Raw genomic sequence first — 72,089 nt, 5'->3', positions numbered from 1 at the left:
TGCCCTCAGATAACTTGAGACCTTCTCATTCTGTGCTTTTACAATGGAAGCACTGCGTGCTTGGTGGTGGTTTACTCTTACCTTGCCACAGAATGAACGGGATAAAAAAATCTGTGCACTTTCAGTGGCTCTGATGCTTAAAACTCTCTGAACATGATATCCCAGTGGAACATCACATCAGCTCACTGCACCACTCCTAAAGAATTTAAACAAGTTACCACTAGTTTTCCACCTGTCATAGCCAATAGTGGCTGAGTTAGTGTACACATGACTTCTTGAGTCTCAGAGGTTCAACCATTCCAGAGTAATACTACCTTTTGCTTGTTCAAAACTGCATGAAAGATTTTGATATGAAACTGATATGAAAGATTTTTAGTATAGTAGTAGCATTACTGAGTCAGGAGATAAAATACCTGATTAAAACAAATGGACAAATGTCATTGTGCTGCTACAAGTTGTCCTGTAAAGCCTGAAATAACAATTTATATGTCAGAGATGTCAAGAAGGTTTTGTTAGAAGTTTTTTGGACCGCGTTATACATCTTTACATATCAACGTCTCACACACACAGGCTCAAAAAGAAGATCTGGCTCGATGTTTAGGTCTCAAATGCAAAAATGCATACTGATGAAGATATGATGACAATAGTAGATAAATCACTGCAATCCTTAGAAGAAATGTTCATCACCAGGTTTTGACTTGAGTTCTTTTGAATACTATTTCAGTGTGTCCACAATCATCAAATTTATACACTCAGGGAAGGAGTCAGAAGCACAACCCACGTTACAAAATGTTTTCCTGCAGGTTTCACCATAGAGGTCTCCAAATCCCCAAAACCTACATGGTGTAGATTTTTCCCCCTTATGCTTTGCTAAAGTCTACATTCCAACAATGCAGAGATGTTGGAAGTAGAGAAAAACAAGACCCAACAACACACATTTTATAAATGATTAACCAATTAACTGCTAACAGACAAACAATCGTTCAACTAATACTATCATTGAAAAACGTTGCTTACATTTTAGTTCATTTCCAATTAACAGTTCATATTTGATTAGTCAGGTTTATCCAAAATATTTGCACAGGATGAATATTTTTTTAATTAAAAAGTTTTTCAAGCACCTACCATTTATGAGCAGTTAAACCGAAAGTGGAAAATGTTACACCCGCCCCCCCCAATGACACGCAGGGCTAACAGAATGAAGGGCTAGCCACAAGAAAAGTGTGGTGAAATGACCACATGTGCTTTCAAACCTAAATATATAGAACATATGTTAAAAAAATCTTTTGATCACAATAGAAAATATCAGTACAGAAAAATGAAATGTGTTTTATTACCGTGATGTCAGCCAATTCTTTGTGATAAAGAGATCCAAAAATTAGTCTTGACTCTATCTGAGTGGTAAATAGACTCATCTATTGTTTACTTTAAGTGTACAAACACTTCTAAAACATTTAAAACATTGGTTTTATGTAGGCACCAGGAGACTAAACAATATAGGTGTGACTTCTTTGATCTATACACAAAATAAATGAGACAAGATACATTAATGGTATAGAACCATCTTCAGAGTGAATCTCCGGCAATATCTTCCTGCTTGCTGTCCAAATTCACAGAGGCTGTTGCTATGGGTATACAAAAAGGTGACCCAAAGCATGTTCCACTTGAACCTGTTTAAGGCCTTAAAATATCTCACTTTGTACCCTGCATTACATCATGTCCTGCACTTCCTTACTAAAACCCTGTTAATAAATAGGTGTAGATATGGTGAGCAGTGGGTTAGTTTCTGTAGGCCTCTACAGTAAATGATTAACAGCGTTAGAAAATGCATCCTTGAGTCAGCCGAGAAATAACCCTTTTATTAAGAGAGTTGAGACTTATTTTCTGTGCTACTTTTTAAAAGAGTTCTGGCAGGCCAATTATTTTGCTCATTACTGAAGTAAAGGTGTTTTCTTTAAACATAACATGACTGTCCTCGGCACTGTTTACTCAATCAGCTCAAAAATGAAGACTGGACCTAATCCGTGCTATAGCATGTGTCTTAAAGCAGACATTGGCATGAAGATTTCTAAAAGGTGTCCACAAATAGAATGCATTCATTGCTTTCTTATGGCTTTGAAGTCCGGGATGGCTGCATTAATTTCCCGGCAGTGGATTTAAAGACCCTAAAAGAAAATTAATCAGTCTTTTGAGAAATAGCCCTATTTTCTTAACATCAATCTACCTAAGCTCTGTAAACAAAAACAGAATTGGGTCTTTTTTGATTAGTTTCCCTCCATAATTTCATTCAGGGAAAAATTATTTGTTGAGCTACATTGCATTGTGACTACAGTGTTGGATCATTGTTTTAATGTAGAAATAATGTTTGAATATAGAAATCATAAAGCTTTGTGCGAAATAGCTGTGTGGAATATTCATATAGTCTGTTCATTTTAGAGGCTTTGTGAAATATGATTAGCACTGCTCAATTTCCCAGTTGAAATAATATCATGGGTGATAAAGCCGTCAGCTGAATGAAATAGCATATGAAGTTGCTGCTTATGTTTATGAATGAGTCATGCGCTTGAATGAACATTGCAACCACACAGTGAACATCTCAAATAAGTGCAGAATTTTCAGTTACTTTGCGAGGGTCAAGTTGGCTCCACAGAAAGCTTTTATAGGGATGGTAACAGGCAATTATCAGATTCTGTAAGCCTTTTGAAGGAGCCATACAATACGTTCTTTTTCATTGTTTTGTTTTCCTGTTGGAGCAAAGACTGTGTTTGGCATGCTGATGTATTGGCTGCCTCTGGGAACAGACACACAAATCCTGTTTCACGCAGTCCTTCAAAACTCCCCCAGTGGGAATGCTTTGCATTTGAAATGTACAATTAGTTATTCCTGTTTGGCGCAAATGGGAAACACTTCAATAGCTGCAGTGAAAACATGAGGCCTTGGGCGAGTGCAGGCGATGGGTGGCATCTTCTTTTCCTTGCTCGTCAAATCTTCCCTAAACCCGAGGGTGCACCTGGCCATATAGGGTTCTTCTGCCTCTCGTTTTGGTTATTGCCACGTAAATATGCATTCGCGGGGCGGGGGGTCTAAACAAAGGCTTTAAGGGTTGAAAAATTCAACATCTGGACTGGAGCTTTATTAAATTGTCCGGGCCAGTGGTCGCTTCGTAAACTCGGCTGTTAGGCGAGCTGAGGCTGGGCAACAACCTGCTTGTAGTAGCTGCTTGCAGCATTGACCCCTGCTGCACCCATGCTGTGCGTAATCTGCAAAGACATTAACATAGGCAGGTAACACGGCTGTTAGCGGGCCTTTTTTCATCTCTCTAAGTGTTCCGCTGGCAAATGGAAAAAGCTTTTTTTCTCTCCCCAGTTAATTCCCTGAAAAAGGACTAAATCTAACTCGCCATGCTAATCAGCTAAAACAGAATACACTCTATCCCCCGAATTTGGGTTTATTGACTTAGCCGTTACCTTCTTTGCATCCTCACAAATCAACAGGGATTAACAAAAAAAAAAAAAAAAAAAAAAAAAAAATATATATATATATATATATATATATATATATATATATATATATATATAATTAGAAAATAATGTGTGTCCATGGTGATTTGGCTCTATTTTAGATTCTCCTGCTGAATGAAATTGTAATGCGCCTTATTTTATGTTTCATCCTCCACTACTGGAGAAATCATCATTTTATGAATGTGAAGAATTTATTGAGTTTTCCAGTGCACTGTTCCACCTGCTGTGAGACTTAAAAGCGTTTTAGAAAAGAATTCCATTCAGGGCAGATTAGGAGCAGTTTTTTGTTGTGTATTCGAGCTAACGATAGAAATATATTATCATTTCTAACCTGCTTGGTGTTAATTACCTACAATAGCAAATTCTTGGCTTGGTAATGTAGTGTTTCAAACCAAAAACTCAAAATGAAACTCCAACCTAAAATTAGTAGGTTAAATGGGAATTTTTCCAAGTAAATGTTGTGTAATCAAGCTAACCTTGTCTTAAATGTAAGTTTATTGTCTTTTTCAACCTGCCTAGTTTTAATTATCTACAACATATTTTGACTTGATAACAGAATAATAATAGAATTTTAATAGAATAGAATTTTAAAGCAAAAACTCAATATTCCCGAGTGAATCTGAACTTCAATTTAAATTCAGTAGTTATATGTTAAATGGGAATTTTGCCAAGTAAATTTTGTGTAATCAAGTTAACCTTAGCTAGCATAATTGCAAATTTCATGTAATTTCCAACCTGCCTAGTTTTAGTTAGCTACAACAACAAAGTTGTTCTTGGTAGCATAATACTGTAAAAAGGAAACTCCATATTGTGTTCTGAATCTTAACGTCAAGCTAAATTCAGGGAGTTAAATAAGAATTTTGCCAAATGTTGTGTAATCAAGATGTCATTAGACATAAGCATGGTAGCAAATTTATAGTAATTTTAAACCAGCCGAATTTTCATTAGCCACAACAACACAGTTTAGTTTGGTAAAGTTGCATTTTAAAAAGTAATCGCAATGTAATACAGTGAATCTAAAGTAGGGTGGCCTTATTTTTCTGGAAGGGCCGACTGTAGAAAGCAAATGACAACATGAATGCAAAGTCTAATTCTAAACATTTTTGGTTCATGTTCACATTACAAGCTTGATTGCTCTAATCCGATTTTTGCTCAGATACGATCTCTCTAACATGATGGTTAATGCTCCTTTAGGTAAGTGACTCAAATCTGTTACTAATGTGAATGAACCTGGCTTTCCGAAATGACCTGCATGAGCTTGTCCTAATCAGTAGCGCCATGTGAATAAATCACTTGTGTCATGAACAGCAAACAAATGAGCAGAACAAGCCTTAGCTACTATAGGTAAAAATGTACTGGGACACCTAAATCCATAGGCAATAAAGTAGATTTGGTCCCTTCTTTGCAGCTATAACAGCTTCCACTCTTTTGGGAAGCTTTCTACAAGATTTTGGAGAGTGTCTGAGAAAATGTTTGCCCATTGATCCAGAAGAGCACTTGTGAGGTCAGACACTGATGTTGCATGAGAGGGCCTGGTTTGCAATCTCCATTCTAGTTCATTCCAAAGGCATTTTATGGGGATGAGGTCAAGGCTTTTGCATAAGTCACTCAGCCATGCCTTTATGGACATTGCTTGGTGCATTGAGACACAGTCATATTGGAACAGAAATGGTTCTTTTTTCTTAATAAAGACTTTATGCACAAAGTTAAGTACAAACATATGGAAAATCTGGTGCAACCCAGTCCAGGTTTGGTGCTGCTGCCATGGTAATGCGAAATGATGGTGCGCTGCAGTGGAAGGAAAAGCACATGAATTCCGATCCAAGCAATCTCAAGGCCGCAAAGCCACAAATCAGATATGTATCTGATCAAGCACCATGTATGAAAGTAGCTCAGGTCAGATTTGGAAGGATTAGAGTTGTGTGTTCATACAGCTCTGAAACTATCAGATCTGTGTCACATTTGGGCCAAAAAAATGGATTTGTGGCCCTAATGTGAATGTGAATGTAATGAGAATGTAGCCTTACAAATCTCATATTGAGTCCTAAAATGAGGAGGGTGTATGACCACTTGACTTAAACGCCATCTTAAACCATCCATCCATCCATCCATCCATTATCTTCTGCTTCTCCGGGGTTCGGGTCGCGGGGGCAGCATCCTAAGCAATGAAGCCCAGACCTCCCTTTCCTCAGCCACTTCCACCAGCTCTCCAAGGGGGATTCCGAGGCGCTCCCAGGCCAGCTGGGCGATATAGTCGCGCCAGCGTGTCCTGGGTCTTCCCCAGGGTCTCCTCCCAGATGGACTCGCCTGTGACACCTCCCGAGGGAGGCGTCCAGGAGGCATCCTAACCAGATGCCCGAACCACCTGACTGAACTTCTCACCCTATTTCTAAGGGAGAGTCCAGACACCCTGCGGAGGAAACTCATTTCGGCCGCTTGTATTCGCGATCTTATTCTTTCGGTCATTACCCAAAGCTCATGACCATAGGTGAGGGTGGGAACGTAGATTGACCGGTAAATCGAGAGCCTTGACTTATGGCTCAGCTCTTACTTTACCACAACAGACCCAGCACCAATCCGCCTGTCAATCTCCCGCTCCCTTGTACCATCACTCGTGAACAAGACCCCGAGATACTTGAACTCCTCCACTTGAGGCAAGAGCCTATCCCCGACCCAGAGAGGGCTCTCCACCCTTTTCCACCTGAGAACCATGGGCTCGGATTTAGAGGTACTGATTCTCATCCCAGCCGCTTCACACTCGGCTGCAAACCGATCCAGCAAAAGCTGAAGTTCGCGGCCTGATGTCCCCAATAGGACCACATCATCTGCAAACAGCAGCGATGTGACCCTGAGGTCACCAAACCGGACACCCTCCATCCCTTGACTGCGCCTAGAAATTCTATCCATAAAAATTATGAATAGAATCGGTGACAAAGGGCAGCCCTGACGGAGTCCAACTCTCACTAGCCAACTCTTACTGCCGGCCCGCACTGTTCCTCCTGGATCCGAGGTTCGACTATAAGCCGGACTCTCTTCTCCAGTACCCCTGCATAGACCTTGCCAGGGAGGCTGAGGAGTGTCCAGGAGCTGTCCACAGTTTGCCCATCACGAACACCATGTTTGAACACAAGGATGTCCATAAGTGCACATGGCACCAGGACACCCTAGGCCGCAGTTCAATGATTGACTTTGTAGTCGTGTCATCGGACTTGCGGCCATGTGTTTTGGACACTCGGGTAAAGAGAGGAGCTGAGCTGTCAACTGATCACCACCTGGTGGTGAGTTGGATCAGGTGGTGGGGGAAGATGCCGGTCAGACCAGGCAAGCCCAAACGTATAGTGAGGGTTTGCTGGGAACATCTAGCAGAAGAACCTGTCAGATTGATCTTCAACTCACACCTCCGTCAGAACTTTGACCAGATATCAGGGGAGGTGGGGGACATTGACTCAGAATGGGCCATGTTCTGTTCCTCCATTGCTGAAGCGGCTGACTATAGCTGTGGCCGTAAGGTAGTTGGTGCCTGTCGGGGCGGTAATCCTCGAACCCGGTGGTGGACACCCCAGGTGAGAGATGCCGTCAAGCTGAAGAAGGAGTCCTACCGGGCATGGTTGGCCTGTGGGACACCAGAGGCAGCTGGCAGGTATCGACAGGCCAAGCGATCTGCGGCTTCAGTTGTCGCCAAGGCAAAAACCCGTGTATGGGAGGAGTTTGGTGAGGCCTTGGAAAGTGACTTTAAGTCGGCTCCGAAAAGATTCTGGCAAACCGTCAGGCGACTCAGAAGGGGAAAGCAGTGTGCCACTAGCACTGTATATAGTGGAGATGGTGCTGCTGACTTCGACTGAAGACGTCATTGGGCGGTGGAAGGAATACTTTGAGGACCTTCTCAATCCCACCGACACGTTCTCCAGGGAGGAGGCTGAGTCTGGGGACATGGGAATAGGCTTGTCCATTACTGAGGCCGAAGTCGCTAAGGTAGTTAAGAAGCTCCTTGGTGGCAAGGCTCCAGGGGTGGATGAGATCCGCCCTGAGTTCCTCAAGGCTCTGGATGTTGTGGGGCTGTCTTGGCTGACACGCCTTTTCAACATTGCGTGGACATCGGGGGCGGTGCCACTGGATTGGCAGACTGGGGTGGTGGTGCCTCTTTTTAAAAAAGGGGACCGGAAGGTGTGTTCCAACTACAGGGGAATCACACTCCTCAGCCATCTTAAACCAAATGTTAGAAATTAGCATGGTAGCAAATTCATTGTAATGTCCAACTTGCTTTGTTTCAATTAGCTACAATAACATACTTGGTAGCGTAGCATTTTAAACTGTATCCATCCATCCATCCATCCATCCATCATCTTCCACTTTTCTGGGGTTCGGGTCGCGGGGGCAGCATCCTAAGCAATGAGGCCCAGACCTCCCTTTCCCCAGCCACTTCCACTAGCTCCCCGGGGGGAATTCCAAGGCGCTCGCAGGCCATCTGGGCAATATAGTCACGCCAGCATGTCCTGGGTCTTCCCCGGGGTCTCCTCCCGGGTGGACTTGCCTGTGACACCTCCCGAGGGAGGCATCCAGGAGGCATCCTAACCAGATGCCCGAACGACCTCAGCTGCCTCCTCTCCGAGTCCCTCCCGGATGACCAAACTTCTCACCCTATCTCTAAGGGAGAGTCCAGACACCCTGCGGAGGAAACTCATTTCGGCTGCTTGTATTCGCGATCTCATTCTTTTGGTCATTACCCAAAGCTCATGACCATAGGTGAGGGTGGGAACGTAGATCTGAGATTTTGAGAAATTGAGAGCCTTGCTTTATGGCTCAGCTCTTTCTTTACCACAACAGACCGGTAAAGAGCCCGCATCACTGCTGACCTAGCACCAATCCGCCTGTCAATCTCCCGCTCCTTTTTACCATCACTCGTGAACAAGACCCTGAGTTACTTAAACTCCTCCACTTGAGGCAAGAGCTTATCCCCGACCCAGAGAGAGCTCTCCACCCTTTTTCGCCTGAGAACCATGGCCTTGGATTTGGAGGTACTGATTCTCATCCCGGCCGCTTCACACTCAGCTGCAAACCGATCCAGCGAAAGCTGAAGTTCACAGCCTGATGTCCCCAATAGGACCACATCATCCGCAAACAGCAGTGATGTGACCTTGAGGTCACCAAACCGGACACCCTCCATCCCTGACTGCGCCTAGAAATTCTATCTATAAAAATTATGAATAGAATCTGTGACAAAGGGCAGCCCTGACGGAGTCCAACTCTCACTAGCCAACTCTTACTGCCGGCCATGCGAACCAAACTCCTGCTTTGTTTGTACAGGGCCTGAATGGCTCGTAGCAAAGAGCCTTGTACCCTGTACTCCTGAATCACCTCCCACAGAATACCCCGGGGAACACAGTTGAATGCCTTCTCCAAATCCATAAAGCACATGTGGACTGGTTGGGCAAACTCCCATGCACCCTCCAGAATCCTGGAGAGGGTGAAGAGTTGGTCCAGTGTTCCACGACCAGGGCGGAACCCGCACTGCTCCTCCTGGGTCCGAGGTTCGACTATAAGCCAGACTCTCTTCTCCAGTACCCCTGCATAGACCTTACCAGGGAGGCTGAGGAGTGTGATTCCCCTGTAGTTGGATGCCCAAGACCAGAGAGCTGTGTAAGGACATCAGGGATAAAATTGTAGACCTGCACAAGGCTGGGATGGGCTACAGGACAATAGGCAAGCAGCTTGGTGAGAAGGCAACAACTGTTGGTGCAATTATTAGATAATGGAAGAAATGCAAAATAACAGAAAATCTCCCTCAGTCTGGGGCACCATGCAAGATCTCACCTCGTGGAGCATCAATGATCTTGAGGAAGGTGAGGAATGAGCCCAGAACTACACGGCAGGACCTGGTCAATGACCTGAATAGAGCTCGGACCACAGTCTCAAAGAAAACAATCAGTAACACTCTACGCCGTCAAGGATTAAAATCCTGCAGTGCACACAAGGTGCCCTTCCTCAAGCCAACGCATGTCAAAGCCCGTCTGAAGTTTGCAAATGACCATCTGAATGATCCAGAGGAGGAATGGGAGAAGGTCATGTGGTCTGATGAGACAAAAATAGAACTTTTTGGTTTAAACTCCACTCGTCATGTTTGGAGGAAGAAGAATGATGAGTACAACCCCAAGAATACCATCCCAACCGTGAAGCATGGCGGTGGAAACATCATTCTTTGGGGATGCTTTTCTGCAAAGGGGACAGGATGACTGCACCGTATTGTGGGAAGGATGGATGGGGCCATGTATCGTGAGATTTTGGCCAACAACCTCCTTCCCTCAGTAAGAGCACTGAAGATGGGTCGTGGCTGGGTCTTCCAGCATGATAACGACCCAAAACACACAGCCAGGGCAACTAAAGAGTGGCTCCGTAGGAAACATCTTAAGGTCCTGGAGTGGCCTAGCCAGTCTCCAGACCTGAATCCAATAGAAAATCTTTGGAGGGAGCTTAAAGTCCGTGTGGCCCAGCGACAGCCACGAAATCTGAAGGCTCTGGAGGAGATCTGTATGGAGGAGTGGGCCAAAATCCCTGCTGCAGTGTGTGCAAAACTTGTCAAGAACTACAGGAAACGTCTCATCTCTGTAATTGCAAACAAAGGTTTCTGTACCAAATATTAAGTTTCTTTTTCTGGTGTATCAAATACTTATTTCACACAATAAAATGGAAATTAATTATTTAAAAATCATACAATGTATTTTTCTGGATTTTTGTTTTAGATTCCATCACTCACAGTTGAAGAGTACCTATGATAAAAATTACAGTCTTCTACATGCTTTGCAAGTGGGAAAACCTGAAAAATCAGCAGTGTATCAAATACTTGTTCTCCCCACTGTAAGTTCGTTATATTAAATGAGATTTTTACCAACCAAACTAATGTATTCAAGTTAATGTTAGATGTTAGTATGGTTGCAAATTCATCATTGTTTCCAACCTGCCATGTTTCGACTAGCTACTACATCAGCATAGCATTTTGAACCGGAAACTCAACATCACACAGTGATGAACTCCAGCCCAGGCTACAAGGGATTTTTGCTGACATTCTGTGAGGCTTGATCAGTTGCTAAGAAAGAAGGCATTTGTGGGAGGAGCATGTATAGGTCAACTGCCCAAGGAGATAAATCAGTAATCATAAACATCAAATGTGTTTATGTGATGAAAGGGTTTCCCCATGTGTCTCTATCCTTTAGCATAACTTTATCTCAGCTGTAGTGAAACAGTAGTGTTTGCTGCTGCTGTTTGCCTGGATATCTGGGACAAAATTCAAACCAGCATAGACAGCATATTCACCAGCTGTGCTCTCAGTGAGAACTGTTGCAACCACAATGCAAATACTGGCCTTGCTCTTTTTCTCCGCAGTGCTGCAATGACATTATGAGGGTGAGGATTTTTTATTGTGTGCACATGTGATTCCTCTTTTCTGTGTCTTACAGGACAAGGGGAATCCATCCATTCCCTTTGGTGAGATTAACCCCATTTACTTTCTACAAGGCTGAACAAGCTGATACACATCTATTGACTTCCCTGTCTTTTTTTCTGTGAGATGACTGATGCATTATTGGAGAAGAAAATGTGCCCGACTAGGCCAAAATCCATAAAGTAGTCCAAATGCGAAGCAGGACAGAACACAAAAATCCCTGTGCTTTCTTTGTTTGGCTAGAAATGAATCAGTACTATCACAGTAGGGTTCTGAAATTTAAACGTGCCTCATTTAAAAATAAAAATAAAAACAATTCAAATATTATGCTTTTGTCATTTTGTTTGTATCTTTGGCCGTAAGATTCATGCCTTAAGTGGGTGTGTTCTACCTCTGATGAATATATTAATGATGTTTCTTGAGATCCAAACCAGCTGACTTATCAGTTTCAATCAAGGCAAACTGCTCATCATTTTGAACCCATGCCGAACTCACTCAAGCTATTTTTCTTAAGGAAGAACATTTTCTTAATGACCAACAAGATCACAGACAGCTGCATTTCAAACGGTCAAGTATGAGGAACTTTCCTGCAAACACAGGATTTTATTGCTGAAATCAGCCTGGTAATAATTATAATGACACTTGTGAAGCTGCATGACACTATAAGACACACAGGTGTTATTACACTTCTTATACTGCTTTCAAAGCTATCAGGATGTCAAAGCATACAAATATTTGACAGAGGCAATCCAAGATAGCAGAATGTTTTGCAAACTAATAAAGCAACTCCCAAAGCACTGATGGCATACTATGTAAGTGCAGTAATAAGTTAGGCTGAAATAGAACCAGCTATTGAGGCCTAGTTGAAAAGACCTACAGTATTGTGCAAAATCCCCTATTTATTTTATTTCCAGTCAAATAAGTAACAGGCATATTGTAGGTGTATTCATTCCTCAGCATCACATAAAAATATTGTGCACAGAAAATTACAGAAGCCTTGATAACTTTATATCAACATTTTCAGTATGTAGTGTGTTGACTTTACCTTTTAATAGTTTCTATTCTCTTCAGGTGACTTGCTTTCATTTTTTCAAGAAATCTGCCAGGATATTTTTTTTCCATACTTCCATGGTTCAGTCTTAAAGGGTGGGTCGCATAGGTAACATTCAGTTTTGTTTATTGCATGATCTAAATTGTCAGGTAGTCTCTTACCACAGCTTCAAACAATCCCTCAGCAGCCCGAGCCCAGCCCTCTGTCTCCCCCAAGTACTAACACCAGGATCTCATTTCCCTGCTCATTGTCACCACAGCTATGTACAGAGTTCAGCAAAATACAGGGTGATCCAAAAAGATTAATCCGATTTCAAAATGATTTGTTTCACTTGTAAATCTTTACAGAACAATGCAGTAAATTGTAAATGGTGTAAATGAGCATAAAGTTTATCATGTATTTATCCAAGTGCTCAGTATGAACCTCCTCCAGCTGTCCCATGCTCGATTGAGCATGTCAGGTGTTACTGTACTCTCAGCTCGTTCAGTGCAATTTCGGAGATCATCTAGTGTTGTACAACCGACAATGAATGCTTTGAGCTGTTGGAGGTTCACTGCATGTTGCAGTTATCACAAATTTACTCTTATTGAAGCGGAGAACACAAAAGGCTTTCTGCTCAGGGGTCACCATCTCCTCACAGAGTGAAGGGAGACATCTACCAGTGACAGTCAGGAACTATATGACCTCCCTCTTTCAATTGGTATGTGATTGGTTCCCAGGAAGCTCACGGTTATAAAAATATGGCACTTTGAAATTGGATTAATCTTTTAAATTTTTTTTATCTTTTCTGAATCACGTGCGCTTTGAAAAAGTTGTGATGGCTAAATACTGAATGCACTGTCCTAAATGTATTCAGTAATGTATCCAATTGCATAAAAAGTTATTTATAATTGATTTGCAGTAGAATGCATTTAGAATACATTTACAATACATCTTGGTAAGGCAGAATGGAAAACCTTTTTGTTTTACTTAATTCATAGTGTTTCTCACTGTTACTGGTTGGAAGTTTGCTTCATGTAATTATTGTGTTAATAGGTTTCATAGAAATCGTTATCATTAAAAAGAAAATTTGCTACTTTCTCTCACTCACTGTCTGCTTAGGATTTCTGCGTTGCAACCAGGAAATAAAATCACACAAGAAGACGTGACGTAAATGTAACGTTAAAACTCAAACTTCATGCTGTAGCTTTTGTTTTTAAAAGACGTTTAAAAGACCACTTTACCTGAAAATATGAACATCTAGAACATCCTTCGTTTCATCAAGCATGTAGTAAACAGTTCACTTAGTGCTGGCATTCCTGATCATTTTCTTGCTCTTTCTCAGTTTACTTTCCTGTTTGTTTTCTGATACCTTGTTGGTTTTCATTTGGTTGTCATTTGTTTTGGGTTTTTGTTTGGATCTGATGCCTGCAGCTTCTTTGTTTGATTTGCATATTTTCTTTCGTTTTGTTTTTTTAAATTATTTCCTTTACTCAGTAACACTCCTTACAGCTATGCATCTTGAGGTTTTTATAACCTATGAAAATAACCAGGATGATTTACAGTTGCCAATTTGCATTTATTATTATGTACTTTCACCTAGTATGTACAACATTTCAATATCTATCAAGTTTACACAGTTGGTGCATTTGTTAGAGTCTACCTCAATGTGACTGTAAGTTAGCTAGATAGAAAACAGCAATATTAAATATGCATTTATCCACAGATCTGTGGTTGATCCTTTGGGAACAGATGATGGCCAGATGCATGAGAGAATTGGATCCCAATTAAGCTAGCCAGTGTAGTTGAAACATGCTGCCACCAGTTTCGGTTCACCAAAAAGATTCAGTTTGAGGGATATAAAAAGCCTAAGGGAATATCAAAACACAGCTTGTTTAATTGAAATCATGGTTAAAATAGTCATAATGTCTTCTCAACACACTAACCAGTTGTAGTACATTTGGCAATACTGTGGACTACACCCCTGAAATCCACACACTGATAGCACAGAGTACATTTAATAAGACAAAAACCTCACTTAAAGTCGCAGCGCAAGGCTTAACCTCTGGGTGTGGCATGCCAACGCAATATGAACTCACTGAACCCGATAAAACAAGATGGACATGTTCCAGATTCATGCTGAACAGCCATGACGACTCTTTGTCTGCAACAAATCCGCAGCAAACATGATTTGAGGATTAAAATCTGATTTTTCATCACAGTATAAGAAGGCTCTAATGCAGAGCTTTCCTCTGGTCAGTATCACTATGCCACCATTACTCATATTTGCAAAACATTTTCCAATATTATTATGCCTTCATTTTAGAATCAGCTCCTAAACAATACATTTTTTTAAAGACAGTAATAAAAAAGCTTTACCTAATAAAAGCATTCTTATTCTGGTCATCGTTTTTGCAAAAACAAGTACATGTTTTTGCTCTTAAATGTATCCTATTAGCATTTATTGCACAATCACTGTTTATTTAATCATTTTTGCATAAAAAATCTGGCCTGTGTGAAAGTTATGCCACATTTTAGATTTTATGTTCTGCTTTTCTAGTATGTTAAACTCAAATAAAGGGCCATATTTAATGCTATATTTCAGTGTGTTCTGTGTAGAACAGGGGTTGGCCTGCTCTTTACTTCCCTGTTGCAGCTCCAAATTAGATTTATGGGTAAAAATAAAATAATCCTCCTTTGCAGTAAAGTTCTGCTGATTATTCTAACACAGTTTTAAGAATAAATGGTCTTAAACGCTGGAGTTAACGTATAACTGCTAATTCACCCTTTAACCCTGAAGGTTGGTGTGGAGTTGCTACTGGTCATCAAAGCAACGCAAACAACAGTGAAAAAGCAAAGAGAAAGATTTAAGATGAACAACGATAATTGAAAGACGAACGATTTGTTTGAAGTTTTTCAAACACCTGTAAGTTACTATTATTTACAACATACAAAGTATGTAGCATCACTTATTTGCTCTCAGTAATTGTTGGATATGTCCCATATGGTAAAATAAAGTGCTTCCATCAATAATACACGTAATATGAGAAGGACAAGGTGTTGAAATTCATATTTTTATGGTATCAACCCAACAGCTTTACTACTGACTATACATTCATGACACTATTCAAGTCATTTAACTTATCTAATTAGTCGGTATTATCAGTAGCACATAAGCATAGACTGGTGGCTGACTGTCTAAATAAAGCACTACCTTATAACTTATACACTCTGCCATCTTCAGGCACTTGGCCCTTTGTGTTCTGCGACATCTATGGTTCATCTGTTACGGAAGGCGAGATGAGGTCAAAGTCAGGCCCATAAATGTTTCCGAGTACTTTAGCGTGCTCTGTGATCGGCTTTCTGGGTTGTAATGTCATGTGGTTAATGGCAGCTTTATGGATGCGTTAGCATAGTGCATAGAGGAATAGAGAGAAAGAAAAAGAACTCTCCTCTCCTCACAGTCACCTCTGAAACAGCAGACAGCAAAGAGATCTATAATTGGTGAGGGCTTGAAAGGGAACAAGCTCTGAAGCTGCCACATGCTTCACATTAATGAATTAAAGATGAAAAAAGAGCCCATCTCTCTTTTTCTCTCTCTCGTTTTATTTTTTAACCAAAGGCATATTCTCTTAATTGGAACTCTTACAAGCAGTGAGGGCTCACTCTCCGTTTCCCTTTCATTCTGGCTGAGGTCAGTGAGGACTGACTGCACCAGTGCTGAAGACCAATCTTTTTCAAACCGATGGAGGTAATACTGTGATCACTGTAATGCTATCAAAGGGCAGAGCCTTATCCTCAGAGACCATCTCAAAGAAATAGTAATGGAATAAATCAGACATTGGAAATAGAATGAGGTGATAGAAGAGAGGAGCTTAACCTGAGGCATCTAACTACTTGGATTTGGAAAATGTAAATAAATAAAGAAATAATGATGAATAAATTAGCCATCGACCCTCTCCTGGTCAACGTTTGTGATATAGCATGCCATGTCACCAGCTAAAAAGCACGTCCCTAGAATTGACATTGCCCACCGGAGCTCATTTAGAGTCTGCAAGCATCACCAAGCATTGTTATAACTTCAGTTTCTAGCAATAAGGCTGTTATTAAGGGTACATGACAAAAGACATAATCATCAAGATCAAATCTACAATACTGCTCTCTACCCAACAAAGCATTGATTATTGTAATTGGCAAATTATGATATTTGATTAGAGTTCATTTATTCAGAGAGACTCATCATTCTATCCAAGAATTATCCAGACACTCTCCAGACAACTCTCCAGACAATGGATACAATGTTTGGTGTAGATGTCCATGATCGGGGTCTCTCTCCTCACCATCATGGACATCTATACCAAATGTTGCATCCGGAAAGCCACTAGCATTGTGGACGACCCCATCCATCCCTCACATTGACTTTTTCCACTGCTGCTTTTTCCTGTCAGACTCTGCAGTCTGCAAGGACTGATCCATTACCACCCCCCCCACCCCCCCCACCCCCCCATTATCTGGAACGTTGCTGCTAACACTATGTTTACACTGTTTACTCAAGTTTTACTACCTCAGTAACTGCTGCGTTTATATATGTCATCTGACAGCATGACTCACAGATCACAGCAGGTTAAATATCTCTGCACCTTATTCTCACTACCTCATGTCCAAAATGAGTGCTGTCGGTGCTGCACTGTCCTGTCTGTTTACTGTGTCTAATGTCTGTTTAATTTATTGTATTTATTGTTTCTAGTTCATTTTTGTTTGCACACGATGTCTGCATGTTCACACTTTGTACTTTTTGTTCCTTGTTGCACCGCGTTGTTCCTGGAGGAACATAATTTCACTCCACTGTGTACTTGTACATAGGTGGAATGACTTGACATGACACATCTTTGTACAGTAGTTCTATCTGGACATGAAACTCCTGTGTCTCTTTTGTCCAGGGGGAATGAAAGTGTTGGCATACCTGGTGTTCCCCACTTGAAAATTCAGCTATTTGATAGCATCATTTCAAGCTAATAAACACTTGCCATTGGGTTCACGCTGAATTCCTGTTACAAGAATAGTATCTTTGTTGGCCAGTTTTTCTTTGTAATAAGCTTCCATGAGTTTTTCAGCAAGCATGTGTTAGCTAGTTAGCAGCACTACCTGAGCTCAATGAAAGTGGTTACACACATCTTTATGAAAATGGTTCATCCAAGGTATTACTTACCCAATTACCTGTGATAAAAATGTACATATATTTGATTTGTTATGTAGCCTCAAACAGCTCAGCTTTACACACATTACATTTCCATGTGCAATGTCCAGAAGGAAAGGTCCAGGAAGAACATTAATTCTGCATCAAGCTTCATCCCCTTCACATGTAACCATTTTCACCATCTTGAAAAAAATTCAGCACCAATTCCTCTTTTAGCACATTTCTTGGTAGCACAGTATGTTTTTTTCCCCACACTATTAGTACCTTGCAGTGCTGGTCGCTTACTGGAATCTGTCTGGGACAAAGTAATGTGGGGGAATTAGGGAATATCTCAGTGACTGACTGGATCATTTAAAGTTAGTAAACCAGGGCCACTTAAATTTGCCAGACAGTCACAATTTGATCATTTTACACAGGTAGGCAAGATTAGTGTATAGTCCCAGCACACTATACCACCATTACTTGAGACGGGGGCTGCTGGTTTAAATGACTACACATACACACACACACACACACACACACACACACACACACACACACACACACACACACACACACACACACAAAAAGCATTCCTGTGCTTATGCGCATGAATTTATACATGAGCTCACAGTAACACTACTGGTGCACTGAGAATTCCCCCGACTCTCACACTTATCTCCCAATTAATCGTCAGCTAAAATGTCACGATGGTAACTGGCCTAATATTTGCTACCACATATATCACCATACACAAACAAAAGTGCTTAGTAATTGAAACATGTTTCTTCTTATTACTTCAGATTGTGTTTCCTAATAATGTTAGAAGGAGCTTGTTCAACAGGGAAGCCGGTAGCAACTGTGGAGATGAGATAAACTTGTGCAAAAAAACAAACAGAAAAAGTTGCACCAAAGCTTCATTGAAACAGAGTCAAATAATGATTAGTGACAGGGTATGATAGAAATTTAATGGGTGACAATTACGCACCACATCTTGTTCCTCTAATTAATCTGATACTTCACTCACTCAGAGAACGGAAGGATAAGCGCTCACCTATTAGAGTAGTGCAGAGAGCATGAACACAAGGTCATGTTTTGAGGGAGAATATGGATTGGTCAGTAGGAAGATAAGTAATCCTAGAATGTCAGATTCTAGTGTAGTTTTATGCTCGTTTTATATCGCTCCTGGTTCATGTTTCATCTATTTGCAGCTTTAACACAAATGAGCATCGATTTTCATTAAGAATTAAGGAGCTTAAAAGGCTTCACAGATTACTGTAATGCTATAGCTTTCTCTTCCTCAGCATGCCTTCCCTTTGTCTTAAAGCCATGCGAGACATCGCATGAGAAATGTGTCTGGATGACCAGTCCACCAACCAATATTTTACATAGTATGTATGGATCATGGACTGGCCAGCTCAAAAGCAGGAGCTACATATTATTTGTATTTTTTTTATTTAAAATTAAAGATCAGTTTTGTTTACTGCTGAATTAACAGTGTTTATATGTACTATACAGTCTTTACATGTATAATTCAGTGATTCTGTTTGTCTAAGTGGATTCCAATTATTTATTAGAGTGCTTGAAAAAGCATTCGATTGTTATCTCTCATACTTCTTCTTATTCTCTTTTCACACTATTCTATGATTAATACAGCCCGAACCGCTTAACGTACAGACTCCGTTCAAACTGCATTTCGAAGGTCTTGGTGCTGTGACTTGCGCTATGTATTTTTGGAGTTGATCGGATTGATAGTTTTTAATAAAATTAAGTTTAAAAATGAAAAACCTCCCATAAGAATGAATGGCAGAATGTTCAGAACTTCAAATTCTAACTGACATCGATGATCACAGCAGGCCACTCAGTCTCACAGACACAGCTGATCACGCAGGAAATCCGCTTTAAAATCCTTAAACTTTCACCTAGAAACTTCGTTTCTTTAAATTGTAGAGAAACTTGTCCTTTCTGAAACCTCAAAATATCTCATTTTATCAATTAGCTTGGTCAATTAGCACAGAAAACTGTCCCATTCACCTCCATGTAAATTTCTCAAAATCAGAATCTCCTCATTTCAAGATTTTCTCTGTGTTCAACTCATCATAACTCAGACATTTTCTTCTCAATACACACAACATTACACCAAAATAATCCTCAAGGGGTCTTATCTCACACCCTATATCCGGTTAAGCAATAGAGGCTTCTCCACTAAGAGCTGCATAACAACAGAGTGACAGTTCATTTGAATGACCCCCCCCCCCCCCCCCCCCCCCCCCCCCCCCTCAAACACATACATCTCTCCCTTTCACACACACCACACAGATATACAAACAGACACATACCTAAGGAGTATATAACTGTAAGCTTTCCACAAGGTTTAGGAGTGTGTTTATGGGAATTTTGGACCATTCTTCCAGAAGCACATTTGTGAGGTCAGACGCTGACGTTGGACGAGAAGACCTGGCTTGTGGTCTCCACTCTAATTCATCCCAAAGGTGTTCTACTGGGTGGAGGTCAGGACTCTGTGCAAGCCAGTCAAAATCTTCCACACCAAACTCGCTCATCCATGTCTTTATGTACCTTGCTTTTCGCACTGGTGCACAGTCATGTTGGAACAGGAAGGGGCCATCCACAAGCTGTTCCCACAAAGTTGGGAGCATGAATTAATCTCTTGGTCTGTTGAAGCATTAAGAGTTCCTTTTGCTGGAACTTACTGGGCCGAGCCCAACTCTTGAAAAACAACTCAACACCATAATCTCCCCTCCACCAAACTTTACACTTGGCATAATGCAGTTACACAAGTACCGTTCTCCTGGCAACCGCCAAACCCAGACTCGTCCATCGGATTGCCAGACGTAGAAATGTGATTTGTCACTCCAGAGAACACGTCTCCACTGCTCTAGAGTCCAGTGGTGGCGCTTTACACCACTGCATTCAACGCTTTTGCATTGTGCTTGGTGTCTTGGATGCAGCTGCTTGGCCAATAAAACCCATTCCATGAAGATCTCTATGCTGTTATTGAACTAATCTGGAGGCCACATGAAGTTTTGAGGTCTGTAGCGATTGACTGCAGAAAGTTGGTGACCTCTGCGCACTATGCGCCTCAGCAACTGCTGACCCCGCGCTGTCATTTTTTGTGTTAAAATCCAATGACAGTGGACTGTGGAATATTCAATACCAAGGAAATTTCAGGATTGGACTTGTTGTACAGCTGGCATTCCTATCATGGAATTCACTGAGCTCCTGAGAGTGACCCATTCATTCACAAATATTTGTAGAAGCAATCTGCATGCCTAGGTCATTGGGTTTATACACCTGTGGCCATGGAAGTGATTGGAACACCTGAATCCAATGATTTGGATGGCTGACTAAATTCTTTTGCAATACAGTGTATTAAACAGAAAACAAGTTTTAACCATGGTCCGATTTAAAATGTTAAAGTGTCAAAAGAACATTTAAACTCTAGGCAACAAATTTTCCCAGTAAGGCATCTAGAGGTGTACTTAGGGTGCTTTAGATGGAATATCACATCTCCGTTTTTGTGATTTTTCAGTTTTTGATGTGCACTGGAAATGCCTGTTGACCTTAAGATTGTGTTTAAATTTAATAAAGAATGGACCAAAAGAAACGGCCCAAAATTACTTGGAAAATGTTTGGTTCTGTTGACTTATATTTGAAGGTAAAGTAAGTTTTTTCCTTCCTCTATAATGTTGTCATTTTCTTCCGACAGCAGTGATATGCAATGGTAAGTGTGATCTGCTCTTCATTAACTCTTCTAGCTCCCCTGTGGCATCTACACCCTAAAATGTCTCTTCTTAAAGTATTATTTGTCACTCATAGCTCATTGAAACAAGCAGAGAATTTATGATGACAGAGTGGATTAAAAGGTTTTCAGTCGATACCACATTTCTTTAGGTAGAAGAAGGGATATTTCATAATGATTGGAGTGATAAGGTAAGTAGTGATTTGATGGCATAGATTAAATCTCCCTGTTACTATAACATGCCTCTAACAGTACTCATTGGTTGTCATTTTTTAAAATTTAAATACTTCAGGTTTGTTGTATTTCTTTATTCCACATTCACTATTGTACATCTGTTATGTGTAGGCACACATTCGGGATTTTGTTTGTTTGTGTGTTTCTCTCTCTCGCTCTCTGTTCTTCCCTTCAGTACTTTACAATCAGTCATGTGAGAAGCACCCTGGATCAATCAGAGGCCTAGCTAGTGTAACTGCTTAAGCTTAAAAAGAAAGCCTTCAAGATAGCTGAGCAGAGAGATGACTGATCACATGTACTGCTTGTTAGTTTGGGTTTTAATCTGTTATGTTAGGGAAAGTGCTTTAGTTTTGGTATTTTACCTGCACACTTTTAGCTTTAGTTTTACAAGAGATTGTTTGATTATTTGTACCACCTGCAGTTTCAAACAGATAAGCGAGGTGCACCTATACAATCTCACCATGCAGAAGTCTACTCTGTCTAGTTCCCTAGGTCAGAGGGCACTGCCACATTTTTTTTTATTTTTGATCACTGGCCAGGGAAGTGTAGAGCAGCTAGCTTTTCTTTGGTACCATTTACAGTTTGATTCTTCCAGTGTCCTAGCACACCATTGGTTTTAATAAAATGCCTTCAGAAGATACTCAGAACATAATACAGAACATAAATTGAATGTGAATGTAATTCACTAGAACAGTGGTTCTCAAAGTAGTCCTTTGGGATCCCCAAATAGTCCATGTTTTTGCTCTATCTCTATGTACATCAAGACCAACTGTGGGTCTCTGAAGACAAATTTGAGAACCTCTGCCTTAGACTATGTAATTAATTACATATGTATTATGTAACTATGTAATTGTATAATTGTGAAATGACATATGAACAATTATGTAACTCGAATAGCAAAATGACAATAGCAACTCTAGACTTTAGGCAGAAGATTTAAAGATATACAGTAGAAGTGTATCATGACTATCATTATGGCATATAATATAATTAATAGCCGTGCCAACAAGTAGATAATGTAACTTTTTTTATTGTATCTAGTACAAGTGTTTTAGGTACACACTAGTCTCCTCTTTAAGTCCACCACCTCCCAGCCATTAAATTCACTTGGAAACAAATCCCTTTACTCTGCAAATATGCAGTGTGGAGTTCTTTGGTGTGCATCCAGCTAGAAAAACCAGCATTCTCAGTGTTTGTCATTCTGTGCATGTGTGTGTATGTGCATCGACTTTGCCCTTCTTTCCTGCACTACTGGCCTCTCATTGTGTTTACTGTCATCAGCAGCTGTGTCTGATAATGAGTAAATGTTCTGGCCGCTTTATCCCTCCCCACTAATGCTCCTCACACTGCTTTTAAAAGAGCCCAACTACTTTCAACCTAATTATCTTTGGGTTTGCTGTAGCCAAAGAAAAAGACGTTGTTAATAATACAAATGTTCATGTTGCTGCTGTCGGAAACAAAACCAAACCCAATCTCCATTTTTGTCCTTTTTTTAGTTTTTTACATGACTTAAAAATGCCTGTTGGACTGTACAATGTGTGTAAATTGCATGATGAATAGACCAAAAGAAATGGCTCAAAATTATGTGGAAAAATTCTGGTAACATTGACTTACTTTAAAAGTAAAGTATCTTAGCTTAGCATTGACAGTAAAAGCTGGGTGAGTTGTTTGCTCACACATACAAATCTTAATTTCAAATGAATGAGAAGTGTGTGAAACCCAAAGCAAAAGAAAGCAGTGATTTGTAAATCCCTTTACCCTAAACCTTTACTTAAACAAAAATAATACAAGATATTTGATATTTTACTTTATAAACTTAATTGTTTTTTGTGAACAATTCTCATGTATCATGCTAAAGCAAGCATGCAGGAAAGGTCTAGTCCAAGGATGAGTTGAGGCCACTTTGCAAAAATGCATCAGCAAATAATCCAGAACAACGTTCCTCAACAAGCAATTAGCAAGAAATTTAAGTAAGCTCATCGGGCAAGCCTGGCATCATTCACGTACAGGCAGAAATGAGAATGCTCTGACCAGACAACACATTTCCAGTCATGAACAGTCCAACTTTGTGTCTCTTTGCCCACTGTAATGGGCAACTTTGTGAGCAGAAGTGAGCAAAGGCCTCTTGCGTGCCACTCCATATTGCATGCTCCATATGTTTATGGTATGCAGCTCTCTGCAGAGTGTTCTTTTGGAAATCTCAGGCAATTCTTGCCTGGAAGCACAATGATTATAATTCACAAGCTGTGAAACATGCTGGTGGTCCCTTAACATCTGCTTTGCAAACCATTTTCCACACATTGAAGGAGACATTCACTGCACTGTACCACCTCTTCTCAATCTATGAATCCTGTCACATACCCTGCAGCTATTTATAGTCTGATCCTAGGGCAATGCCATCTGCAGGAGCCGGAAGTTGTTACCACCTTGTTTCTCTGATGGATCACACATGGGCCCAGGAATACTTTCACAAACCAGTCAATAAACACTGTTGGTCATTAAGTACAGTTAAGACTGTATTATACACATCAGAATCCAGATGTCAGAAACATCCAGAAATGCTGCAGACTTCTCTAGGTTAAAGCTCATCTGAAAGGGACTGATGCACAGTGGAAGCATGAATTGTCATCTGAAAATGAAACCCCTTCAGATATTTCAGATGTTTATGGAGATAATGGACATTGTGTTCTCCAGGTCAAAGAAGAAAAGGACTAGCCAATTTGTTACCAGTATGAATTTCAAAAGCTAGGATTCTGTCATAGTATGGGAGTGTATTAGCACCATCTCTGAAAACACCATTAATGCTGAAGGAAATATACACATTTTGGAGCAACATGTACTGCTTTCCAGAAGACGTCTTTAAACGTCAATTGTTGCAGCTTTTAAACTGGAACAATTGGTGTCTTTAGTCTCCAAACAATTAATGTGTTGTTAAAAAACAGTTTATGTAATTTAGTGATAAACATAACTTTCTTGGAACATGTTGCAGGCATCAAATTAGAAATATGTGTATATTTACAAAACAATGACAAGGTAAAAGATTAAATATGTTCTATTTCTGTTTAAATGCAAGTCAAAGTGGTTTTACAAATCATGTTCTGGTGCCTTTTACATACTGTCCCAACTTTTTTTGGAATTGAGGTCTGCAGAATAGACTGGTAAACCAGTCTAAAGCAAATCCTGCAAATTTTGCATATTTCTATGGCAATTTGCTATCAACATAACAGTCTTGGGATTTGCTATAGTCAAAGAAAAAGGTGCTATTTTGCAAAGAACATGCACATAAAGCAGAGTGTGAAAAGGCAACGTCAACACTTCATTCACTGACTGAGCTGTTTTCAAACAGACCTGATAAAATTCCTAAATCCCAAATCCCTGAAATAGCCAACCGGGTCTCACTCCCTATGCGTATGAAATCGTACGCAAAACTAAACACTGGGATGCGTACTCATGCGTACGCAGAGAGCTGCGTACAAATGTTACGCCGCTATCAAATACATGTAAATACTCGCCGATTCCCGACAAATCGATCCCTAGGCTATATTTAGGTGTCCAAACTGATCGTAGTATCTACTCTGTACAGTATATTAACGCAAACGCTAAAAAAAGATGAGACATTTGACGTTTTACGAGTTGAGAGAGAGAGACATAGAGAGAGATGCACTTACTGAGCGAATGCCTAGAATACAGTGGGATTCGGTCAGAATTCTTCACTAAAAAGACCAACATAATCGCTTTATTAAAACCCTTCCTGAGCAATGATGTCTGAGGTAAATATAAGCGTGCTATACACTGGAGCACAGTATGTTCAGGCCTGCCACAGAGTAAGGGACGGAGATACACACCAATGAGCACACACGTTATTATTAATTAATAATAATAATAGTATTAATATTAGTAATTAATATATTATTCATAATTCTGTTATTAATTAATAAACTATGAGAGTTTAATAGTTTCATAGTTTAGGGTTTGTTCGGTTTGTTTTTGGCTACTTTTTTCTGATGTGTGGAGACAAACGTAATTTTCACCTAAACGTATTCCTTCTTTTATTCTCTGTTTCTGGTTCTTCTCAGGTTCTGATATGCCTAAATGAACTGATTAGTATCCAAGCTCAAATAATGATGGATTTTACATCTTCAGAAGTGATGTGCGAGGTTGCCAATTTAACAAAGGAATTTACTTTTAGTCATTCTTGTTCGTTTTAGTTAACCTCACTTGTAACAGGAATTCATTCATAATAGACCACGTATGGAAACATCCCAATATATGTATGTATTTAGTTAACAAGAATGTGCTCAGACAAAGACTCTTACTGTGAAGTTCTGGTTGCATTGGTAAGGTTGCTATCCAATTTGAGCGCGATTGCGACCATCGATATCAAGGTTTTGAAGCAAAGATCGTTTAAGGGAGGGTCTAAGTTAGGGCACTACATTTCATACAGCCTCATTTATGAAAGCTAATGCATTGAAGTGAAAGTGAGCGCCCCCCATCTTTCGGACTGTGTGCACTTCCGCCCGATCCTCTGGACACGGAACCACAGCTCGCTTTTCCCTCCACACGGTGAGTGTGTAAGCAGTCCGGTGCTTAACTTGACTTCGTTTTAATAACAGACACATGCAATTCTGAATACATTAACAGTTTTTTTTCATTAATATAAACTTAAATAAAATGCAATATTAAGTAGGAGCTCGGTTTAACATCCCAAGAGTATAAGACAAATGTGCACAGTCTGGTCATGCTGCTAGCTAAACTAGTAAACTAGCTTAGATTAGCTAGCATGCCTTTAATAAACTTGAGATTTTAATCACTCTTCCTTTTGTAAGTATCGCAATTTCTATAAAGTTATGTTGCCCTGTGCACCATGTAGTAGTTTACTTTTGACATGCTAAGAATGCGTGTCGGTGTTTAACAGGTGAAAATGTTCTTTGCTAGCTAGCATTAGAGCTGGCCTAATTAGAGCATGTGCCTAATATGTATACCTAAATAATCCACAGGTCTACACTAACATTACTCAAACTGTATGTCCATTAATGAATGATATAGAAATGACATTACAGCTAGAGCTGGTTGATATGTGAATTGTGAAAACATGAGTAAGAAGTTTTCATGATACGTGGTAGTATTTAATAAATGAGTTAAAATATTTTCAGAGTATAAACGCACAATGATATTTTTTTAAACATTTCACACACTGTGCTCTACCAAATCTAGTTGGAGAGGCCTAATTACTTTTATTACTGACAGTATCTGCAATATGCTCCGAAAAATTATATGGTAACATTAAATGTTTTGACATCTTTTTTTTTTCTTTTCACAGACCTTTCAGATCCCTCCTCACATCCATCTATCTCTCTATCCTTTATAGCGACCCAACGGCACTTTTAAGAGCCACTCGTCTGTCTGTCTATCCATACATCCATTCATCCATCCATATATCTGTCTGTCTGTCTTGGTGTTTATCTGTCTACCTGTTTATCTGTCTGCATTGTCTGTGTGTGTGCATCTGTTGTCTGTCTGTGTATCTGTAGGTGTCATATTTTTGCCTTCATTTACACCATGGACTCTGAAGGAGACTCTGGTAATAAATTCCACAAGCTTCTTCAGGAAGCACAGAGACTTGCAGCAGAGCTCAATCCAAAATTGGTAATACTGTGTTTTTTTTTCTTTTTACATGTTGTGGTAACAGTATGAGCATGGCATGATCTTTATTATGGATATTTACTGAAGCAGTTTAATGAGCCTGGGTATGTGTACTAATTTTTATTTTACAATCATAGGCAAAGAAAAGAAGGTCGGCAAAACCCGTATCTGGTGTTGTTAGTTGGAGACAGAGGGATAATTCAGGACAAATTATTCCAAAATTTCCCCCAAAGACTTATAACTCGACTACACGTAATAAATGTTCTTTTTGGTCTCTAAATTTGAATTGTACAGGTCTTCTGATAGTTTAATAATGAAAATGTACCTTGGTCTCACATTGCTTTTTGTTCCAAACTCAGGTAAAAGGAGCAGTTCTGAAGTGGCTGAACCAGTATTTCAGCAGCCTGAGCCAACACCTTATGGTCAGTAGAAATCTGTTACACAGATTATACATACCTAACTGTTAGTCACACATTTAATAATTTAGTAATATTTTTTGTCTTACATTTACAGATAGTGCTCAAGAACTTAATGCACTGCAAGACATTCTCAGGGACATTCCTCCACAAGAGAAGGGCACTGTGCCACTAAGCTGGGCTGAACGGCAAGCTCAAAGCTCAGAGAAGTGGAATGCTTCTAGATCAGCCATGGTTAAAAACATATTTCTCGCAGAGCACACAGACACCTATATCTGTGACATCTGCCTGCAAAACACATCTGTTGTGAGGTGCAGAGATTGTTTGCCAAGACAGTTCCTGTGCAGTTCCTGCGATACACAGATACATCAGCACATCCTCCATAACCGAGAAGCCATGTTTGAGGGATTCTATCAACCCTTAGCCCCAAACATGATCATTCAACTTCAAAATGATGGGTCACACCAGATAAAGCATGAAGGTTTTAAATTCTTTTAAATAGTTGTGCAATGTGTTTGCCATCTGTTTTTTCAGCTCTGATTAATTTTGTTGCCATTAATTTTTTTCTTCTGTGTTTTAGTTCGACTGTTGCCGGTTCGTCTACCTCAACAGTGTACCTGTTCTCCCAGTCAGCTAAAGCTGACCTGTGGCAAAGAGGTCATCCTTGTTGGAATTAATGGTAAGTACTTGGTTCAGTTCAATTAAATGCAAACGACTGAATTCATGCTGCTTACACAGCTCTTTTTGATTTCAGGACGGTACCAACTAAATTTGCCAACATTGAGCTGTTCTCAGTGCATGAAAAGCTGGACCACTGGACTTGATGAACTAGTACAATGTGGATATTGGCCTGCTACCATCAACCACCAGACCATCTTCCATGTAGACCTGTTCCAGTCTTTCCAGGATCTGAAGCAGCTGGCTCCTGGGCTTTCTCGTCAAGCATTTATTGGAATGCTTGATGAAAGAACAAAGTATTTTGGCAGAGTAAGCGTGCATCATATTTCTTTGTTGTAGATCAGGGCCAGTCTTATCCACAAAGGGTCACTGTGGCTGCAGATGGTCTTTCCAATCAAGCAGAACCTATTTCTATTTGTTTAAAGGTGCTGTAGAATACATTTATCTATTTTACATTATTCTCTAATTTGTACATAGAAGGTATGCGACCTTGGTTGGGGTGAAAAATGCCCACATGAGGTTTTTACATGCCCATTTACAGGTTAAAATGTGTTGGTGGTTCTTGTTATATTTTGAGGTAAGGAACTCTGGACCTGGATGCCCTGATAGTTTTGCACAGTTTGGTAATTTTATTCCTGCTCAAGCACCCCTGGTTTAACTCATCAGCTAATTACTTTACTGTGCTGTACTCTGGCCGTCAGTGTGGTGTATAATGTGTGGTACACAATGTGTTGAAGTATTTTTTAATTACATGTAATGAAGAAATGTATGTGTACAATTAGTTCATCACCTTTGTGTTTTTTCTGTTATTTTGCAAGACCGGAAAAATATGTGGTGACACATTCCAGCGGTCATTTCTGGAGTGGTGCTACGCGCAGCATGAGGTGGACAAACTGTTGGAAGTTGAGCCCTTCCGGTGTACAGCATGTTCACCACAAATGCATGCTGTATCAGTGGATGGAAATAGAAAATTATACCGATTTAAGAATGCATCAGGGTATGAAGTTGTGTTCAGAATACTTCTTTTTTCAAACAGAACACATGTTGTTTCAAAAGCTGTTCATGTTTGTAGCATTACAGAAATCTAGCTTTTTCTATTGTGCAGAAGTGCCACAAAGGGACTTTTTGATGGCACCTTCCTGGCCAGAGATGAGGAGGTGTCAAGTTTTGTTGCTCAAATCCAGCAGGCAACCAAACATGTAAATGTACACTAATGTTTTTTTTTTTTTAAGAATTTATATTTTGTGTTCATTGATCTGTTTAAATTAATTACTTATTTGTGTAACACATTCGTTTTTCTTTTCTAATCCTTGCATTTTTGTGCTGTTTTATTTAATTATAGACTCCTGGGAAAGGAATGTGCGGATCATCACAATGGACAGCTGCAAAAGAGCATTCTGGGAAATCTGCCTCAAAAATTGATGAGGAGGGGCTGGAAATCGCTGTGTGCCGGCATGGGGTGCTTTTGAGAGCACTGAATATGTTCAGAGGGGAGATTTATGCTTACCCTCTGTATCTGCAGAAGGAACTGTCCCCCTCAAATGTTTCCTTTTTCTGTTCAGATGTGGCATGCAAGTATTATCCGTATTTGGAAAAGGTCTCCAATAAGTGCTCTGAACTGCAGGGACTATTGGAGATGCATCCACTTCTTTCAGTGATGCATGCCAAAGCACACTCCTGGACATGTGAGGTAAGCAAAGGTTGTATAAAATCTCAACAGCTATGTGAAAACTGTTGGCTAAACAAACCAAAATATGAATTTTAAATCAATTTGAAAACTATTCCCAAGATTTCTCAAAAACTGTGTTACAGTTGAAATGGGGTGGACGCAATCAAGAAGGCGCTGGCAATACCATTGGTGAGGAAGTGGAGCAGGTAAAGATAATTTAAAGCACTATGTAGCTGTTGAAGTGTAGAGGTTGTAATGAGACTTGATAGTTCGAGCATGATAATGAAAAATTACTGACATTTATATCTATGTTAGGTAAATAGCTTCCTGTCCAGGGCTGCTATCTCCACAAAATACATGTCTAAAGGTGGTAAGTATTTTTTGGTATACAATAAACCCATCACATGTATTTGTGATACACAGCCATTGAAATTACAATGAAGTTAAATGTTTCAAACTTTTTGTTTACAGGAAGAACAGACATGCTCACAGTTCTGGCAATGGGGTGGAACAAAAAGAAAATGAGTAACATGGACAAAATATTGGCCCAAAGATATGCTAAGGTACCCCATTTAACTGACTGGAACTGTTCTTAACGCTTTTAAAATGTTACTGAATACTGAAAAATGTTTGGTGATATGATTTGGTAATATTAAAGGCCGTCCAGAGAGTGGCAGATGATAAGCTTAAGCTGGAGGAGCTCAAAGCTGAGTTAAGGATTGATGATGCTGTTATCCAACAGTGGGTCACTGAGGTGCAACACTGGCCTGAAGGTAATATACTGAAGTAAATATTGATCTTGTGTCCTTATTCAGTAATATTTTATTCTAAAGTCACTTTTTCCTAATAGCAAATTCTAGTTTGGAGGGTGAAGCCTCAAGGGAGGTCATTCTGAAGAAGAAAATTGAAGGACTGTACCTTAGTGTCATGCAGAGGAAACATCGCCTTTACCGTCAGACAGGTATGATTCCTCATTATTTAGCAATTTTTCTTTCAGCCAACTGATTGTTTCTTTCTTTTGTAATGTACTAAACATAACATCATGTAAATTATGTAAATATTGTTGTGCATGTTATTCAGGTCTTTATATTCAATTCAGGTCAACTTTATTGTCATTATGCCTATATAGGATTGTACAGTACAACAAAATACTGTCAGCCTATTTCTCCAGTGAAGTGAAAGTGAATAGTGATATTGATTAAGTAAACTTTGAATAAGTAGACTGATATTTTCTTCCGCAGACAGCAACAAGAGACGACATAAGATGCGCCAGAAAATTGCAGAGGAAAAGGCAGCTTTATCTTCTGCTATTGAAGAGCTACGTGAACAGACGGACATCATTCTGCCTGCTGTTGATGAGCTTCTCTTGACTGAAAATTTTGTGTGGTCCTGGACTTATCTTGGACCCAGTAAGAACATGTACAATACAGAGCTCAAATGTAGCTTTTGCATACTAAATACATCCTAAATAACTGCTTGTGTTGCTTAATAGGTAGAGCCAGCACTTGCCAGACCTGCCAACCTTTACGCATTTTGCGTAGCAGATACGCATTTAGACATCAAACTACGCTGCTACGATTTGTCACTTCAAAATACGAGAAAAGCCATCGATGGCTTTGAGTTCAACTGTCTGTGCATTTGCGCACTGGGCAGGTTGTCTATGGGTGTAACTGCATTGGGCAGCAACCAGTTGGGAAGACTTTGACCAATCATAGTGGTAGTTTTAAACTCTTCAAACAGGCTACAAGCGGAGAGCCGTCAAAACGAAAGTAACGAATTTAGTTTTCATCCCTCTCAGTCCATCTTCATACTGTGACTGGTTTTAAAGGGAGGACTGTACTAAACAGTTTCAGAGGTAACTGGCAGGATATGGGAATTGTGAATTGTCAATGTCAAAACTAGGCTACTCAAAAACAAGATGCAAAATATAAACTTTTTTTTTTTTAAGTTTTAGCATTTCGCTTGTGTAAATATCCCCCTGCGAGCGTGAATGTGAAACTCGTGAGCACAGCAAGAAGTCCTGCGTGCGTGTTTATCATCATGTTGCGCTCAAACCGCCTTTTTCATTCTCGATTGTCTTCGCACGCCATGTGTCACCTTCGACTGCTTTCTGTGCTCGAGTGAAATGTTTGTGAAATGTTCGAGTATTGGATTGAGATGTTTTTGTTTTTTATGCATGCATTCACTGATACCTGTTGCCCGAGTGCAAATGTACCTGACCTTGTGCCGTGCCTTGCTGTGATGTGCTGTGCCACCCCACCGCAAGAAGTTGCTACTCAAAAAGAATTCCCAGGTTGGCAGGTCTGACTTGCTGTAAGCTTACATATTTCTATTTCTTTCTATGAACAGCTGATCTCAGAACAAAGAAGGCCATCTTTGACCAGGTGATGGTGATCAGGAGAATGCAAGAGGAGGAGCAAATTGTAGTTCAGGAGATGAGGAGGCACTTGAACTCCCTCATAGGTGTTGCTGGGAGTCTAAAAACCTTACTGCTGGACCAAAGTAAGTTTTTCATCATTGCAGTTAATAGCATTTTTGCAGTATGTAGTCAAGAGTATGCAACTTGATTGAAGGACTATTTGTGCTTCAGCAAAACCTGGTGTGGGGGGCATTGTTAATCTGCTTTTTCATCCAATTCTTAGGCAATGGCGCACACTGTGGATATCACAGCATGTTGAGGAGGAGATTGAGTGTTGTGAATGCCCAAGTACATCACACAAAAGCATCATTCAGCTTGGCTCTTCATGGAGAAATGACATCCCAAGATATGCTGTCTGAGGACAGGGAGGAACAAGTGTCAGATGTGGAGGACACATCTGATGATGACAATGACATTGATTCTTCATAAGTACATTGAGATTATTAAATACCCATGTCTAGTTCTTTGGGCTTCAAAACAGCTTATGGTGCATGATGTGGTGCATTATCACCACATCATTTACAGGTAGTTCTCGACTTACGTCCATTCGACTTTACGACCGTTTTATGAAAGGTGAGCTACGAATTTAAGAATTAAGAATTTAACTTATAATTCGTGCTTAGTTCTTTTTCTCAAATGAAAAGCGAATCAACAGCCGAATTACAACCGAGACTTGCCTAAATAGTAGCGGCCGTTGGCGTAGTGCACTACTTAGGCTTGCTTTCTAGTGTTGTAGTACGCGGTTTGAGATTCAGCTAAAGAGCGCACAATGGAAGAGAAGAGTATTTTGATTGACACTGGAAAAAAACAATCACGATCGGCACTCGGAATAACAAGGGGTTGACCATCATCCCGGAAGATATGTTATGTTCTGAATTGCAATTAGTGTTTTACTTTAAATTAACTGTAAAAAAAAAAGAAAGTGTATTAATAGACGCTTCAAATGACATAAAATGAACAAAGAAAAGTATGACATATAACAATAATAAGGAAAATGATGATAAAATATGATTTAAAGATTTTCATAACATCATTACACAGTACTGTACATATAGCATACTCGAGTTACGTCCAATCAGCTTTACAACGGGTTTGTTGGAACCAGTCGTCGTCGTAAGTCGAGAACTACCTGTAATTGCTTTGGCCAATTCTGTGTTGGGTGGAGAAGACATCTCTGGGAGTGAAAAACACTTTTTATTATTAAATTTTATAATCTGTTCTTTTGATCACAAAAATTACAAAGGACACCTACTCATTCACGTCTTATTCGAGCTGTGCTGAATTACTATATATGTATCACAGGCCTGAGAATAGCCTGAATTAATTTCATTGTTATATCTGTGTGTATGTGTGTAATTATATAATTGAGGAGGCAGTTTTTGCACAGGAGACAAGACCCCTGAAGCTTGTATATAGTCTTCATTGTGCATATACAGTTAAATTTGCATACTATCATGAAACGCGCTGTACACTTTCCAGTGCACATAATGGATACTGCTGAATTGGTATTATTCTGTGCATTTATCCTTAGTCTAATGTTAATATGGACAATTGTCAAGAAAAAAAATGCTTTACATTGTGAATAAATGGTACTGTATCTGAATCTTTATGGTAGAGAACTTTGTCTTTTTTTATTCACCATGAAAATGCACTATACATTACATTAATCTTCAAGTTATATTAATGGGCAAACATGCTGTGCAGGAAAAGTAGGTCACCAACACAGATGGAAAATTGTGCAAACACCGTTACATAGATAATCATGACGAGACCTGTGCTGTGTATTTTTGGATCCGATAGGATTTATAGTTTTTAATAAATTTAAGTTTAAATATTTTAAAATCCCCATAGGAATGAATGGGGCAGTTTTTTAAACCGATGATGCAGCAGTAGGCCACTCAGTCTCACAGACACGCAGGGTCCCTCTCCCTCACACTCATGACACTTCTGCTAAATACACATATACACTAACATGCATGCACACACATACCCACATAGTTAGGACTCTATAGCAACCACTTGGTAACACCCTAGCAGCCACCTGGGATACCCTAGCAACTACCTAGTAATACCCTAGCAACAACATAGTAAAACTCTAGTAACCACCTGGAATGTCATAGCAACTGCCAGGTAACACCCTAGCAACTACTTAGCAACACCCTAGCAATGACATAGTAACTCCCTAGCAACTGCCTGGAATATCATGCAACAGAGGACATAGGTATTTTTTACATGCTTCAGCACTCGGCAGCCCCACTGTGTGTTTGCACGGTGTCACGGGGGGTCGGCGTCCCAGCTCTGGGGACACGACTACTCCCTCCATTCCTGCCTCCACCTCTAGGGGAGCACACTTTACACCATCCCTACCCAATTCCCAATCACCTGAGTATTAATCCAAAACACCTAGTCCTCGTTGGGTTTGGTGTCTTGTCTCCCTTATTTCCACAGGTTTCACCAGTCCAGCGCTGCGCATTGCAAAGCCTGCATATGAATGCAGCGCTGTGCCTGGTGACCTTGTGCCTGTGCAACTCCAAACTGCCACTAGAAGCAATAACATAAGAACTGGGAAGAAGGGAACATTTTTTGGTATCAGACTCCCAGTATCTCTGCCTAGGTTGTTCTGCATGATAGAAGAGTCATATATACAGTTCTTAATGCCATTTGACCCCTGGAGGTCCAGCAACACCCCCAGGAATAACAAAAATTTGCACACTTTAAAAAACTCTAATTCAGCAACTAATTCACATATAAATGTGAAATTTCATACATTGATTATTTATATAAGAAATAAAGTAGGAGGCACCTTTCAAGCTTATATGAAAATATCAAGTTTATAAAAAAATGTTTTATCATGCTGATGAATTATGTCACATATTGAATTATGTGACATGATTTATGACCCTAAAAATGTAAATAAAAACAGAATGCTCAACAGTTTCTGCCTCGGGGACGCATTGCATAGGACCCCCACATGAACATATTGCAAGCACGGACACCTAGATCAAAGGGCAGACACGTGGCAAACCTTTCAAGGTGCCCTTATGGGCTATACTATATAGAGCACTATAGGGGCAAAATCAGGCATATAACATGCTTCTGTGGCCCAACGCATGAATGCAGTCACATGCTGCTGCATGGACGCATTGTAAAGTCCCCCTAGATGAACATACTGCAAGCACGGACCCCTAGGTCAAAGGGCGGAGACAGGGCCAGACAGGGCCAACCGCTGAGCGCAGCTGAACCAAAATTTAGATACATCATATTAGATACATACATACATATATTACATCATATATCATAATGTAATATGGATTTGGGTGGTGCGGGCCAATGGATGGAGGTAGCTGCACCCCCTCATAGAGTGTTACTCTTCACTATATATACATGGTTAGTCCATTGTTACAAGCACCTAGCAACAAGGGCCTGCCCACATGAACATTCTTTGTGAGTGGGATGCAAATTCACATCTATATGAACTGTGTCAAATAATGTCAATTGGGATGCAAATTCACACCTATTTGAACTATGTCATATAGATGTGAAGTAGGATCAAGAAATGGGATGCTAGTTTATTTTAAGAAATGAGCTTAAAACTCACAAACTAAGCATTAACATAGTACATGTTTCACTGAAGCCATATATGTCTTCAGAGTTGTAAAATTCTACTGTACAAAACCCACCTATTTTGGTGACTTGAGTAGATTGGAATTGGGATTATGAGATCTCTGCTTTGGAGTGACCTACATTGAAAATAAGACCAGCACAGTCCAAGTTTGGGTCTCCCTAAGTCAGAGTGTGAGTTTGAAGAGGATTGGAGAAAGTCAAAATTTTGGTCCAAAAAAACCCTTTGGACCAAATTTTTGACTTTCTCCAATCCTCTTCAAACTCACACCCTGAATTACAAGGGCACAGGTATATACATGAATGGTTTGGGGTGTCCTTTGTCCTATTTTTCCTTTCACAATGCATCAAATGTCATTTGTCGTTGCCAAACTGTGCACAATGCCAAATGCCATATGCACTTATCCACTTAGCCCTCTACCACATACCACCATGCATGCTGGCCTTTTGTGTTCCGATGACAAACCAGATGGTCCCTCTCCTCCTCTAGCCCGGATGATGATCCATGTCCATGATTTCCTTATTTACTTCTGAAACTCTGGGATGCTCTTTTATATCCAATCGTGTTACTGATCTGTTTTTATCATTACACAACTTTATCGTTTATGTTGAAGTACACAGCCAGTGTAGAACAGGGCCATGTCTATAAACCTGCGCAATACACTTCATGGTACAAAAATAACCCAACCATTAATTTTAAAGTATAATGATGTTTTAGAATAAGTGAAAATCATTACAAATCTAATGTTGGTGTAAGCATGTGACTGACTAATCAATAAAATAAGTGATAATGACCCAACAATGCCCCAGAGCTTTCTGCAGGTAATTGTATGACCAAAAGTTTTGATTGTTACTTTTGGCAAAACAGACAATATAGTGTATCACTGAAATTGCGAACATGACTGATTCTGAGAATGTGGTGCTACAAGTTAAGAACAATTAGAAATACAACATGAAGTTTTACAATATTATATCAATTTTAAGTGATATGTAGGTAAAGAAAAGGTGTGTGGGGTAAACACTTTAATTCCACATACAAGTATTGTTTTAAGATGTTGCACAATATCTTTATTGAACAATAATAACCTTATGAATGACAAGGGTAATGATGAATAAATAACACATCACCTAGAAATAGTTATGCTAAACATCAAAATTCCAAAATGAATAATTTAGAGTATTATTTCAAATCATTACTACGGGAATATCTCGTTGAAAGGCTCCCATGTGTCTTTCCACTTGATGCCACTGCAAAAAAAGAAAACAAAATATAAGGCATCACATTACGTAAAATACATTCTTATAAATCGGAGTGTGAATAGAAATGAGCCTTGTAATCCTCTCTATCCTCCGCAGTGACTTGCTTATGTAAGTACATAAACTTTCACATTTTAATTTCAGAATTAAATCACAAATGACAAAGTTCACATACCACCCAGAACACTGCTGCCAACGGACTTTGACCTCTTTTGTGCCCTATGATGAAATATAAATTATTCATTACACTCCACAGTCCAATTACAGTGTTACTGACCTGGTCTCGCTACAAATACACCACAACATCTTCTAAGACATTATGCTGAATCGACACACAATACCACAGTGGTTTCATTCAGTCTAGGACTTGGCTACAAATATTGTCATCTCAAAGACAGAACAATAAACAGCATCAGTTTCAAGATAATACTCATCATAAAATCACAAGATTTATACACCTCAAAGTAAAAAACATTATGACCACTCACAGATGAAGCAAACACCGATATTATGACAGTGACGCATGTCAAGGTTTGTGATACATTACAACTGAACAGTTGCTTCTCATAGTCAGCATGTTGGTTCTAGGGAGAAATCGGCAAGATTGAAGACCTGAGTGACCAAATCATCAGAAGCCTGGGCATCTGGAGCATCTCAGAAATGGCAAATCACAAACCTGCAAGAAGGTGTTGGGTGCTCAAAGCTCATTGATGAGACAATGAAGGCTATATTGTCTGGGCTACTGGGTCACAAATAATAATAAAAAAAAAAAAACATTTAATACTAGCTACACAATGTATTGCACCTTGCTGCAAATTTACCCCTGTGGGATAATAAAAGGCTATCTTATCTTATATGTGGCTGTTTAGCTGTAGCTAAAGTCCTGTCAGAGTGTCCAGGCTTGTCCCATGCGCCCACAATGCGTCATGAGAATCATACCTTGGAACAATGAAAGAAGGTTGTCTGAGGGTTGCTCAATTTGACACATTCCACCTCCCTAAACATTGTTATGGGTCAGGTACAGGTTCCCTGATGGCAGTGATATCTTTCAGGATGACTCCTAATAATGCATCCTGCCACACTGCACACCGTTTGGGAACGGTTTGAGGAACATGCAAAAGAGTTCCCTGACCTCCAGATCTTAAGCAGATTAAGCATCTGTGCTTAATCATTTGTGACATCACATTAAGCATTTGTGATGTACTGCAACAGCAGGTCCTATCCAGCAGCTCTACTTTGCAACTTACAGGATGCAAAGGATTTGCAGTTAATGTCTGGGTACCGTATACCACGGAGCACCTTCAGAGGCCTTGCCTCAGCATGTTGGAGCTACTGTGGTGGCATGCGGCATTTGGTCAACAGCATATAAGGCATGTGGTCATAATATTTTACCTCATCAGGGTGTTTGGTGTACCAGACATTCAGAGAACACCTGTAGCTTTAAACATGTTTATACCAGGGTAGAACTGAGTCTTAAGTCAGAGCTGAATTACTTTTAATGTGTTCTTGGATTGGATACGTAGATGATTTGTGACGATGAGACATTCATTTTGGAATATAGCCTATATTTTTTCCCACTGTGCATGTGTTTATCCTAACACATCATAAAAATAGGACCCTTTATCTCAGTTTGCATTCAAAAGATGAATTTCCTTCAGGATCTGCAATTTCCTTCAGGATTAATAAAGTGTTATCTTATCTTATCTTATACACTGAAACAATGATCACTCACCTCTTTTGATACCCTCTGTGATAAAATTTTTTGGACTGGGTAGGTGTCAGCCATAGTGTGGACAGGGCATTCTAAAGTACAAACAGTACAAATTTCATTATGACCAGCTTTGTTAATGTATGTAGTCATATATTTAGATTAATTAAAGCAATGTCCTATAATGCAGTGGTTCTAGTACTCAGGGCCAACCTTTTGCTGTAAACCTACCAGATATCCAGTGTTTGTAATGTACAGGTGCATCTCAATAAATTAGAATTTCATCATAAAGTTGATTTATTTCAGTAATTCAATTCAAAAAGTGTAAGCCATATATTGTATAGATAGACAAACGTAGTGATCTATTTCAGGCGTTTATTTCTTTTAATGTTGATGTTCATGGCTTACAGTCAATGAAAACCCAAACGTTATTATCTCAGAAAATTAAGGTTTTCTAAGCCTTTAAAGCGGTCCCTTAGTCTGGTTCAATAGGCTACACTAGCATGGGAAAGACTGCTGACTTGACAGATGTCCAGAAGGCAGTCGTTGACACCCTCCACAAGGATGGGTAAGCCACAAAAGGTCATTGCTAAAGAAGCTGGCAGTTCACAGACAAAAAGGACTGGACTGCTGCTCAGTGGTCCAAGGTCTTGTTTTCAGCTAAAAGTAAATGTTGCATTTCATTTGGAAATCAAGGTCCCAGAGTCTGGAGGAAGAGTGTAGAGGCATACAATCCAAGCTGCTTGAGGTCTAGTGTGAAGTTTCCACAATCAGTGATGGTTTGGGCAGCCATCAAAGCAACCTGGTCTTCCATAACACTTCAGCAGTGCCACAGACTGATCGCCTCCATGACACGCCGCACTGATGCAGTAATTCATGCAAAAAGAGCCCTGACCAAGTGTTGAGTGCATATACTGTACATACTTTTCAGTAGTCATTTCTGTATTAAAAATCTTTTTAAAAATTGGTCTTATATAATATTCTAATTTTTTAAGGTAATGACTTTTGGGTTTTCATTGACTGTAAGCCAGAATTACCAACATTAAAAGAAAAACACTTGAAATAGATCACTATGTTTGTCATGTATCTATACAATATATAAGTTTCACTTTTTGAACTGAATTACTGAAATAAATGAACTTTTTGATGAAATTATAATTTTTGAGCTGCATGCACCAGTATTTGGTACTATGCAAATGTTTCAGGCACCTGAGAAAATATTTCTGAAATATTACATTCTTCTTAATATAATCAAATAAACTAGTCTAGGTAAAAATAATTACAATTTCAGTTATACATCAATTCAATTAAATAGATGAACCCAATAGAACCCCAGATTGTGAGAATATGATTTTACCACTTGGGTTGATCTTTATTCTTCTTTTCTTGCAGGGAAAAGTACGATTAAATGTCGAGCTGGACACTAGATGAAAGAAAACATATTAGTAGTTAGAGCTGTGACATCGAAATTTTCGCTGCAGCACAAGCTGGCTGAGTTGTGACATCAATGCATTCTGGCTGAGTGAAGACATCAACACAACTCTTATTTAGAAGTAAACAGGCAAACTATATAACTATGCATCTATATAACTACACATAAAATTAGTCTAAATAGTAGTGTTAAATATTTTTTTTACATGTATTGTTACCCTGCATTTTATTTCTGCTTCATATGAGTTCAAAACAAGTAGGCCATATAAACACATTTCATCTCAGTGTTCTATTCATGTCTCAAATAAACCACATGGTCACCCATGTGGTTCCAACCTGGAGAAACTACTGTCTCACTTGCACTGTCATTGTTGTTCAGTTGCTACATAGAAAACAATGCAAAACAACCAAGGTATTATAAAGTTTAAGGAGGGAAGACTACAAGTCTGAACCTGCTGGTTCCTTCAGTGAATGTTAAGGAATCTAATACTTATTTTCATTCGCAGTTCAATAAGAGTGATCTGAAACAATGACAAATATAACAACATTATTTCTTCATCAGAATTATTATTTGAATATACATATACATTACAGATACATACATAAAATTATGATTACACAAATACGAATCTAATAAAGGTTAGATTTGTTTCCAATGATACAATAGTTTTATTAACTGTACCGATGTGGGTGCTAATTGTTTGACGATTTGACAAACGTTTCATTCATCTACTTTACTAGTTTATGGGATATTTAAACACGGCTAGGTCTGCATTGCGGGTGTCAGTTGCTTAATAGGCAAATGATGGGCATGGGTGCCATTGTTCAACAACTAAACAGACTATCAAGTTTTCATGGTAAACAAGAGGCTAGCTGTTTTTGCTAACTCTCTGCTGAAAGTGAAAATGTAATCTTAGATTGTTTTGTCTGTCGTATTATTGCATAATGACTGATTACAGTTCAATGCAATAACCTTAAAAAGTATAGTGAAGCTAATAATTTACCATTTGGTGTTACTTCTTGTGTTCTTTTCTTGCAGGGGTACTTGTCTGTGGAATTCCCATTTCCAGATGTAACAGGGGAGAGAATTGGATTGAGTTCATCTAAAGAGCTGCTGCGGGGCTCAGGAGGAGCTGAAAAGCTGGGGCTAGCCTCAGGACCATCTGAAGAGAAGGGGCTGGTCTCAGGAGCATCTGAACAGATGGGGCTGGTCTCAGGATCATCTGAAGAGCTGGGGTTGACTTCCAGATTAAGAACCACTAAGTTGAGGAAAATATTTTATTAACTACAGTTCCACAGAATGCATGACCGATAATACAAACCTCTCGTGTTTCATTCATGGTGCCAAGTACATCGCCAATATATTTTACAAGTTTACAGTAATTGACCGTTGTGTAGATTGTGCTGCACAATTTATCAGCAAACCTCTTCTATTTCCATTAACAGAAAGGGAACAATACTGGACCAACAAAGATAAAAAATTAATTGTGTCGGCCTATTGCCCATATAGTAAGTGCGTAAGATAAAAAGTCCAGTTAATGTAGCCTTCACGAACATCTATGTTCTAACTCAGTTACTTTATAGAAACCTTAATAAATTATGTTATATGAGTGAGAAATAGAATTCTGGACCCGCAAACACATTCAGTGAATGTTAAGCATTATTTTTTGGTACTTGCTTTCACTCTCAGAAGGACTGATTTTAGTTAAGAGACATACATGAACGATGCATTTTGACCAGAATAATCACTGGATTATAAAGGTGGTTGCATCTATGCCAAGGGGCAATAAACTTTTCTAGCAGCTTGGGATCACCTTACAAATGAACATTTTTATTGTTTATTGCTTAAATTTGTGACTAATCTGTATGTATCTATAAACAATGTATAAATGACTGTGTAAATACACAAATATAAAACACATTTATGAGCGTAGTGATACACCATTAACAGTTCAATGTAATAAACTGAAAGAGTAATAATAGTGAATATTACCATCTGACAGGAACTTTTGTGTTCTTTGCTTGCAAGGGTCTCACCTGTGGAATTTTCCTTTTCAGATGTAACAGGAGTAAGAATTAAGGTGTATGTAGGTTCAGTATGAAGGGGAGCAACTGAAGAGCTGGGGTTCTCTGTAGGACCATCTGAACAGCTGAAGTTGGTCTCAGGAGCATGTGAAAAGCTGGTGTTGGTCTCAGGAGTATGGGCAGAGCTGGTGTTGGTCTCAGGAGCATTTGAAGAGTTGGGGTTGGCTTCTGGATTAAGAGCCACTACGTGAAGAAAAACATTACTATAATGTTATTATAATACCACACTATTATAATGTAATGTTATAGTAATTACAGTCCTTTGAAGGACATATTAACATTCATTCCTCCTGATTTGATAAGCAGATATGAGAGACACAGAAAATGAATGAGTGAAATACTCAATGCACTTAATTTCAACATGCCTTTTAGAAGACCTTCATACAGCAAACGAATTGTAGAAATTGATGTCCTCTCCATTTCTGAAGAAAACTGCTGAGGATAAAAAACATCTGCCCTAAAATTTGTGGCCTGCCTCGTCTTCCTCCTCCCAAGAAGAAGAAGGGGGTAATAACCCAACATGTGAAACTTGTGGAGCTGTAAGTTAACAATAAGTACATATTAGTAGTATTACAAAACCCATGTATGTAAACAGTCCATGTGATTAGTTATTATTAGTTAACTTACTAGAAGATTGGTGGAATTTATCAGCTTTGAGGTGTTTCTTCCATTCAACATTTTTTGGGCCCATTCCTTTGATGCTTTGTCTTTGGCCTGCTGCAATTTCACTTTCTGGGGCTGAGAAGCCCCACACAGCTTGCAGTGTTTACAGCCAACATTTATTTGTGCCTTGCATGACTGGCAGGTCTTTTGGGTTGAACCTGGCATGGTATCCAGTCAGCCAGACAGACAGATGAACAGCCAGAAAGAAAGCCAAAAAGGTAGAACGACAGAGAGGTAGGTAGGTAAGTAGATAGAGAGATAGACAGATAGATATATAGATAGACAAACAGATAGGTAGATAGACAAATTGATTATCTATAATCAGATTATAAACGGATGTATGGATAGACAGACAGACGAGTGGCTCTTAAAAGTGTCGTTGGGTCGCTATAAAGGATAGAGAGATAGATGGATGTGAGGAGGGATCTGAAAGGTCTGTGAAAAGAAAAAAATAGATGTCAAAACATTTAATGTTACCATATAATTTTTCGGAGCATATTGCAGATACTGTCAGTAATAAAAGTAATTAGGCCTCTCCAACTAGATTTGGTAGAGCACAGTGTGTGAAATGTTTAAAAAAATATCATTGTGCGTTTATACTCTGAAAATATTTTAACTCATTTATTAAATACTACCACGTATCATGAAAACTTCTTACTCATGTTTTCACAATTCACATATCAACCAGCTCTAGCTGTAATGTCATTTCTATATCATTCATTAATGGACATACAGTTTGAGTAATGTTAGTGTAGACCTGTGGATTATTTAGGTATACATATTAGGCACATGCTCTAATTAGGCCAGCTCTAATGCTAGCTAGCAAAGAACATTTTCACCTGTTAAACACCGACACGCATTCTTAGCATGTCAAAAGTAAACTACTACATGGTGCACAGGGCAACATAACTTTATAGAAATTGCGATACTTACAAAAGGAAGAGTGATTAAAATCTCAAGTTTATTAAAGGCATGCTAGCTAATCTAAGCTAGTTTACTAGTTTAGCTAGCAGCATGACCAGACTGTGCACATTTGTCTTATACTCTTGGGATGTTAAACCGAGCTCCTACTTAATATTGCATTTTATTTAAGTTTATATTAATGAAAAAAAACTGTTAATGTATTCAGAATTGCATGTGTCTGTTATTAAAACGAAGTCAAGTTAAGCACCGGACTGCTTACACACTCACCGTGTGGAGGGAAAAGCGAGCTGTGGTTCCGTGTCCAGAGGATCGGGCGGAAGTGCACACAGTCCGAAAGATGGGGGGCGCTCACTTTCACTTCAATGCATTAGCTTTCATAAATGAGGCTGTATGAAATGTAGTGCCCTAACTTAGACCCTCCCTTAAACGATCTTTGCTTCAAAACCTTGATATCGATGGTCGCAATCGCGCTCAAATTGGATAGCAACCTTACCAATGCAACCAGAACTTCACAGTAAGAGTCTTTGTCTGAGCACATTCTTGTTAACTAAATACATACATATATTGGGATGTTTCCATACGTGGTCTATTATGAATGAATTCCTGTTACAAGTGAGGTTAACTAAAACGAACAAGAATGACTAAAAGTAAATTCCTTTGTTAAATTGGCAACCTCGCACATCACTTCTGAAGATGTAAAATCCATCATTATTTGAGCTTGGATACTAATCAGTTCATTTAGGCATATCAGAACCTGAGAAGAACCAGAAACAGAGAATAAAAGAAGGAATACGTTTAGGTGAAAATTACGTTTGTCTCCACACATCAGAAAAAAGTAGCCAAAAACAAACCGAACAAACCCTAAACTATGAAACTATTAAACTCTCATAGTTTATTAATTAATAACAGAATTATGAATAATATATTAATTACTAATATTAATACTATTATTATTATTAATTAATAATAACGTGTGTGCTCATTGGTGTGTATCTCCGTCCCTTACTCTGTGGCAGGCCTGAACATACTGTGCTCCAGTGTATAGCACGCTTATATTTACCTCAGACATCATTGCTCAGGAAGGGTTTTAATAAAGCGATTATGTTGGTCTTTTTAGTGAAGAATTCTGACCGAATCCCACTGTATTCTAGGCATTCGCTCAGTAAGTGCATCTCTCTCTATGTCTCTCTCTCTCAACTCGTAAAACGTCAAATGTCTCATCTTTTTTTAGCGTTTGCGTTAATATACTGTACAGAGTAGATACTACGATCAGTTTGGACACCTAAATATAGCCTAGGGATCGATTTGTCGGGAATCGGCGAGTATTTACATGTATTTGATAGCGGCGTAACATTTGTACGCAGCTCTCTGCGTACGCATGAGTACGCATCCCAGTGTTTAGTTTTGCGTACGATTTCATACGCATAGGGAGTGAGACCGGGTTGAAATAGCTTACATGTAGTTTTAAGGTTAGTCCACAATCTTTTCTTAACATGCAAACAAATTCAGATATTATGTTGCATTTTTCAGAGATAAAATGATTAAACATGCATTTCCAGAAACAAAAATATGCATTACTACATATCTCTCTAATTGTTTAATTTTAGATTGTGCTTTCAGACAGAACTACATGTATAATACTACAGCTAGCATGTAAATGTGTTGCTACAAGCTCGTAAGCTGTTGTTCTACAGAATTACAAAACATGTAGATCAAAAAAGCAATGCTTTTTCATTTCAGCTTTAAACCACCTTTTACCTTCATTAATTCTTCAGTGCAAGAACCTACTGCATATATGATATTAGTTGCTTCATAAAGAAACAAAGGGGAACATTTTTTGTTCATCTGTTTATTCTTTTTATATTTTTCAGTTTAAGAACAGTTTTATATGTATGTATGTATGTATCTTTATGTTGGTGTACTTTTTAAAATAACATACTATTTTCCATATTTTAGAATAATAATAGATTGCACAGTGGGTAATGAGTATTTAACTAAGAGACAAATAAAACACAAATAACAGGAAAATACAATAAATAGAATAAATAATAATAAAGAGTTGTGTAAAAGTAACTAAAGAGGTGTGAATATTTGTACACATGCAGATATGAATATCCCTAAATGTGCAGGTCTGAGTAGACACACACTATTAACCCTTTAACAGGTCAAAGTTTTTTCCCTCACTTCTTTAACCTAAGAATAGCTCCATTAGTTTTACACTGAAGTCCCTGTAGTTACTGAGTAATAAGCCTTTGAGTTAATCAAAACTGGACTGTTAAGGGGTTAAAACTGTTATATACAGAATTTTTACAAAATGAACAACTGAGGCTTTACTGAAATCAGAAAAATCCACAGAAGTACTTAAAAAAACAGGCGAAGGACAGAACCAGGAGTAAAAAACCAAATGGCTATAGCAAAGTACTAAGTCCAGTCAAACACAGTCCAAATGGAAAAGACAAAAAGCAGAATTGAAAAATACAAAACCAAGGTCGATACACAAGAATCACACACCAAGTGCTCAATAGCTCGACAACAGAAGCAATACCTCATAAAGAAACAATGAAATCCAAACAGATTAAACAGGGCAAGACACAGCGTAGTATACCAGTATTCAGGTGATGCTGATCTGTCATAGGCCAATACTGTGAGGGAGGAATCATACGATTAGCCAGGGAATTCTGGGAAATGGAAGAGTACTGAGGGAGGTAACATAGTCACCTTGGATAACATAACAACCACCTTGGATGCCTTAGTAAAGGCGTAGCAACACCTCAGTAACCACTTGGGTTTCCACAGCAATGACATGACAACATCCTAGCAAAAACCAACGATATTATAGCATTGGCCTAGCAATACCTTAGCAACAGCATAGCATCACCTTAGCAACCACCTTTTAGAAAAGTTAATAAGTGTTATGTCTGTCCTTGTTATGGCATGTATGCCAATCTGTTGTGTTTTAAATGGCAAGGGCCCACCAGCAGGCCCAAGGTTTTAATACACAAAAAATAACCAGTTTGCATTGAAGTCCCTGTTTTTACTGAATAATAAAACTCATTATGTAAAGTCTGGGATTTTAAGGGGTGAAATAATTCCATTTGATAAAAGGCCAATTTTTCTAATAGCTAATTCCATATGAACTATTTCATAACTTCTGCTTAGTATGTTACAAATCACACATGTCTGGACACACCAAGACAAATTCCTTGTATGTGTAACATACTTGGCAAAATATAGTGAATTTTCAACCTTTCACAATTGACGTCCTATGAGTAAAACCCTGTTTGAGCGAACACTGTACGAAAACTGTACATGCAATCGTTCACAAAAGCACAAGCGTACTACTCCCGTATAGGCTCTATGATTGTGGTCCTAACGGGACTAACTGTCATGTCTATGCAAATGTTTTTTTCTTTTCCTGACCTGTTAGACACGGCATGTATAGCGCATTTAGTACTGGCACTTTAGGGCATTTCATTTAAGCAAAATTTAATTTTCCTATGCTAGCCTTTTATTTAACTTTATGCAAATTTCTGATACAAAAGATAGGGAAACTTGTGGAGCCAGGTTAAATGACAGAGGCATCACATTACATTTGCTCATATTGAACATGTAGGCATTGAACATGGCTGCTAACAGCTCTTACTCCAGAGGGAATGGAGCTGCAGGAACAGTGAGAACATTTCTGCCCCAGGAAATATCAAATCAAATGATTCAAATCTCAAATGTATTGTTGTATCTTACCATGTAACACATGCTGAAAAGAAACACAGCTGATAATGAATTCTCTGAAAATGACCAGTACAACACGGCATGACAAGCATATGATTGAAAGTCCCCTGTTGTGTGAGAGGATGTGATGAAGAGAATTCTGTTCTGATCTGCCACAGACATAGAATCACAACAGAGCAGTCTAGCAGTCTAGTAATTGCCATTGTAAAACATCCATTATCCATTTAAAAGTTTTGAATGCAGTTGCCTTTTGGAGCTGACATGCCACAAAAACCATTGTTCAGTTGCAGTTGCACCATTTTTAAGGCAGTAACATGCCCTCACATCCAGGTACAATATTGTCAGAGCATGATGTGTAGAACAGCCTCGTGAATCAGATAAAATGGCCAACTGTGACAAACGAGGTAAGTAGGATAAAATATCTTTTCCAGCAGTGCATTTGCTTGGCTGTAAAATAGCTGCAGCTATGAATTATATTAGCATTTAAGTCATCTATTGATTGTTTTGAGTCCAAACAAATAAAAATGCATTTACTTGACAAAATAAATTTAAAATATACCATAAAACCATATAATATTATATATAAATTTGGTATCACTTGTCAGGACAGTGCAAAAGTATGAGACCACAAATTTTTTGTTACATTTCCAGATAAAACAGCAATCAAATGCAAATTATTAATTTTTCAACAGCAACAAAATAAGCAGAAGCCTCAGTCACTCCAGTTTTGGAAACTGTCTTCTTCTACTTGTTTTCCGTTGACTTCCCTCTTCATATATATAAACACTGTGGCAAATATGCATATAGACAAGTGTGCCTAGGCTCTATTCCAGAATTTTAAACATTTATCCAAACGGTAAACTAATCCTTGTTGATTTAATTCTGAATTCCATTTTTTTGAGTCATCAAAATTTAATCAACTAATCTTAACACATCCAGAGAGGCTATAAGGAAGCTATAATTTTCTGGATTGTTATCTTGACATAACAAGCTAATTATCTTGTGACCTTAACATAACAAAGTTGTTATCTTGAGATAAAAAGTTAACTATCTTGTGATGTTGAGAAAACAATAGTTGTTTTCTTGAGATAACAAGTTAACTCTCTTGTGATCTCGAGATCACTAAGTTGTTATCCTAAAATGAGTCAACTGTCTAGTGATCTCAAGATAACGAAGTTGTTATCTTGAGATAACAAGTTAGTTAACTTGTTACATTAGGATCACAAGATAATCTGTAATCAGTCTTGTGATCTCAAGATGACAAATTTGTTGTCTTGAAATAGTTAACTATCTTGTTATCTCAAGATAACAATGTTGTTATTTTGAGAAAACAAGATATCTCAATATAACAAGCTAACCCTCTTGTGATCTCCAGGTAACACTCCAGAAAAAAATGACCTCTCTGGACATCTGTAGCTCTACTTGCAAATGAAAGTTTCATTTTGATGTTACATATAATATGTTTAGATTAGATTAGATTAGATTAGATTAGATTAGATTAGATTAGCATGTTCAGTCATTTACACTACATTGGAGTACTGCATTTCAAGAGTTATTCTGAAATGTATATTTAAAAACAAAAACCTTTTTCAGATAAATGTGAGGAAGCATTCTGCATTGTTAAACATTCACTGAACCCACCTCTAGACTCTCTGCTTCTTCTCTGAACATTGTCAGCCTAGTCTCAGGGGATACAAGAGGAGCGTCTTTCATGGATTTGAGAAAGAAGAAGAAGCTGAAATGAGAAAGACAAAGTTGATTTGACATACTTCTGTGTTGACCTTTAAAAATTTGCTTGTTATACTCTCACTGCTGCATGGCGCTATTTGCAAGAAGCATATTCACTTTATAAAAGTATTGTTCTTTTCGGTTATTAGAAGAGGCATAAACCATATGTTATAAACACAGAGGAACTGTAGATATAAAAAAAATAAAGAGCAAATGAACAAATAAGCAAGCATATTATTATTATTAATTATAATAATACTACTACTAATAATAATAACAATAAGAAATAAGAAATAAATAATAATAAGTTACATTTATGTAGTGCCTTCCACAAACCCAAGGTTGCTTCACATAGCATAGGCAAAAAAAACAAAAAAAAAACAAAAAAGCTAAGCAGATATTGTTTATCATATTGTTTAAAATCATTGTGAATATTGTTCATGCTGTTTATTTTCTAAATATAGCGAAACATTAAAAATCCAGACTTAGCTAAAAGAGTTGCACATAAGGGATGTCGAGACTAATGGAGTCAGGCCTTTCCACAGTCAGTAATGAGACCCTTATCACTAAGAGGCTCTAATCTTAAAAGGCTTCCTGTGAAGTCGCCTTGTCTGCAGCTCTGTGGCATTTAATCCATATTTATGGCATGGAAATTTATACTTTGACTCTAATTGCTTGGGTGACTTGAAATTTCACAAGGTGGCACATGGTGTAGAATTTGCACCTTAGCTTGTGCCAGTCGGACTGACTTTCTGAAAGCCCTGCTACTGTTAGATATGCAATGAATGGTCAGCAGTCCATCAGCCACTATCATCAATGGAAAAAGATCTTCATAGAACCACTGCTGACCAGATGTTATTTGGGTGAAGCAGTGACCATTGTGGTAGTGGTGTAGGCAGAAATGCATAATCGGGTAGGCCTGCAAAACTGTGGGTAGGCCAACTTAGTAGATGCAACTATGTTATATCCCACAATGAAGACAGCATAGCTGACTTTAATATAGCTGAGAGGTACAAGCAACACAGCAAACCTAAAACCCTAGATGATGTGAATGCAGTTGCCTTTTGGAGCTGACATGCCACAGAAACTATTGTTCAGTTGCAGTTTGCATAATTTTTAAGGCAGTAACATGCCCTCATATCCAGTACAATATTGTTAGAGCATGATGCTTTGTGAATATGGCAAAATGACAAATTGTGACAAATGAGGTAAAAAAGGAAAAATACCATTTCCACCATTGCATTTGGTTAGCTTTTAAAATAGCATTGCAGCTATTGATATTTACGTAATCCAAAAAATGAAAATGTTTTTAAATGAAAAATTAAATTTAAAAAGAATCTCCATAGAACCACTGCTGACCAGATGTTATTTGGGTGAAGGAGTGATCATTGTGATAGTGGTGATTCTAGGCTAAAGCGTACTGCCACAGCATGCATTAAAAAGGCTTATAGACTATTTATGTCTTACCTTTGACTTTGACTTTGAGTACATTGAAGCAGAAGTTTGCTTTGACATTTCAAAGCAGACATTGTAAGTTTAGTAGTAAAATAACCATGTAAATATCACGTTCACAGGTCACTGATGACGATGGCATTATTTCAATTTGTTTTTGGCTTTAGAAGGGCAGAAACCAACATACTCCCATCAAGAATGGGATCTCATTTTTACAGTTCTTCCACATATATCTTTTGACTGCAGCTGGAGTGTATCAGGCAACATGATTGCTGGAGTTTTTTGCACTACTGGTAAAAATCCCTACCTCACTGGTACACCTTGAGGGTTCACAGTTTGAAACCACAGCTTTGACATGAATATTTTCCATGTGCAATTTATCTTCAAACCCTTTATCAGTGGTCAGTTTCTGACCATAATCCATATGACCATGGTCCACTCTTGGCTAGATATTTTTTGGTTGATGGACTATTCCCAACCCTACAGTGACACTGAGTTGTGTAAAAAACCATAGCAACACACACATCTGCCTGATACACACACAATGCCATCACCATGACACTTCCGTGCTAAAATTGGCCAACCACCCTAATAATATCCGGTCAGCACTGGTCATATGGTTTTAACTTTCACAGCAGGGTGTTCTCACCCCTCCTCTTCCATCCCTCATATCTCGCTATTGCCTGTGACAGAATCAAAACTTTTCACACACAGTGAGCCAACAGTGTCATAGTTAATCTGATAACACTTACAATTGAGGATTATTACATTATACCAATTACAAATATTGCATTTTTCATTCTACTAATAAAATGACCACTAGGGGACCTGCAGAAAAGAACCTAAAAACTTCCATTTATACAGGCTTAATGTAGGTCTAATAAAACCAGGGTAATTCACTATTAGATCCACCAGTTGTGTTTGTACTGATAAGGACTTGTTCACACACTCAGGCCATGAGTAAGCTATTCTTACTTATAGTCTATAATTAATATAGATAGGCCAGAGGCTATTATGACAGCATCGATAGCATAATGAGTGTAGTGATATGTTGAGAAGACATTTGATGTAATTTTAACTTTGTTATCCTGAGATAATGAGTTAACTGTCTAGTGATCTAGTTAATGTTGATTCGTGCATGAACTGTGTGAGAGCAGCTGAAGATACAATAACATCACTAGCCAAGAGTGATACACTGAAGTATGCAAGTATTAAAAGATTATTAAAAGAATTTAGGAATTTAGAGATATAATATCACAAATATTGTTTTTCAAGGTTTTTGCTAAAATGTCAGATATACTGAATTGAAAAAAGATGTTACAACCAGTATCAGAAGTTATATTTGTAAAGTTTATCAATTATATTCTCTACAGTTATTAGGCAGTGCATAAACTAAACAACCACTCTCATGGGTTACATGTTACAGATATGGAGGCATTCGGCTCATTGAACATTGAACAGTGAAATATTTTGGTTAGAATCATTGTAAATATTGTCTACACTGTTTTTATGCAGCGTAGCAAAGCATTAATAAAACTTTACACAGAAAAAATATTAACACTAAAATATTAACAAACATTATTACCAGTTATAGAGGTTTCAAACAAACAAACGAGTTAAGCAGAAAATGCAACCAACTTCTAAGACTGAACATTTAAGGTGTGGAAAAATGTCTCTGCAAATCTCTTTGTGTGTGTTTACATGCACTCAATAATCTAATCATAATCAGATTTTGCAGTTATCTAATTAATCAAATGGTCATGTAAACAGCATACTCTGATTTCTCAGATCGGAGTAAGGTCTAGAAATCCATTTAAGAAATCTAAAAAAAGGGAGCTATATTTTAGCTCAGTAATTTTCTCAGTGCATGTAAACTCTTAGTCTGATTTCCTTCAAATTTCTCTGTCAGTGCATTTGTGAAACAGACCGCGGTAGCAGACATATGCAAGCAGTGTTGCCTCGAGGTGGCAATAAAACAGTTTTGTTGCAGCGACGCTGAACCCAACTACATGCTTGACGAAATGAAGGATTTAAATTTTTACTCATCTTATAGATGATGTATGCTCATATTTTCAGGTAAAGTGGTGTGATGTTTTAAAAATGCAGCCGCACGAACTTTGTTTTATATTACATATATGTCATGTCTTATTCTGTGAGTTAATTGGCTTGTTGCAATGCACAAATCCAATTATTGTCTGACTCATGTAGAACCGGAGTTTTACATTATTACTTTTCTCATGTGTTGATCAGATTACTGACAAAATATGATTTTCTGCAGCTATCAGATTATTAAGTGCATGTAAACACACTCTTTGATAAACTGAAAGCAGGTCTCCCAAAAAAAATGTAAGTTGTAATAGAGAAGAGTTTAATATTTTGATATGTATATTCATTATATTATTGAGCCTTTCTTTTAAAAATGTGTTTTTTGCTTTTTGTCCTAGTGACCAAAAATGAATACCATTAATAACTTTTTGACTGCAAATGTCATAAATGGAGGGTGGGCTCTGACCTCTGTAGAGTGTATACATACCTAATAAACTGGGAACTCTGTAAATAACATCACTGGATGTTACTGTGGAGCTGAAGATTTTCTGTCCTTTCTGGCAGTTGTAGCCACTTCCACTTTATAGTAGGCCTCTTCTTTATTGCAGAACAGTATTCTCAGTCTAGATGGATGAAGGCATATTTTTGAACTTCTGCCCAATGCAGCATTGTTGAGTACTTCAGTGCTATAGGAGAGTGCTATGAGTGATGGTACTGATGCCTGACTGGCTGGTATTCATATAATGTTCAGAGAGAAAAGAATTTTTCCATCCCTCCCTCTGAAAGAGAATGCATTCAGCTGTGTCCTCTGGGACTTGTGGTCACATGCAGCATGAGGCTGGATCTTCAAGCCCAGATAGCACTCCAGTACTGTTAAGTAGAGCAAGGTATTCTTTACTGCATGTACCCTTGGGAGTTTTCCTGAAGGAAACCATGCCTCATTCCAAAGATGATGCAAATCTTACATATTGTCAATTAGGCTCAACCATGCATTGCTAAAACTCCATGCTCTTTTAAATAAAGGTGTCAAAACGATTCTTTAGAATTATGCTAAAGAAGAACCACCTTTGCTTCACTGAAGAACATTTCTGAGAATAGCTCCTTAAAGTAATATCTAACTGACACATCTCTAACATAATCAGTTGTTATGGGCAATAATGTTTTTCCCTGTATGCACAATCTTTCGAGTATTCCTCTAAAAAAGCCACCATTGAAACATTCCTTAAGAAAAGGTTTCAACTTTTTCGACATAGCTAGAGATGCATTTTGCCTTTGTCAAAATCCAGCAATCCCTAGACTAGTTTATAAAAAGAGCTTGGCAATGCTTTATCTGAGAGCTTTATAGAGTGTGGTTTTGTAGTGTTTTTCACACTTTTAAAACTAGGGATCCTAAAAGCCTCTTAGGAGCAATGCCGTAGAAGAACCACTTTGATCCTATAAAGAACCTTACAAGGCATTCTTTAACACTTTTAAACTAAACTCACTTGCTCGAACAAAACTGAAAACTAACATTTTCTTCAGTTTTGTCAATAACTACCATTCTAAATAAGAAAATACATAAAAAGCAATGTGAGTCAGGCTTCAGTCACATTTGTTGTTACTATGATAAATCAATGCTAATTGCTTACCAATCCAAATTCTGTCTCACTTGGGGGAAAAACACGGTTCAACACAGTGCAACAAGAAGAGAAGCCTCATGCATAATATACATTATATTTCCAAATGTATTCATTCACCCATCCTAATAATTGAAATCAGGTGTTCCAATCACTACCATGGACACAAGTGTATAAAACCAAGCAACTAGGTATGCAGATGGCTTCTACAAACAGTGAAAGAATGGGTCACTCTCAGGAGCTCAGTGAATTCCAGCATAATACCGTGATAGTATGCCACCTGTGCAACAAGTCCAGTCGTGAAATTTCATCACAACTAAATATTCCAGTCAACTGTTAGTGGTATTATAACAAAGTGGATGCGATTAGGAATGACAGCAACTCAGCCACGAAGTGGTCGGCCATGTAAAATGACAGAGCGGGGTCAGCGGATGCTGAGGTGCATAGTGCTCAGAGGTCGCCAACTTTCTGCAGAGTCAATCGCTACAGACCTCCAAATTTTATCTGGCCTTCAGATTAGCTCAAGAACAGCCTAGAGATCTTAATAAAATGAGTTTCCATGGCCGAGCAGCTGCATTCAAGCTTTACATCACCAAGTGCAATGCAAAGCGTTGAAAGCAGTGGTGTAACGCGCCACCACTGGACTCTAAAGCAGTGGACGTGTTCTCTGGAGTGATGAATCACACTTCTCCATCCAGCAATCCAATGGATGACTATGGGTTGCCAGTTGGCAGAAGAACGGTACTTCTCTGACTGCATTGCGACAAGTGTAAAGTTTGGTGGAAGGGGGATTATGGTGTGGGGTTGTTTTTCAGGAGTTGGGCTCGGCCCCTTAGTTCCAGTGAAAGGAACTCTTAATGCTTCAGCAGACCAAGAGATTTTGGAGAATTTCATGCTCCTAACATAGTACACTGTAAAAATGTTGGTGTTTTCATTTAAAAGAGCACTGAGTGTTGTAAGTTAAAACATGTTTACAGTGTACAGAAACACAAATTTAACACCTTTGTCCAGATCTATCATCAGAGGCAGACGTTGGAAGGTGTTTTAAGTTGGAAGCACTGAATTTTTTAGCACTGTGTGTCGAATACTGTGATGTCATGCAAAATATTATGTGTTTATTTTATTTGTTTGGAGAGAGATGTCAAGGTACACATAGAATGGACACAGCAACCACAGCTGATGCACATGCTGCTGTCTCTGAACAAACCTGTAAATGAGCTGTGCATCAACCTTTCAGATTGTTGATTAATGCAGTCTTAACAGCATCTGGCTACAGAAGCTTTTGAACATATAGTAGGTTGGGGAGGTGCACAGAAGAAGCTTAGACGACTTGAAGTTCATGCCCATAATGCAACTTTATTTTGACTTGGCAACCAGAGAACAAGAGAGGAAAATCACTCTCATTTCCAAGGAGTAAATATGCTCATTAACCAGTTACCATTAAGGTTATTAACCAGGAAACAAGCCTAGGTAGTTGTAACTCACTCTCTCACAGCCAAGTACCTACCCAACCTATTCAACAGTTTGCATAACCTGTTAAAATGAACAGATGTACTGAACATTGCTTACTGTTTTTTTTTTAACTAAACACAGTCCAGCTCACAGAGATTTTGAATAAATATTCCCTTAATCAGTAAACAAATAGATTAGATATTGTAATTAATAACCAAATAGGTAGTATTGGCTAACAGAAAATACTAATTCTCTCACAAAGGGTAGGCCTTAGTGTGTCGGCATAGGAGATTTTAGACACTGGAAAGCCACTGGGTTCACAGAGAGGCCTGTGTGTACCTACTGAGCCAGTGAAGAGTGGGGCAAGTTGACCTTAAAGGTGAAGCAGACTGGTAAAAACTGGTTGAAACCATTTTCAGTAGAGAGCACAACATGCGTTGGCCAGATTGATGGATGAAGAGATGTACCTATTAGAGTAAGATGTACCACCTTAGAAGTAAGGTGGGGAAATATCAAATTACCATATAAATTTTATATAAACTGTTGTTTAGAACCCTGTATTTGCACAGTTGAGTCTCTCGAGACCCTGTGCCACTTAGTGCTGAAATAAAAAAGAAGCTTTTTTCCCTATTCCACAAGCTTAGCGTCTGAAGACTCTTTCTTTTTTGAAATCTTTTGGCTTAGACTTAGAACAGTTATTAGTGTAAGTGTATTAGTGTTTAGCCAGCATTGAAACATTTCTTTTTTATTCATAACATCATGTTGGAGGCCTGTGGTTGAAGGGGATAGCTCTTGGTCCCAACACAGCTAACCTTACACAAAGCATCATGAGAACCACAGCGTGCTCTTATGCCACACTGCCCACCTCCCTTTGTCCAAAGGCAGCAACCTTACTGCTTACCAGTCTTTATAGTCAAAGTCTAAGAGTCTGTCACCCTCTCTTAATCCTTTCCTCTGGTGCTGCATATTCAGGTCCTCAAACATTGATGGCTTTAGCACCTGTAAAAAGCCATGGTGCCCTTAACCTGACAGCCTGACCCATCCTTAGAGATCCATTAACTGGTTCTGGCACTGCGTGTTCCGCTCTTCCACAGCCAACAGCTTGCCCCACAGAGAACAAAGGTCTCAATGTCAGGGAGACCTGACTCTTTGCCTCGGCTACACTGCTAGTCACCACAATCAGTTTCACATATCTCATGTTTCCTTCCTGAGGTCGATCATGGCCCTGGCTGCCACAAGGATGCCCAAACTGAGTATGCACGCATCCTGTGTAGGTGCAAGTCAGAACTGAACTCATGCCCCCACCATGACGAGGAGCTGATTCCTCCCTCTCATGTGACTCAACTGCCGTTGCTCTCGGTATGAGAAAACATGTCTTTATGTAGCAGTAACACCGACAAGTCAGTGCCAATGAGGGCAAATAACTGTTTCCCATCCACACTGCAAATATCCCAAAGTGCATGGTGGCAGCTAATCTCTCTGGCTGGCTATTGTTTTCCCACTTATGTTTATGGCATTGCATGGCATTGTGTTCCCTCTTCCTGCTCTGCCGTTACTTGATGGGGGACACTCATCATGTTGTCTTCCCCTAACACTCCTCCACCCCCCAGAATTGTGTTGCTCACCACAGCATCACCATGTCAGAAATAATTTCTGCCCTCTCTGCTTCTTCTTCTTCTTCACACTCCCTGTCACTGCAGTCCAACATTCAACTGTATGAACCTGGCTGCAGCCTGAACACTCTCCCAAAATGACCTTCATCTGTTCTGCCTAGTGTAAAGCCTCTCCCTGACAAGTTGGCTTTGCTGCCACAAACACTCTATAGGCAAGTTCCACCATATTGTCAATGTCGTGGTGCTCTGTCAGATGGAGTTTATTACTAATGTGCATGGGCCACACTCGCTTGCCAAAACCACCTCCGCAGGCTTGCTATGAGGAAGTGGTAAGTTACCCTAATGTTGGCAGAGTGATCTAACAGTACCTGCAAGACTGGCTTTTCTAGCACCTAGGCTACCTGCATCACCTTCACTTCGTCCCCCACTGTGCTGCTGCTGCAACCATCTCAAACTGCTGCAGGTAAGCTGATACTCCCCATACCATCCTAATGCCTTACCTTAGGCAGATGCATTGGCGTTGTAGGGGTGGCTCTGGCAACTGTGTTCACGGTATCATATCAGGGGCTGGTAGTGGCGTCAGGTGAAGACACCATGGAGGACATAAGTTCAGTGTTTAACTGCCGTATCGACCGCTGCAGGCCAGCTATTTTCTCGGCTCACACAGGGTACACAGTAGAAGCGTAGATGACTCCAAGTTTGTGCTGAATACACAGCTTTATTTTAACTTGCCAGTACAATAAAATAAAGAATTTTCCAGTGTTGCTCAAAATACACACTAATATGAAATATTGCTTAATCTCACTTTTCAGGTCTAGGTCATATAATTTTTGTTTGCATGCTATTGTTAGAGATCAGGGAACTGCCAAAGACTTCATGGGGCCTCATGGGAACTTTGGAGCTTCCCTGGCAGAGTTTATTACCATCAAACACTTTTGCATGCAGATGTTTCACTCTGGACCTTTGCAAGTGCAGGAATGTTTAGCAGCCAGTGTACAAGAGCGGAAAATTCTAATTTTCTTGTTTCCAAGAGGGAAATTTGCTCTTTAAACCTATAGCACAGTCGTGCTCAGCCACAGAATCCCGCCTGGGGTTATTAATCAGGTAATAAATCTGGGTTAAAAGCCTTTAAAAGATGCAATGCCATGATTTTTTTTTTTAATGCGGCGACTGCATAAAAGATAAAACCTGTTGCATGGACGTGCAATCCCACAAAAGAGTAGCCAATCGGAAGGCAACTGGCAAAATCCCAATAGCTGTGACCAGCGTACAAAACGTATTAGACACTCTGTTTATGTGTGGGTGGAGCATCTGAGTCTGAGAATAATCCCAACCATGCACAGCTATCCCTAGAATAGTTCATTAACAGAGAGCTTTGTTGAGTGCAGTTTTGTAGTGCTGCTGTGTTGGGGTGAGTCTCGATTCCGGTCTGCCATTTCAAATGGTTTCTGATTGGGGCTTTTAATCAAAATGAACCCTGGACCTCACTGTGTAATTCTCCCCTGCATTTCAGCCACACAATCAAGATGTCAGGCGAACGTATTCCAATCCACACCAGAGGACAAGAGTTCAGATTGATTTTCTTTCTTTCATTTTTGCCTCCCCACAGTGTGAAAGACAAATGGAGTCCTTGCATTTAGCCTTGTCGGAATGGCAAACTGTCACCATGTCACAGCATGATCTGCTGTTGTGAAAGGAGAATTGAGCTTTATTTCGCTTTTTAAGTCTGCAAGCATGAGGTCGTGAGTTGTTTAAAAATGGGCACATTAAAGATAGGAAGCAGGAGCATCTCCTCATTAGAATCAGTGCAACTTGCTGAAGGCAAAGGCTCCAAATAAAAGCCTAATGAAATTTGCGCAGCCAGAGCAATAACTCACCCTGCATGGATTATATAGTGGTTTGAATTCAGGTTTGGCCACACTTAGGAAAACATTCAAACCTGAACAATGTTGTTCCGTCAGCTGTTTATGTCTAAAGCCAAATTTTAATACTCGAGCAGTCTGGGGACATCAGTGCCTTCACCATCTGTGAGGAGCTTTTAGCAGTGGGTGAAAGCTTGCACTTAAATACTATTCAGCACACTTTGTCCAGAAATTGGCAAGTGAACAAATTGTCCCCGAAACGAGCCCCCTTCAAAAGCCTGAATGATCCACCTTCTGGATGTCGTTAAGAGCATTTTAACTGCACACAATCCAGAAATAAACTGATCAGTTGTGCACTGCTACCAGCATGACGGTCCACGTGACTTAACACCTTTCCTCCATGGCATTTCTAAAAAAAAAAAAAAAAGCGTGGCTTTAAAAAGATGAAATGAACACTTATTGCAAATGAAACCCCCACATCACTCCAGCTTTGAAGTTTTTTTTTTTTTTTAAAGCTTTTTAGTTTAAAGTCTTGGCAAGTTCTGCAGTCCTCATTCAAGACTGAGAAGTCAATTCTATTTAATTTTGCATGGGAGAAACCGAGGCCCATCTCAAGTGTTGCATTGCACCTACATTACAGAGACCTTTACTCTTCAGATATTAGGAAAATATCTGGTTTGACAGTGTAACTCTCAGGAGTCACACTTATCACGAGTGTTAGCAAAAACATGGTGCCATTTCATATGAATTATTTGTTGAAAAAGCACAGAACCTCTGTCGGACACTCTAAGATTCTAAGCTCTCAAGCAACGCTGCATTTTGTTTTTATAAGCAGAAAATGGAATATGCATCATGATTTGACTTTGATAGGATGTAAGCACAGGCTCATTTTGCTGTAAGAAAAAATGGCAAAACTTCACTTGAACATTGCTACACAAATTTTGACGTTACTATGCCATAAACATGTTATGGAACATTTTGATCGAAAACATTCTCATGTTACTGTTATCCTTATTTGTCAGGAAAGAGGTCATTATGCTAGATATCGCATGTATGGTATCCAGCATTATGACATATGTAGTCAAAATGAAAGACGACACTGTTTTAAAATTGCACAATAACACACATTTCAGAGAGCTGTGTTTGAAGGCACGATGGTAGAGGCCCAGTAGATCAGCACAGGGCCAATATCTCACAGTATAGCACAATCCAATGTCCTAAGGGCTGGCAAATATATAATCGATTATACCACAGTTTAATTTTTGAGTTTTATCTGTAGATTTCAAGACAATTTAAACACAAAAAAAACTAATTAAAAGAAAGTTTATTTACCCTCCATGAAGAAAAGTATCTCCGATCTTGTACTGATTCACATAAACACTACAAAATGAAGTATCGCAGAAACATTAGAGTATACATAGTAAACGTCAACTCTTCTCTTAAAGACAAAGCGTAAACTGTGGCATTATCAGCTGTTTACTTAAGAGAACTAGCACACATTTCACCAGAGACGGACAAAGTACACAAATCATGTACTTGAGTTAAAGTAGAGATACCCAAGGTAAAATATTACTCCAGTAAAAGTAAAAGTCCTTACTCTAGACCTCAACTTGAGTAAAAGTACAGAAGTATTTGCCTTCAAATGTACTTAAGTACCAAAAGTAAAAGTACAAAAAAATTCAAATATGGCTCTGATGTCCTGTTATCATTTTTGTAACAAGACTCACTTTATGAATTCAGTTTAGGTGAAAATACTCCAGTGTCTCTCTTGGTAAACCAGTTTTTTAATAAAATGCTATTAATTATTCTGACACTGATCTCTATTAAAATAATGTGATTGGGAGACATAAAACACTGAAGGCAAAAACTTTTCATCAGGGAAGTGGCTCTGAAATCACTTTTACAAACAAGCAAAGTTTCAGTTTAAGATTACTTTGTAAATTAGTTACAAGCTGAAATAAAAACTGGCTTTAAACTCAGGATCACAAATAAGTTTTCCTTTACTGTATTGATCTTGTTCGTAAACATAAACTAACCCAAACTAATTTACTATAAAATTAAAGTGTTTGTATGAATTCAGAAAAAAAGAAACACGCCAGTCTCGACTGCACATGTGTACATATTTCTATATTGTGGTCTATTTACACAAAGTTAGGTTAGTTCATCATTTAGGTAGACATATGTATTTTTATGCTGCTGCGCTGACGTTGAACCGTGTGCTTGCACTGGGTCGGTATGACCAATAGGTCAAAACAAGCTCAGAACAAAGTGACTGCTGTGCCCTGATTGGTGCTCTTGCTTTACGCTTCTTTTGTTTTGACATGTTACGTTTTTATACACACAAAAACCAAAAGAAACAACATATTTTGAATAATGTAGTGGAGTAAAAAGTAAGATATTTGAATTTGAAATGTAGTGGAGTAAAAGTAAAAAGTCAGCCAAAATGGAAATACTTAAGTAAGGTACAGATACACAAAAAACTACTTAAGTACAGTAACTAATTACATTTACTTAGTTACTGCCCACCACTGCATTTCACATGCATTTAACACATTTAAATGCAAGGATTTTGGGCCTCATGAAAAGATATCAATTTGAGCCTCTCTACCCCACCACCACATGCCTTGCCAACCCTAAAAACTGTGCAGAATATTCAAGACAAACACATAACTGTGGAAAATGATTAGATATCACACCTTGCTAATAGTGTTTGACAACAGCAGCGTAAAAACTTAGCACTAGCTTGGCTGCTTAGTTGACAACCAGCTTTCTATTTTAAGCCATAGCCTGAGGGTTCAAAATTAGCTAATGTTAGCATGCTAATCCCTGTACCAAAATCTGTAAAATGGACACTCATTAACCTTAAATTGGAAATATGATGCAATGTGTGTATCTTTTTTACAAGAAACAAACACAACACCGACAAGAGCTTGTAAAACTCTTAGCTATATCAGAAAATGAATAGTGGGAAAATAACACTTGTAATGTTATTGTGATGGATTAATATAGAGGCTCTTTTTTTGGCAAAAACAAGAAAAGAAAGAAATGGAGTGCAACTTAGAGAGATGATATTCTTTGAGTCCAGAGATATCACAGAATGCCTCTCAGCTAATCACATTGTGAGGACACAGAAATAGCTGTAGTATTACAGGATATAACGCCTCATAATAAACAATGACAGGATGTGATGTCTGCCCTGAGATGCTTTTGACATAGTTATCTCAGAGTCATGTATCGGAGTTCAAGTGTAAGTGAAAAAACATCGGTTACATTTGTTAGATGTTGTAATTACTTGAAATCAAAATAAATGGAAAAATATTGGAGGTCTTTTGTTACATAAATGAAATTAAATGTAAATATAAGCCATTGTGTGACTGACTACATAGTTAAATATGTAATTACCTTTTCATTATAGGGCAAAAAGAAAGTAACAGCTCTTGCTGAAAGTGAAAGAGCTTGACTGTATCCCAGTTAGGCTGCAGTGCCGGAGAATGCCTCAACTACTGTTCGGAAAAGTTACTTTGAAGCCAGACCCTCATTTATATGTCCAAAATGTTGCCTTTTGTTGACCCCCTGCTGTGGAAAGACTTATTTCATGCAATTTTGCACAGATTTTCCAGTGAACATCACTGAAAAGTTGTGCGGGTGCATGATGCATAGATCGCATTTTCCTCAGCAGCTGCTTTCCTCCAGTGCATTCAGATATTTTATGTCAGGCATGTGAGTAGATATGACTCTCTACTTTAGTGTAATGTATTCAACTGTTTACCGAACCCAAACATTATGCTTATCTTCCTTGTGTTTTCCCCCCTTGACTGATGGAACCATTAGCTTAGCTATAATCACCCAGTATGCGGGATGCCCTCATATTCCAGATGTTCAATTATGAAATGTTTAGTTTTATTGCTTTGCCTGTCTTCTTATCTTTTGTGGAGGTTGGGGGTGGGTGAGTAGCAATGTCTTCTGCTTGTGATTTGGATTAATTTGACCCATGTGACTGTATGTAGTCTGGCAATTTGCTATGTTTTGGCTACTAAAGAAGTTGCCCACAATTTTGCCAATACTGCCCTTCCAATTGGAGAATGTAATATTGTTAGTTCAGCACAATATAAACCAATTAGGCCTATTTAAACACATTTATTAAACTGAATATGCCAAATTTCTGAACCACTGGGACCATCTAATCAACACACAACATAGCTCATGTTGGTTTTTCAGTAAAGTAATATTATTTCATTGTTTTCTGAAAAGGAGTGGTCAAAACATAGACTAATAGCCCTGCATGTCATTCTCAGAGGCCTGCTACACAACCTGAGTCAAACAGGTTGGTTTTCTAGTGAGATATATATATATTTTTTTTTTTGCACACTTTTATGCAATGTTTAGAATAGAGGACTTAAATCTCATGCCTGTGCAGACATCTCATCCCAATATCTCATTTATTCAGTGTCTAGCAGAGCGCCTTATCCAACCAATGATTGGTAGAAGGTACAACATAAATCATCCATTCTTCTGTAATCTTCCTCTCCTACACTTTGGCACACCTGTCAGTCACTTTCAGCACATCTGTGATATGAACCTAAATGTCATACTTCAAGAGGTCAAGATGGTGTGAAAATGACAAGCGAAAAAGATAAAAAAAAAAATTTCCTGACTGACAGAATGAATAGAATTCACAAGGCCACAAACAGCCTAATTAGTTCTGTTTATATTTTGAGTAGGACATAAGGATAAACACAGTAAGTAGCAGTGACATTTCAAATGCTCCATAAGTCAGTTTATTCTGGCACCAGGCCAGTAATATGCAAATAAAATACAGTAGAAAAGCTAATAAATTAAAAGAAAAGGTTACTGGTGGCCAAGCTGTAAAAGATGATATGTATTTTTGTTTATTTTCAGACTTTAGCAACCAATATGTGTCTCATTAAATCGACTGGCAGTTCATGGACATCATACTGGTCCAAACGACAGGCCAGAATCTACCTGCCTTACCTACAGATATACATGAAGGTCACTGTTCTTCTGCCATAAACCCCTATAGGCCTAATTAAAATACACTGTGACAATGCTGAACCTGAGCATTATCCATTGAGATTGCAGGCACGGCACCTGAACGACAGGAGCTGCTCAACGTTGCCCTGAAGCTCAGTAGCCTCAGTCTATTTTTGTGGCAGATGCAGTTCATGAGCCAAGTGGCTCCTGGGAGAGTTCTTCCACAGGATTTAACCATGAAAACTAGGTTTTTGTCTTATGTAGTGGACAATAAAGCTACAAAAAAAGACTATGAGAACTTGTGCGTATTAAAACTTAAAACCTGTGGCTGTTTTGCTTTTGAGGCTCCACTTCAAGGTATCTACACACAACTGTTGGATTTACACATAACCTGGTGTTGGTCTGAACTGGAAAAAGTTTGTTCATAAAATTGCACCAATAACTGCACTCTAAAGACCAGTAGGGTGTGGCCTGGTTTTGCCAATTGAGAGGATTATTTGTTGAATAAAAAATGAAATCATCAAATGTATTTATATGCACACTGTTTTATAGATGCTGAAATGACAGAGAAAGCAAGAGAAAAACTGGCGCATTTAACAAAAATACATGACAAAACAGTTAGACCAGGAATCGTAACCCAAATGTTAAGAAGAGCCACTTTGTCCTTTCAGCCAAACGCAAACCACCTTCAGAGCAACAACATTTTATTTTATGTCCATTTTACTGAAGTGAAGTTTCACCATCTTGGCTGTAAACATGTCTATGTGTGTGCTAATGTCCTGATATAGGCAAAAAATATAATATAAATAAATATATTTTATAAAGCTCAGCTATGGCTACTTTTCTCACATCTCTGTCAGGAAATTATTCCGCAAAAGTAGAATAGTTGCTTGTAAAATGTCTCTCAATGTTTGAAAGAGGCTGTAGTCAGCTTCTCATTCACTAGCTTCTTGTTTGAACTTTCCTGTTCCACCTTAAATGGTAACTGAGGTGCAATGTAACTGCTGCACAATGGCAGAGCAAGAAGCCAGCAAACGAGCTGACTTCAGTTTTGCAACTTTTAGTGTTTCTCGCTGCAAATTAAATGTATGGAAAACACCTCAATTGCTTATAAATGCAAATAAGTCCATTCGTCTTCGACTTTTTGCTAGCTGCTCGCTAGGTGAGATTTTTCTCTGCATTGCTATGGTGACCAGACTGCACGTCAACCTTCAGGGTTAAAAGTCATTGAATTTATGTATGAAGTTATGTATTAAATCCAACATTTATTGTTAAAACTGTCAGTATGTTAGAAGTGTTAGAACGTTCCACACAGCTTTATTTTACAGCAAAGACGGATAATTTAATTTATACCTAAACCTGCAACCGGGCAGTAAAAGAGCCACATGCCCTTAGATAGTGCATATTATAGGTAACAAGCACACCAACCCAGAGATAACCAGCACAAGACCAACTGACCACCATGAAAAACCAGCCTGTCCAAACTTACAGTCAGCACAGCATTACATAGATACTACTAAATATATTAAATCTTCAAAATAAGTCAATGAATGTCTATCAAAATTAAATGGCAATACAAAAAGTCCCTCTTATAACTGAAATGTCACAACAACAACAATATTCAAGATATATACAGCAACAGTGAATCACACTGGTCCATCCCAAATAGGTAACATGGAAAAACTAGCATACAATGATAAAACCCCAAAACAGATCTTTATCATATTACATTATTAATTATGTCCCCTTAACATGTAACTCCTTAAAATCCCAACCGGTATATGGATTGCAATGCAAACTAGTTGAGCTATTCATAAGTTACAAAAGTGTGTAATAAACATTTGGGCCTGTCGGTGGGCCCTGGCCATTTAAGGGGTGAATGTTTTAACATGAGTTCTCTCAAATCGATTTAAAATTAAGTGCCTTAACTGTATTAGCAGGCTATACTACAACAGGGAGCGTTTAGAGACTAAAATCTCTTGCAAACATGCTTCTTTTCATTGTTGTCTATTAAGTAATATGCACTGCAACTGAAAAGCACTCCTCTCACCCGCACAGTATACTGTGTATATATAGTATAAAACTATGTGTTTGTGTTGAAAAACTGCCAACTTTTCCACTGAGTGGCATGAAAAAGGGTCATATGTCATCACAGTTGACCAATTAATATTGACCCAAATGAAGGAAAGTCTAGTTTTGTCTGTTTTTGAACACTCAGAGCTGTCCAACAGTCCACACAGATTCAGACATCTGAAAAATAGCTTAATATTTATTATTAGATATGTCACTTAGGAAATGCTTTTCTTGTCTTGGTCTTTCACATTGTCTTGTGTTTAACTACTTATCCGTCAAATGTGTTAACCACCACCCCTCCCTGCCCCAAGAAATGCCTCCAGCTTCTTTCTGAGCAAAAGACACAGTGCTCCTCCTATTTAAAGACATTGTGTGAAGGCCCTCTTAGCCTTCTTTACTAAATTTGGTACCTGAATCTTTGAATTGGAGAATGTATATGAGGTTTTAAAGTGATCTGTTATGCGCCATTCGAAAGTGACCACAAGTTATTCTGGACTGCAGTGTTGTGTATATGCTTTGAAAGAGTATTGAGGAGGGTCTTGACTTATTTTAGCAGCACAGTAAATTAATTCTAACTGGCATTTGTGCTGAAGCTTTCTCTCAGAGCCTTGAACAGCAGACCATTAAAAAGGATGATCTGCTGCAGCAGATGTTGCACTTGGCATAACTTGGCCTAACCAATGTCAAGGATAACCCCAACTAAAACCACTCTAATGTATATGAAATTTTGACAGAAGTTTACAAAAATTCTAAACAGCCAAGGAAATAAAACTCTCCTCATTCCTCATCCAGTTGGCATACAAATAGAAAACAAAATCTCATTAGGCTGTAATGCAAACTGCATGGGCATTAGTACAGTTTTCCTTTGTAATTTTGGTGTCCACCACACTAACATTGAGTGTGTTTACATGCAGTTAATAATTTGGTAACTGCAGAAAATCAGATTTTGTGAGTAATCCAATCAGCACATTTACATGCACTTGAGTAATCAGATAATGGGATAACTTCTGGGTCTACATGAGTCAGGCAGTAATCAGATTTCTGCTTTGCAACTTAAACTCCAAAGAAGATGTGACGTAAACGGAATGTAAAACTCAAACTTCATGCCGACACTTTATCTGAAAAAAGAACGTGCATCATCTATAAGATGAAGAATTTTTAAATCCTTAATTTCGCCAAGCATGTATTTGGTTTTAGAGTCACTCCAATTGTGTTGTGCTGCAATCTCGTGGCAATGCTGCTGCCTATTTCCAGTACTGTTGTCTGTTGTCGCACATGCACAGAAAGAAATCAGAGTGAGTTTGCATGCACTGAGAAATCTGATATCTGAGCTAAAATCCAGCTCTATTTATCAGATTTCTTAATCAGATTTCAAGACCATACTTTGATCTGTTCTCATGACCATTTGAATAATCAAATAACAGCAGAAATCCGATTCATCCGATTATGATTGGATCATTGAGTGTATGTTAAAGTGAGGATATCATATAGTATCTTGTGAGTTTTCAGGGTATTTTAACTAGTTTTGATTAGTTAAATACATTTTCCATAAACATGAAAAAATGTACTTCATGTTCAAGACACAGTAAATGAAAAACACTTTAGACAATATGTGAAGTGAAATTATACAGTGAATCTAATCTTGAGGGGAGACTATTTTGGTGTTTGTATAGTTAGTTTCGTGTTTTAATTGTGTTGCTATGTGCTAGTTGGGCTGGTGATGCTATCAGATAACCATATGCATACACCACAGCTATGTAGCAACTATAAATAAGCATGGTATTTACTTACTTGAAAAACATTCATGTTTTAACACAACGTGAGCTGTGCACCATAATTTCTAGTTCCGTTGAATGGGATTTTTGCCAATATTTTTGTCACGCAGTTCTTGTTGTTACAAGGAATGCTTTAGTGTGAAGGGCACTGACAGGTTGATAAAATTCGGACAAATGAATTTATGCACAAAGTTGTTAAAGCCATTGTACTGTTCATTGAATAATCGTCGACTGTTATGATGCTTGGCATAGTGTTAATGAACTGCATTGCCCATCAGAAGCATTGCTTCATCATTTGATTAATGAACAGCTTTTTCTATTTTGTTGTTTTTTTCAACAGTAAGCCAGCCAAGGCTGTGCATTACAATGATTTTCACTCCACTTTACGTTGTGCCTAACAACACCCCTTATGCATCACATGGGATGCCACAATAAAAAGGACTGAGGGAGACATTGAAGTCTCCTTGTCATTTAAAGATGTATGCTGATGATCATTTATTGGCTCTGTGTGATTCTTTTGTGTTTTGATAATTTGCCTTAACAATAAGTACCTCAGGCTGGAAGCTGTCATTGTTCAGCTAATGGCTTATTTTCTCAATTCTCAATGCTGAGAAAAACTAAGCAAACAGAATAGCAAAATCTCAGAGTGTTTCCATCACTGTGGAGGCAGAAGATGAGGTTCCTGGCAGGAGGCATGCATATTATTTCCATCTCTCTCCTTCTTGCTCTGAAAAGAGGACTTTAGGCAATGTATAGGCATACAGTATGTGTGCACTTTTGGCTGAGTGGCCATATTCACACAGATGAATGGGAGTAGACATCATCACTCGTATTTAAGGCATGGAAGCTGAGGAGTTTTTGAACTTACCTTCTTATAAACATGCTCATCTATGACAGAATAAACGCTCAATAGCTCATCAGCTTGATTTCAACAGCAAGGCCAGGGATTACCAAGGTGAATCTGTTCTCCAGCTGGTGTGTTTAGCTTTGTGCCTGAAGCTATAAGCGCAATACTGTTAAAGTGCTTCCACAGTTATACTCAGCTCTGTTCATATAGCACAGCCATCTGAGGAAAACATGAAGAAACACTATGTTCCCCTTCTGAAAAACGTGACAACAGTGATAACCTATCCACTCCACATCTGCTCACAACAACACAGTCACACCCTCATTACAGACTTCATTATCATTTCCACTGATAAAAAAGAAAATTATAGATGTCAAATGAGAAACACAAAATAGTGGGAAAGTCACATATTCAGCTCCATTGATCAAAATGTTGGTTATGTATTGATATGTGTTGCTGAACTTTGCTGTAAAAGGTGAATACCATCATTAATCCACAGAGAAGCTGAAGGGTCAATGTTTTATGAATACCTGAATATCACCTATTCAATCCATGGGCATTAATATGGAGCCCCCCCCCTTGCTGCCTCCTCTCCTCTGGTAAGGCTTTTTACTAGACTGTGGGACATGGCTGCAGGCATTCGCTTCGATTCAGCCACAGGAGCATTAATGAGGTCAGACACTGATGTTGGGCCCTAAGGCCTGCCTCTTAGTTGGCCTTCCAGTTCATCCCACAGGTGTTGGATGAAGTTCAGGTCAGGGCTCTGTGCAGGCCAGTCATGCTCTTCCACACTTCAGCAAACAAATTCTTTACTGAGTTTGAGGCTGAGCTAACTTCTGAAACGCATAAGTGTATAAATGTATGTCACAGAATAGAAGTCACATTTATATTATTTCATTCACCCATTTAATGTATTTGATATAAACTATATTGCCAAAAGTATTCTGCCTTCACACACATATGAACTTCAGTGACACCTCATTCTTAATCTATAGGGATGAATATGATGTTGGCCCACCCTTTGCAGCTATAACAGCTTCAACTCTTTTGGGAAGGCTTTCCACAAGATTTATGAGTGTGTATATGGGAATTTTTGACTATTCTTCTAGAAGAGCATCTAGAGTGAGCTCAGACACTGATGTTGGACGAGAAGGCCTGACTCGCAGTCTCCACATCTATTTCATCGGGTTGAGGTCAGGACTCTATGCAGGTCACTCAAGTTCTTCCACACTAAACTCGCTCATCCATATCTTTATGGACCTTGCTTTTTGCACTGGTGTGCTGTCATGTTAGAACAGGAAGGGGCCATCCCTAAACTGTTCCCACAAAATTGGGAGCATGAAATTGTCCAGAATCTCTTGGTCTGCTGAAGCATTAAGAGTTCCTTTCACTGGAACTAAAGGGCTGAGTCCAACTCCTGAAAAACAACCCCATACCATAATTCCCCCCTCCACCAAATTTTACACTTGGCACAATGCAGTTAGACGAGTACCGTTCTCCTGGCAACTGGCAACCCAGACTCGTGCTTTGGATTGCCAGATGGAGAAGCATGATTCATCACTCCAGAGAACACGTCTGCACTGCTCTAGAGTCCAGTGGCGGCGCTTTACACCACTGCATTCAACGCTTTGCATTGCGGTTAGTAATGTAATGCTTGGATGCAGCTGCTTGGCCATGGAAGCCCATTCCATGAAGCTCTCTACGCTGTTCTTGATCTAATCTGAAGGCCAGATGAAGTTTGGAGGTCTGTAGCGATTGACTCTGCAGAAAGTTGCTGACCTCTGCGCACTATGAGCCTCAGCCTTCCCCCCACACTCTGTCATTTTACAAGGCCTACCACTTTGTGACTTCCTATCATAGTATCACGCTGGAATTCACTGAGCTCCTGAGAGCGACTCATTCTTTCATAAATGTTTGTAGAAGCAGTCTGCATGCCTAGGTGTTTGGTTTTATACACCTGTGGCCATGGAAGTGATTGGAACACCTGAATTCAATGATTTGGATGGGTGAATGAATACTTTTTGGCAATATAGTGTAGCATATAAACAAGCAACATAGCATATAACCAACCTACAGTTAGAGCTAGCCAAGCTAAAGTACAGCCTTCAGACAGTGAGATCAGTTTTGAATTAATGTTACAACTAAGACCCCGAATGTAAATGATGATGGCCGTTCTTATCATTGTATAAAAGTTTAAAACAATTAATTTAATGCTGATATTTGATATACAGTCACCTCTAACTAGTCATTCTTTTTTCATTACATTTTAATGCTTCAATGTTAATGTATTTATATTGGAAAGCTCATTTAGTACAAACAACATTAAACTACTAAATTCATTGTTTTTGCATCAGTTTATCAGACTCTAGCAAATGTTATAGCCAGCCCTTTAATCTTATTCACCCAGCCTGTGGGATAAGTTGTAACATTTTTCATTTGCACCACATTTGGCTGAACTATTTCCAAACTGTAGGCATTCATACAAAGCTTATATTTTCATTTGTAGCAGTGTTGTGCAGATTGCTAGTAAAAAATTTTTAATTCTTTAAATTTTAAGAAAAATATTTAAGAAAAAATGTGGTTGTTCCCTGCTCTTGGAACTCTGAGGCTAATTGGCACGTGGGCTTAAAAACAAACTTTGAAAAGGAGCTATAACATACAGTGGACTCTAATAGTCATGACCCCAGCTAGCATAGACAACCACATTCAATCTGATGATTTAATGTGTCACTGAATGAAAGGGAAAATGAAAACCTACTGTTTTAATGTAATTTTAGATTAAGTGTTTAGTGCCCCCTCATAATTTCATGTGACACGTTACATTAGTCCTAGTGAATTATTCAAGGCCACTGACTACGAGTGTGAAGACAATGGAACTGTAATCAGTCTGTCCACAGAATAGATCTGCTACCTCTATTTTGCTAATAGAGTACATCAAGACATCGGCAGGGGTTATAGGTTTTTGTTAGGCCTAAAGATGTCCATTGTCCAGCTTCAAATGCCCCTTCTTGGTATCAATCTTGTAATCTGTGTATAGAATCTTCTGCTTTTCAAACACAACACACTTACAAGCATATTTCATCCTCCAAACATTGGTGGCCGCAAAATGTTCTGTAGCACTGTTGGGTTGCACTTAAGGAACAAATATCAGACACTCATCGTGAAAAGGCCAGTAATAGCCAAGACAGGAGATGCAATCCAAACAAAACAGCACACTTTTTTGGTACATTGAAA

At 38.8% G+C, this 72,089-nt stretch overlaps 2 protein-coding genes across 3 annotated transcripts; one reads left to right on the top strand and one right to left on the bottom strand.

The window, feature by feature from the left end:
• Nucleotides 1–24,554: 24,554 nt before the first annotated feature.
• LOC119265212 lies at nucleotides 24,555–32,948 on the top strand. Of its 2 annotated transcripts, XM_037545042.1 has the most exons (18): nucleotides 24,555–25,719; nucleotides 26,477–26,802; nucleotides 26,937–27,051; nucleotides 27,159–27,221; nucleotides 27,313–27,696; nucleotides 27,796–27,894; nucleotides 27,970–28,202; nucleotides 28,712–28,890; nucleotides 28,999–29,098; nucleotides 29,236–29,583; nucleotides 29,706–29,768; nucleotides 29,878–29,932; nucleotides 30,034–30,125; nucleotides 30,221–30,335; nucleotides 30,413–30,523; nucleotides 30,804–30,971; nucleotides 31,912–32,064; nucleotides 32,205–32,948. In XM_037545042.1, exons 2-18 carry the CDS (start codon nucleotides 26,716–26,718, stop codon nucleotides 32,408–32,410), a joined length of 2,571 nt encoding a protein of 856 aa, XP_037400939.1. In that variant the 5' UTR covers nucleotides 24,555–25,719; nucleotides 26,477–26,715; the 3' UTR covers nucleotides 32,411–32,948. The 2 variants fall into 2 exon arrangements, with proteins under 2 accessions (XP_037400939.1, XP_037400940.1); XM_037545043.1 differs by having other exon boundaries at nucleotides 24,555–26,802; nucleotides 28,999–29,092.
• A 3,714-nt stretch (nucleotides 32,949–36,662) lies between these two features.
• LOC119265223 (putative uncharacterized protein DDB_G0290521) lies at nucleotides 36,663–45,106 on the bottom strand. The gene is made up of 8 exons (XM_037545116.1): nucleotides 42,711–45,106; nucleotides 42,449–42,620; nucleotides 42,036–42,266; nucleotides 41,003–41,257; nucleotides 39,925–39,990; nucleotides 38,592–38,662; nucleotides 37,035–37,078; nucleotides 36,663–36,850 (listed from the first exon to the last, which is right to left on the bottom strand). Exons 1-8 carry the CDS (start codon nucleotides 42,909–42,911, stop codon nucleotides 36,799–36,801), a joined length of 1,092 nt encoding a protein of 363 aa, XP_037401013.1. The 5' UTR covers nucleotides 42,912–45,106; the 3' UTR covers nucleotides 36,663–36,798.
• Nucleotides 45,107–72,089: the final 26,983 nt, after the last annotated feature.

Source organism: Pygocentrus nattereri, chromosome 15 (assembly GCF_015220715.1).
Source record: "Pygocentrus nattereri isolate fPygNat1 chromosome 15, fPygNat1.pri, whole genome shotgun sequence".
Classification (NCBI taxonomy): Eukaryota; Metazoa; Chordata; class Actinopteri; order Characiformes; family Serrasalmidae; genus Pygocentrus; species Pygocentrus nattereri.
The sequence above is the reverse complement of the archived record's forward strand: the minus strand, read 5'-3'. Positions and strand labels throughout refer to the sequence as shown.

Coding starts and splice junctions, on each gene's coding strand:
- LOC119265223 (XM_037545116.1), bottom strand. CDS start 42,911: ATGCCAGGTTCAACCCAAAAGACCTGCCAGTCATGCAAGGCACAAATA. Junction 42,267..42,448: donor GTATGAAGGTCTTCTAAAAG/GCATGTTGAAAT, acceptor TTCTTCACGTAG/TGGCTCTTAATCCAGAAGCC. Junction 39,991..41,002: donor ACAAGAAGTAACACCAAATG/GTAAATTATTAG, acceptor TCTTTCATCTAG/TGTCCAGCTCGACATTTAAT.
- LOC119265212 (XM_037545042.1), top strand. CDS start 26,716: ATGGACTCTGAAGGAGACTCTGGTAATAAATTCCACAAGCTTCTTCAG. Junction 27,222..27,312: donor GCCTGAGCCAACACCTTATG/GTCAGTAGAAAT, acceptor TTACATTTACAG/ATAGTGCTCAAGAACTTAAT. Junction 29,099..29,235: donor AGGCAACCAAACATGTAAAT/GTACACTAATGT, acceptor ATTTAATTATAG/ACTCCTGGGAAAGGAATGTG.